Here is a 72,089-nt window from a genome sequence, read left to right as displayed (position 1 = left end):
AGCTCCCCATGAGATCAACTGAGCCCTCAGTTGCAAGTGCATTGCACACCAGCTTTTCTGCTCAAACTGTCTTGCCTATAGGTATACCTCCTGAGTCCTCACCCCAATAGACTTCTGCATACAGTTATTTTTTTTCAGAATCTGTTTCCAATACCCCCATAATAAGATATTTGCTACCAAGAAGGTTTTATGAAAAGCGGTTTCTAAAAGGATGTTAATTGTGGAGGAGCAATTCGGAAAAGGAAGATGAGAATGGTTGCATGACTTGAAGAATGTAATCAATGTCACTGAATTATACATGTAGAAATTGTTGGAATTATGTAAATTCTGCTGTGTATATTCTCAACAACAAAAACAAAATAAATTATTTAAAAAAATACATATAAAGGGGATATTGAGGATGGATCACTTCTGGCTGTCTCGTAATGCACCATTACCTGTGGTAGATAAACTTGGCAGGCTTGGAAGTACAATTGTTAAAACTACTGCTGGTGGTAAACTGGGATGGGCTATCAGTGCAATGGGCACACAATGTTTGGCTCGTGCAATATTTCTGGTGCTAGAGAGGGATGACGGAAATGGTAACTACGTGGATGATGGAATTTGGTAGTTGTTACTGAAAACCATTTGATAAAGAGAGATAATAGCAGCCAGGGTGATTAACAACAAATTCAAAGAAAAATATGAAATTCATCAGGCATCATTAACAATGTTTAAAGAAACCCTACTCTTCCGCAGGTAGAAAGCAAAGTGAAATGTAAGAGTGGGGAGCTTCAGAAAAAGTTGAGTTTTAGCTTCACCAGGTCTCTTACACTGAGGTAGAAGAATGAATGGAACTCTGATACCTAGGAACAGACTGCCTGGATTAAAAAAAAAGTGATCATCTTGAACTCCCAGAACCCCTGAAGGAGCTGAGTTTACAACAATGGTCTACTTCCATTTTGTTGGAATGTAGTCCTTGTCTTTGACTGAACACCATGGAAGGGCTTCAGATGGAGCAAGGACCTTACAAAACAATGCTTATTTCCCTCAGGTTTTAGTCTTATCTCCTATCAAGGCACTGGATAAATAACAAGGGTCAAATCCCAACACAAACTGGGGATGGCTGATACAGTTAGAGAAAGAGAGGGATTGTACCAATGGAGCCACAGAATCTGCCTGATATGTAAGGGCAGGAGCTGGGGAGTGTGCCTGAGAATATGGAACCTGAGGATCAAGGGCAGTAGAACATGAAGTTGGATAAGGGAGAGGTCACAAATATGAAAGTATTCTCCCATGATAAAGAAATTAACACCCTGGGAAGACCTCTTGGGTGGCTCTTGGAAGCTAGGGGAGCATAAAACTCTCATCAAAGTAGAAAAGCCAAAACATGCCAGATGGTGGAGAAAAGGATAAAAAGGGTTCAGGGAAGTGGGCACGAAGAATTGTAAATATTATAAAAGACAGAAAAACTCACTAGCCAATAGTGCTCTATTAGCGAGTCCAGAGGATTATTTATTTACAATGGCAATAATGAACATGTTGGTGAGAGGGACATTGGCATTGTTCAGAAGTTCAATGGTGGCAGTCCTCTGTCAGGCAGGAAAGAGAGTACAAAAACTGGCTTAGAACAAGGCTTTCTGACAGCAATGAAGATCACTGGATACTCAAATAATAGAGGTAAGAAGGAAGAGCTAAGCCTCTAGGATTAGGTGAGCACAATTACTTCATCAAGCAAAAAATCTGAATGACAGCCATTGGGGCCAAAATTGCAAAGAGTTATGTTGTTGATGTTGTTGTTAGGTGCCGTGGAGTTGGTTCCAACTCATAGCGACCCTACGCACAACGGAACGAAACACTGCCGGGTCCTGAGCCATCCTTACAATCGTTGTTATGCTTGAGCTCATTGTTGCAGCTACTGTGTCAATCCACCTTGTTGAGGATCTTCCTCTTTTCCACTGACCCTGTACTCTGCCAAGTATGATGTCATTCTGCAGGGACTGATCCCTCCCGACACCATGTCCAAAGTATGTAAGACGCAACCTCGCCATCCTTGCCTCTAAGCAGCATTCTGGCTATACTTCTTCTAAGACAGATTTGTTCATTCTTTTGGCAGTCCATGGTATATTCAATATTCTTTGCCAACACCACAATTCAAAGGCATCAATTCTTCTTTGGTCTTCCTTATTTATTGCCCAGCTTTCACACACATAGGATACGATTGAAAATACCATGGCTTGGGTCAGGAGCATCTTAGTCTTCAAGGTGTCATCTTTGCTCTTCAACACTTTAAAGAGGTCCTTTGCAGCAGATTTACCCAATGCAATGTGTCTTTTGATTTCTCGACTGCTGCTTCCATGGCTGTTGATTGTGGATCCAAGTAAAATGAAATCCTTGACAACTTCAATCTTTTCTCCGTTTATCATGATGTTGCTCATTGGTCCAGTTGTGAGGATTTTTGTTTTCTTTATGTTGAGGTGTCTGTCAGTTTGTTGTACTGTGGGGGCTTGCGTGTTGCTGTGATGCTGGAAGCTATGCCTCCAGTATTCAGATACCAGCAGGGTCACCCATGGAGGACAGGTTTCAGCTGAGCTTCCAGACTAACACAGACTAGGAAGAAGGACCTAGCAGTCTACTTCTGAAAAAGCAATAGCCAGTGAAAACCTTATGAATAACAAAGAGCTATAGAGATGATTAAAAGAACATAGTGTTCACAGAGCCAAGATATAAGGACTGGCAAACTAATAATTTATATAATCAAAATAAATCAAGAATGGATCATCAGGAGGCTAAGGGCAACTGCTCCACTAAAATATCATGTTCCTTTGTGCAGTTCCCAGAACTTATCCAAGTCTCAGACATGGTATTCAATGATAGTAGGAAATAGAGTGTGCCTGAGGGTTGCATTCTTTCACTATGCTTATTCAATCTGTTCTTTAGTTCTTTCAGTTTGAGAAATGCCAAGCATGTTCTTCCCTTTTGGTTTTCTATTTCAAGCTCTGTGCACATGTCATTATAGCACTTTACTTTGTCTTCTCAAGACACCCTTTGAAATCTTCTGTTCAGCTCTTTTACTTATCATTTCTTCCTTTTGCTTTAGCTACTCGACATTCAATAGCAAGTTTCAGAGTCCTACTGACATCAATTTTGGTCTTTTTTTTCTTTTCTGCCTTTTTATTGACCTCTTGCTTCCTTCATGTATGATGTCCTTGATGTTATTCTACAGCTTGTCTGGTCTTTGGTCATTAGTGTTTGAAGAGTCAAATCTATTCTTGAAATGGTCTCTAAATTCAGATGAGATATACTAAATGTCTTACTTTGGCTCTCATGGACTAGTTTTAATTTTCCTCAGCTTCAGCTTGAACTTGCAAATGAGCAATTGATGGTTTGTGCTGCAATTGGCCCCTGGCATTTCTTAAGCTGAAAGAACTGAAGAAAAAATTCAGGCCTTGAGTTGCAACAGTAAAGGTTTCTATGGACATAATACTGAACGACACAGAAGGCATCGAAAGATGGTGGAAGGAATACACAGAGTCCCTATACCAAAAAGAATTGTTTGACATTTAACCATTTCAGAAGGTAGCATATGATCAAGATCTAATGGTACTGAAGGAAGAAGTCCAAGCTGCACTGAAGGCATTGGCAAAAAACAAGGTTCCAGGAATTGACAAAATACAAATTGAGATGTTTCAACAAACAGATGCAGCACTGACAGTGCTCACTCAACTATGCCAAGAAATTTGGAAGACCAACTACCTGGCCAACCAAATGGAGGAGATTCATATTTATGCCTATTTCCAGGAAAGGTGACCCAACAGAACGTGAAAATTATCTAACAGTATCATTAATATCACACACAAGCAAAATTCTGCTGAAGATCATTCAAAGGTGGTTGTAGTAGTATATCGACAGGGTAAACCCAGACCCAGTGCAGTTGAGTCGATTCTGACTCATAGCAACCCTATAGCGACCCTATAGGAGAGAGTAGGACTGCCCCATAGAGTTTCCAAGGAGCGCCTGGTGATTTGAACTGCCAACCCTTTGGTTGGCAGCTGTAACACTAACCACTACGCCACCAGGGTTTCCTTTTCGACAGGGTACTGCCAGAAATTCAAGCCAGAATCAGAAGAGGACTTGGAATCAGGGATATCATTGCTGATGTCAGATGGATCCTGGCTGGAAGCAGAGAATGCCATAAAGATGTTTGCCTGTATTTTATTGACTATGCAAAGGCATTCAACTGTATGGGTCATAACAAATTTTAAATACCATTGCAAAGAATGGGAACTCCAGAACAGTTAATCGTGCTCATGAGGAACCCGTTCACAGATCAAGAGGCAGCCATTGGAACAGAACAAAGGGATACTGTGTGGTTTAAAGTCAGGAAAGGTGTGCACCAGGGTTGTATTCTTTCATTATACCTATTCGATCTGTATGTTGAGCAAATAATCTGAGAAGCTGGACCATTTGAAGAAGAACAGAGCATCAAGATTGGCGGAAGATGCATTAACAACCTGCTTGATGCAGATGGCACAATCTTGCTTGCTGAAAGCCAAGAGGACTTGAAGCACTTACTGATGAAGATCAAAGACCACAGCCTTCAGTATGGATTACACTTCAACAAAAAGAAAATAAAAATCCTCACAACTACACCAATAAACAACATCGTGATAAAGGGAGAAAAGATTGAAGTTGTCAAGGATTTTACTTTACTTGGATTTGCAATCAAAACCCATGGAAGCAGCAGTCAAGAAATCAAAAGATCCTTTGCATTGGGCAAATCTGCTACAAAAGATCTCTTTAAATCATTGAAAGGCAAAGAAGTCACCTTGAGGATTAAGGTGCACCTGACCCAAGCCATGGTGTTTTTACTCACCTCATAAGCATGCGAAAACTGGACAATGAATAAAGAAGACCAAAGAAGAATTGACGCCTTTGAACTGTGGTGTTGGCAAAGGATATTGAATATAGCATGGATTGCCAAAAGAATGAACAATTCTGCCTTGGAAAAAGTACAACAAAAATGCTCCTTAAAAGAAAGTGTGGTGAGACTACGTCTCACATGCTTTGGACATATTATCAGGAGGAATCAGTTCCTGAAGGACATCATGCTTGTTAGAGGGTCAGCGAAAAAAGAGGAAGGCCCTCAAGGAGATGAACTGACACAGTGACTGCAAGAATGGGCTCAAGGATTGCAACGATTGTGAAGATGGTGCAGGACAGGACAGTGTTTGTTGTACATAAGGTTGCTATGAGTTGGAACCAACTTGTTTTGTCCTGTCCCCAAAATACAAACTTAGCATTCTGTATTTATTGATAATACAGAGTTTTTTTTGTAATATGGAGAGTTTAGAAACATTTTTTGAAAATGATATGAGACATCAATATAAACACATTTTATCTCAGAAAGGTGGTCTTATTTTTTTTTCATGTTAAAGTCATATTTTTATATCTGGTTGGACATGGTCATTCTTTTTAAAAATTGTAATCGACTCGACGGCACTGGGTTTTTTTGTTTGAGTTATTAGCTATTTTTGAGTATTTACTTTTGCATATGAATTTTATAATTTCATAATAATTTTATGGATTCCAGAAAAATTTGGGGGGGAAGATGATTGAGGTTGCATTTAATTTCTGTATTAAATAGAAAAGAAAAAAAAAAAGCTGTATCCAGCTTATAATAAAAAAGCTTATAATAGTCTATATTAAAATATTTGATGTATTTTTGTATGTTTTATAAAATATTTTCTCACTTAGACTAATTTCCAAGAACTAAGAAAACTAGTTATCTTAAAATATTGCTTGCTTTACTAAAAATAAAAACAGCATTGATTTTTATTCTGATTTTGTGTATTTCATTGATTCTAATCCGTAGTGAATTTCAGTGGCCAAACTGATTTTACATATAACTAAAACAAATTTTGAAAGTCCTATAAGTAAATCATGATACAATCTCTTTTATCTCACATAATTGCATTTTTATTTTCTGAAAGAAGTATTTTCAACTTAATTAGGTACATATGTAGCATACATTATTTTGCACATACATTAAAAAGGCAGTATAAGCAAAATAAATTGGTTAAGAGTTCCCTAAAACTCTCACTTTCTAAGCCCAAATTTCTACATAGCTTTTTAACTCATGGCCTTCATGTCTGTATTTTTCTACACAAAGCCATCCTGAATGCCATCAAGGTCATTGTGAATCAGCATTTCTTGAAAATAAGCCATAAAATGACTGAAAACTATTGACTTTGAGCTCTTAAGATAGCTTTGCGTATTTGTAGATGTAATCTTTTCGAGACCTGGTAGCACAGTGGTGAAGAGCTTGGCTGCTAAAAAAGGTCAGTAGTTCAAATGCACCAGCTGCTCCTTGGAAACCCTATAGAGCAGTTCTACTCTGTCCTATAGGTTGCTGAGTCAGAATCAACTCGACAGCAATGGGTTGGTTTATTGGGTTTAGTCTTCTTTTGATTCCTACTTTAACATATCTGATTCATGTCTTCCGCACAATGATTGCTTCCTATGTGTTAAAAGACAGCTCATTATTAACTATATAATTTTTTTCTAAACCATTGAAACAAAGTTTGAATGTTTTGATTTAGATTGTTTTGATATTCACATATGCACAGATACAACTGTATCTTGACTGCCACTGGGTCAAAGCAATTGTACGATGCCATGAATTGTGAGATGTATCCCAATTTTGAATACATTTAGTGTGAAAAATGTGCCTCTCAGAACCGATAATATTTGGGATTTTATTTATTGATAAATATAAAATTAATTTATTGTATTTTGTTGGAATACATCCTGAACTCTAAGATACCAAACTCTCAGTGGGCATTATTCTTAAACATTTAAGAAAAAGCATTCTAACAATTGAAATTATTATCAACAAACAATGTGAATTAAAAGAGAGTCAATGGTGGAAACAATGAGTTGGAAACAGAAGGAACATATATTAGGAAAATTAAATCATTAGTGGTGGCCAAAAAATTTCCAGTTTTTGATACAGAAATTTGAACTAGCAATGTATAGAACCATTTTAAGAATTTCCCATACAAGCCCATAAATTGAGACGAGACTTGACCATCACAGATTCTCTCTACCTCTGATTCTTGATCCTTCCTTTCATTCTACAGGCTGACTTCTTCAACACAGAGAGAGGATTTGGCTGCTGGCTGTTCTAGGTTCATTTAATACATTTGCAGATTATTGCTGCATTAGCTTTACCTCTTACAATAAACTTTAGAAGTTTCTCTGGAGAATGATGCTTAGGGATTTGAACCACATCATTTTCCTAACTTTGGGCCATAGAACCCTGGTTCTACAACATATTAGTCTTACTTCAAAAACAAATGTTTTAGTGAAATTAAGTTCAGAAACTTCTAATGCTAAATCTCGCTCTTGGGGATGTAAAGAGTATGCTAAATACACAGAGAAAACTCAGTGAAAAACAGACCTGTTTAAGATTGTTCAATTCTTAAACAAAAAGGCATTTCTGCAAGGGAAGGCTTAATTCTCTGTAAAACGATTTCCAGTTTCCCTTAATTCTGGTCTGGTTGTTGCTTCTCTAGCAAAAAGAAAGTTCCTTTTTTAGCTCAGGTTACATTCAGGAAAAAAAAAAAAAAAAACAACTAAGACTTCTTTAAATGAAGCGACAGGGTCAACTGTCTAGATTTTTTTTTTTTCCCCTACAAGTATGGCTATTTTGTCTATAGCAAGTAGGAAACAAGTAATATTCATCTGAGAGGATGCTATTTAAATCAGAATTTTCTAAAAACAAATAAATAAACGACTTTACTTAGAATGACTCAACTTACACAATTAAACGAAACAAAATACGATCTACAACTCAAGTTCCAAGTCTCTCTCAGGCATGACTATGACATAACTTCACTTTTACTTTAAAAACAATTTATAATGGCATGGCAGCTCTCTGTAGTTTAATTTTGGTTAGTTCATTGTCCTTTAAGTGCCCCCTTCTTATTCCCGGAAGTACCCAAACAGTACTTTAACATATGCCTATAGACTGGTCTCTCAGCTTGAGGTCCACAATACATACATCCTATTGTTCCTCTCCTGGTCTGGCCTCTACTTGTGATTGTCCACAACCAGTGAAGCTTCAAGCAAAAGCCTTACTCTCCCAGCTATGATCACAACATACTCCATACCAACGGTAGTGTCTCTGGATCCTCCAAAACGTTCACATTATCCTTGTGCCAAGGCTTCCATGCAAGGATGACAGCCTTCTAACTACTCCCTTACTCACTTAATCAAGGGGGCCCTGATGCAGCTTTGCTTGGGCCACAGCCTGTACAAGGCAACACCAAACCTCTACAAGGCAACTCCATCACACTCTGGACATTATCCCATGCCAAAGGTCTTACCAAATCCCTCTTAAAACGTGACTTTCTACTTTTTAGCATTCACTTATTTAAGTGTAAAGGCTGAAATATAGTATTAAGGACCTGGTTAGGGAATAGAAACCATGTGGTCTGCACTATTCTTTTTCACTTTTCTTTGAGGTCTTCCATCTCCATCTGAAAATACAGCTGTAGGTAAGACAAGAAGGCACATTGCCAGGATAAGTAGTGTATATGGACCCCAACTTAGCAAAATACCCTATATCACTTATTTATGTATGATGAAGTAGACAACCTGTGTTCGTTGCTGTTTGTAAATACTTATCAGAGCTCCTGTGCCTGCACTTTCTGCTTTAGAAGAGGTGATGTCCTGTAATTTAAGGTCAAATAGCTAAAAACTTTCATTTTTACTAAAAATGTGTGTTTATTGTTCTGAAATTTGCATTTGACTTCCTGTGGGCCTGTCTTAAGCCAACTTCTTACAACTGAGTAATTTTAAGCAAATTCCAATTCAATTCCAGAACATAATGAATGATTCTTACAAATATCTTATTGTTGTTGTGAGGTGTCATCCAGTAGTTCCCACTCACAGCGACCCTATGTACAACAGAATGAAACACTGCCCAGTCCCGAGCCATCCTCACAATCGTTGCTATGCTTGAGCCCATAGTTGCAGCCATTGTATCAATCCATCTATTATAAATATAGCTTCTTTTAACAGCAATAATTGTAAACCTCTGTTCTATACATTTTAATGTATAATGCTTGTTCAAAACATGATTTTGATTTTTATAAACAAAACTTACTGTATTGATGGCACTTACAACTTAGAGCGTCTTAAAAGAATTTGCCCTATTACCACAACTCCAAATAGAAATCAGTTTGTGTTCTAACGTTAGTGTCGTTAGATGCCCTTGAGTTGATTTTCAACTCATGGTGATTCCATGTGACAGACTAGAGCTGCCTCATAGGGTTTTCTTGGCTGTAATCTTTACGAAAGCAGATAGCCTGGTCTTTCTCCCATGAAGCTACTGGGTGAGTTCAGGCTGCCAAACTTTCGGTTAGCAGCCAAGTGCTTAACAGATTTGTCAACAGGGCTAACAGTCAGTGATAAAGACATAATTGTTGTTGTTGTTGTCGTTGAGTGCCTCAAGTCAGGTCTGATTCATAGCAATCCTATATACGACAGAATAAAACGCTGCTCGGTCCTGTGCCGTATTCACAATCATTGTTATGCGAAATAGCATGTAAAATCAAAAGACCAATTATCTTGGAAATAAAAGTCAAGGGAGTATTATAATCTGTTGTCACATACGCAGAGTAAGGAAGCCACTTTATAAAATGCAAAAATATAGTTGAGTTTGTTCTTGATTCCAGATCTCCTAATCCTTAGCTTCCAAAACCTGTTGTTGATGGGTTGATTCTGACTCATAGCAACCATATAGGACACAGTAGAACTGCCCCATAAGGCTTCCAAGGCTGTAAGTTTTTTATGGAAACAGACTGTCACATCTTTCTTCCATGGAGCGACTGGTATGTTCTAACTGCTGACCTTTCGGTTAGCAGCCCAGGGCTTAACCACTGCACCATCAGGGCTCCTGTGATCCTTAGTTTAAATCCCTCCCCTTTTTTTTCCTTCTATTTCATGAGTACTTATTCAAAAAGCTAAATTTGCTTCTGCACCACACTGCATACACTTGCAAATAAATATATTTAGTGGTACATTAAAACTTAGCACTTTAATCAGAATACTTTAAGTAATTTAATATATGCAATAGATTAAATGGGAGCCATGGTGGCACAATAGTTAAGAGCTTGGCTGCTAAACAGAAAGGTTGACATCTCAAATCCATCAGCCACTCCTTAGTATGACTGGGGCATGTCTTAGTCATCTAGTACTGCTATAACAGAAATACCACAAGTGGATGGTTTTAATAAAGAGAAATTTATTCTCTCACAGTCTAACAGGTTACAAGTCCAAATTCAGGGTGTCAGCTCCAAGGAAAACTGTCTCTCTTTGTCAGCTCTGGAGGAAGGTCCTTGTCCTCAATCTTCCCCTGGCTGAGGAGTTTCTCAGGCTCAGGGACCCTGGGTCCAAAGGATGCACTCTGCTCCTGGTGCTGCCTTCTTGGTGGTATGAGGTCCCCAACTCCCTGCTTCCTTCACTTTTCTTTCTTAAGAGATGAAAGGTGGTGCAGGCCCCACCCCAGGGAAATTCCCTTTAAGTTGGATCAGGGAGGTTACCTGAGTAAGGGTGGTGTTACAATCCCTCTCTAATCCTTTTTAGCATAAAATTACAATCACAAAATGAAGGATAGCCACACGATACTGGAGACTGCGGCCTAACCAAGTTGATACATACATTTTTGGGAGGACATAATTCAATCCATGACAGGGCAGTTCTTCTCTGTCCTATAAGGCCACTATGAGTTGGAATCAACTCCACAGCAAGGGTTCAGGTTTTTCTTATAGATTAAAATTAAATGTGGCACATATATGTATAGATAACATATGCCAAACCAAAAGATTCATTGCCATTCGGTCTACTCCAACTCAGAGCGACCCCATAGTCAGAGTAGAGCTGTCCGATAGGGTTCCCAAGGCTGTAATCTTTAAGGATGCCAACTGACGCCTCTTTCCTCTGTGGAGCAACTGGTGGGTTTGAACCTCTGACCTTTCTATTAGCAGCCAAGTGCTTAACCACTGTGCCACCAGGGTTTCTTCTGATAACACATATCTTGCATCTATTTTATATAACATACATACAACTTTCATGACCAACTTTTGTATGCATTTTTCTCTGTATAATAGTGGCATATACTGTTTCTAACATGTGAAAACATTTGTGTTAAAATAATGGTTAGTTCTTCACAAAAGAGGACATTCAGGTGATTAACCCATGAAAAGATGTTCACAATCATTAGCCATTACAGAGATGAAAGCAGCAGTAATGACAACTTAAAAGATAAGTGTAGTTAATAGTATATATGTATGCATATATCATATGTGTATAGGGAGACATGTGCAGGTATAAGGGTATCTGTAGACATATATATATATATATATATATATATACGTATATATAAAACGTTTGAGTGTATTGCATATGTATTTGTTGTCAGTGCCTCTGGCTTTAATTGAAGAAGGTTCTTGCCTCTCACTGGTCAAGAATGAACAGGTAAGGCACGGAGAATTTTTCCACACGAGCAAAGCTTTATTAAAGAGGCTTGCAAGCAGAGACAAGGAAGGCCTAGGCAACACTTACCCCCGTCTCTCAGACCTAAGAAGTTGCATGAGTTTTTAAAAGTTTTTGAGTGGGAAAAGATTTATGTTTATTCATAGGTATAGGCGAGGTTTTCCACGGCGTGGCCTGTCTAGGCAGGGATATGTTAACTATGGTGCACTTACAGCAGCTTTCTAAGATGGCTTTAAGATGGCTCCTGTCCCAGGGGCTTCTGGGATTCATAGCAGGACTTATTATGAGGTGCTGCACCTGCGCAGTCTCTCGCTCCCCAGGTTCAGTTGCCTGGATGTGACAGCAGCTCTCTGTAGCCCCCGGTGGAAGGTCACATAGCAGTCAGAGGTGGATGTTCTGTGCCTGTCCCTGGGGCTGGTTCCATCTGGTTGCTGTGGAAAACAAACAGACAAAAAAAAGCTTTGAGAAAATCTGAATGCTTTTTGTTAGGTTGCCTTGACTCACTGTTCCAGGATGTATTTGGTCTGTTGGCAATTGTCCCGTATCAGCTATTTGCAGCTTCGGTTACATACAAGGTTAAAGCTGACCTAAGTGGCCTGGGGATTCTCTGTCTTATATTCATATATGTAATAAAGTACATAGGGGACACATTTACAGAGACTTCTTAGACATATCTAAACACCTTGTGGAATTGGTTAATGGGTTAAAAGACGTAGGACCATAGTCCCCTGGGATAACTCAATCAATTGGTTTTACATAAAGGTGACGTTCTACAGCCTCATTTGATGATTAGTGTCTGGGTTCTTAAAAGCTTGCAAGCAGCCACCTAATATACAACTATTGGTCTCTGCTCATTTGGAGAAAAAAAAAAATGAAGAGAATCAGAGACACAAAGAAGAACTTGTCTTATAGCCCTTATGAACCATGGCCTCTTCAAGCCACAAGAACCAGATGGCGCCCAGCTGCCACTACTGACCATTGTGACCAGGGACACAATAGAAGGTCCTGGATAGAATGGGAGAAAAATGTAGAGCAAAATTCAAATTCCTAAAAAAGGCCAGACTTGCTGGACAATTAGAGACTAGAGGGATCCCCATGACTATCACCCTAAGGTACCCTTTGAACTTGGAACTGAAACCATTCCTGCCAGTCAATTTTCAGGCAAACAACAGGTCAGTGTATGAAATAAACAACACTACTCATGAATAATGGGATTTCTAAAACAATCAACTATATGAGACCAATCAGTCAACATTTACCCAAAAGCAAAGATGAGAAGGCAAGGAGGAATGAGGAAGCTAGATCAATGGAAACAGAACAAACAGAATGGAAATAATGAGAATGCTGACACATTGTAAAAACTGTAACCGATGTCATGGAACAATTTTTTATAAAAATTGTTAAATGGGAACCTAATTTGCTGCATAAGCTTTAACCTAAAACACAATAAAATATTTTTAAAAATAATGGTCAGTTCTTTAGTCTGCATCATTTTTTTTAATTCTATGTCAGTTCTGCATCTCTGAATTATAATAATTATTATTATTTACCCACAAATGAGTCTCATTCACAGTGCATTTAACTACTCTAAAACTTAATACTATGCCACATTCTGTTGTTTTGCTGAATATTGCAGCGATGGACACTAAGTAGGTTACCAAAGAAGCAATATTACAATTCGAGCTTAAAGTAAAAAATGCAATTTGGTGGAATGTTACACCAAGATAACTAGGCATCTAGATACAGGATATTTACCCAGCCTGAATTGTTTTTCTTTAAATCCAATACACCCTTTTGGAATTGCTGAAATCATCCTTTATTACCATAGATACCAGAAACTCTCTTATCATTTTGCAAAAAAGTAGAAAAGAGAAAAAACAAAAAGGAGTTACAGTCAATGTTTGGACCTTGTTAACTTCTTTACTTCTTTATTTATTTATTTTTACTTTTGTCCTGGCCATGTATTTGTAAATCATTGTGTTCTAAGCCTCAAATGCTTATAGGCAAAAAAGCAGTTTTTGCTATGACCTATTCTAGTCCATAGTTTCAGTAAACCCAATGAAGTTTTTAGGCAATAATCTCCAGAGTTGGTATAGTTTAGATAAAAGGAGAGAAAGAATAAATGGTTTGTGCTTTTCTAACTGGAAAGACTTTGACGTAAACAGTGAGATAAAAAACATCTTGAATCTATTCATGGTTATGCATTTGTACCATTTAGTATTTAAAAAAAAAAAAAAAATTGAATGAAAAGTCAATGAGAATGTCATGGATTGAATTGTGTCTCCCAAAAATATCTGTCAACTTGGCTAGGTCACGATTCCCAGTATTGTATGATTGTCTACAATTTTGCCATCTGATGTGATTTCCCTATGTGTTGTAAATCCTATCACTATGATGCAATGAGATGGATTAGTGGCAGTTATATTGATGAGATCTACAAGATTAGATAATGTCTTAAGAGATCCCTTTTGAGATATAAAAGAGTGAATCATGCGGGCCTCAAGCAGTACCTGGAGCAGAGAGTGTCCTTTGGCCTGATATTCCTGGGCTGAGATGCTCCCAGACAAAGGGAAGACTGATGCATCACAAGGACCTTCCTCCAGAGCTGAAAGAGCCGAAAGAGCCGAAAGAGAGAGAAAGCCTCCCCCTGGAGCTGGCACCCTGAATTTGGACTTCTAGCCTACTGGACTGTGAGAGAATAAACTTCTCTTTGTTAAAGCCACCCACTTGTGGTATTTCTGTTATAGCAGCACTAGATGACTAAGAGCATAATTATTTTTGCTTCCTGGATTGCCACTACATAATTACATGACCTTCTGAAAGTCACTAAATCCTAGTAAATTCAGACCCAGATCCTTTTTTATGCACATTACAGGCTATATCACATTTATCCTTACAACTTTCCATACTGCTTTTGCCAGTTTATCTCTAAAGAAACTAAAGCTTAGAGAGGAAAACCCAGGATTTCTGTTTCCAAAAGTAAGATTTTAAGCCTTTTACTAGAAAAGCTCTCTATATATCAATATATTTATTGAGGGAATACTATATGCTAGGGAATGAACACAGAAACACTAGAAGACACGGACAAGTAGCTCTGAGACATGAGAGTTAATTTTCCTCATATAGTCAAATGAGAGTAACAGTACTTAACTTTCTAATCTCATGGCTTTGAAGAAGTCAATGCTCTTATTTTCATATACTTATGTTATATATTAAATGCCACATGTAGAGCCATGTTGTTATTGTTATTTTTCATTGAGTTGCTCTGATTCATGGTGGCCTTCTGTAAAGCAGAATGAAACTGGCTGATCCTGTGCCATGTTCATGATCATTGGCCATTGTCATGGCTGTTGCATTAATCCATCTCATGGAGGGTTTTCCTCTGTTTTTTGATGTTCTTTTCTAACAATTGGTCTTCCTTATGGTGTATCCAAGGTAAACAAGACACAGTCTCCCCATCCTTGCTTCTAAAGAGCTTTCAGGTTGTACTTCCTCCGAGACTAATTTGCTCATTCTACTAGCAGACCACAGTGTATTCAACATTCTTCACCAACATTATTATTCTAATGCATCAACTATTTTTCAGTCTGTTTTTTTGGTTTCCCACCTTTTTCATGCATATGAAGTGAATGGAAAGACTATGGCCTGGTCAGATGAACCTTAGTTACCAAAGTGACATCTTTGCTTTAAAACTTTAAAGAGGCCTATTTCAGTAGACTTGCCCAATGCAATATGTCTTTCGATTTCTGGACTGCTACTTTCGTGGGCACTGGTTGCTGATCCAAGCAGAATGAAATTGGTGACAACTTCGGTTTTTTCCCCCCAATTATCATGGTGTTTACATGTCCAGTTGTGAGGATTTTTGTTTTGTTCATGTTCAATATTATGATAGTATGTTTTAACATGATCATGATAATAGTGAAAAACCTGTCAATCCTGGAAACATTAACTGGTTAATGGACTACAGAAATACACTTAATGGAATAAATATAAACCTGTAAACGCTGATTTCTTCTGTGGATAGAATTATAGATGATAAAAAATGATATAATTATTAGCCTTTTATTTTGAAAATAAACTTCTACAAACCTCAGAACTATGACCTAGAGTTACAAACACTCAGGAAAGAAAACTTCTAAATGGAAGCATTTTCTGTCAGAGCCTGTGCATTTTAGATACTAGGTGGGCTCCTAGGAACTTTCTCAGAGGTCATTTATCCACCTTGTCATAGAAGTATAACAAATTTCATTAGGCTATTTCCAAGTTAAAAGTAAATTCCACATGGAAATAAAATGAGGTTAAGAAAAATTTTAGATGAGCATTAGCAATGGTAGCAATAAATGAGAGCTAACAACTTGGAGCAGACCAACTGTTAAGTGAATATGCCGGCACTGAAATAATCTGACAGCTTTTAACCTAAGTCACACAAACTTATGTACATACCCCAGGACCTTAATGTAAGTATGTGTCCTTTAACGTTTAAAATAAATGTTGACTGTAATGCTGAACTCATATCAATGAATTATTTTTAATATGTGTCCTTTAAGATTAAGATAGCTTTGAAAATTAAATATATTTTCATCAATGTCCTGATTTTTAAAGAATCCCTCGAATTTACTCCGTAAGAAAGCTGAGATTTAAAAACAATAATAATAAAAGAAAGGATATTATGAAGAAGAAACAAATGCACTGATTTAGGTCAACTAGGTCATATTTAAATAGGGAAAATATTATCCCTTAATATTCAAATTGAAAAATAGCCCTGGGATAAAATAGCTGTTTCCGCATTCGATAGTGTAAAATTCAATGAAGTAATTTAGGGAAGTAGACAGAAATCTCTAAATTAATTACATTTCATCTAAACTAAAAGGGCCAGAAAATAGCGAGACTAAAGAAGAATATTTTATAGTATATTTTGTTCAGAAGCACTTGCATACCGCATTAATTGTATCAATTCTTCTGTGAAATTTCATGATATTCTTTCTTTCAATCCATAAATGTATTGATCAGCTGTTATGCACCGGGAACTCTTCTCAAGTTTGAGAAGACAAGAGTGAAAAAGGCACACAGCCTCTACTCTCCAAAACTTGATTCTTTCTTTTCTCACTTCTTTTCATTGCCGTATTGTACTGTCAAGGACTTCTTGGACAATGCTGAATAAAAGCAGTGAGAAAAGACATTCTCATCTTATTCTTGATCTTAGGGAAAAAGCTTTCAATATTTTACCATTGTGTATGAAGTTAGCTGTAAGTTTTTTTCCGATGCAGTTGATCAGCCCTTGTTGAGATTATCGTTCTTGTTGTCATCTTTTTTTTTTTTCTTTTAGCTTTTATAATATGGTGAATTGTACTGATTAATTTTTTATTATTAACCCATCCTTGCATTTCTGGGATAAACTCAACTTGGTAAAGATATACTATCTGTTTATCTATTGTTGGATTTCATTTTCTTAAGTTTTGTTAAGGACATTTGCATCTTTGCTCTTGAAGCATATTGGTGTTTTTCTTTTTCTTTTTTTTTTTTGTAACATCTTTGTCTGGTTTCAGTGTCAGGATAGTGCAGGACTCCGAAGATAATTTGGGAACTTTTTTGTGTGTGCGTGTGTGTGTGTGCGTGCGTGTGTGTGTGCTCTTGGTGAAAGTTTACAGCTCAAGTTAGTTTCTCACACAGAAACTTATACACATATTGTTATGTAACCCTAGTTGCTATCCGTATAATGTGACAGCACACTCCCCCTTTCCATCCCACATTTCCCATGTCCATTCAACCAGCTATTATGCCTTTCTGCTTTCTCATCTCACCTCCGGACAGGAGCTGCCCATTTAGTCTCATGTATCTACTTGAACTAAGAGGCACATTCTTTGTGAGTACTATTTTATGTTTTGTAGTCCAGCTTAATCTTTGTCTGAAGAGTTGGTTTCAGGAATGGTTTTAGTTCTAGGTTAACAGAAGCTGGGGGTCAAGTCTTCTGGAGTTGCTCTAGCTTCAGTCAGATCATTAAGTCTGGTGTTTTTACCAGAATATGAGTTCTGCATCTCACTTTTCTCCTGCTCCTTCAGGGACTGTCTGTTGTGATCCCCATCAACGTGGTCACTGGTGATAGCCGGTCACCATCTAGGTCTTCTGGTCTCAGGCTGATAGAGGTTCTGGTTTCTGGGGCTCATTCTGTCTCTTGAGCTAATATTTTTGTGTCTTTTGTGCTCTTCATTCTCCTTTGCTCCAAGTGGGTTGAGAACAATTGATGCATCTTAGATGGCCACTCACTAGCTTTTAAGACCCTAGACGCCATTCATCAAAGAGGGATGCAGAACATTTTCTTAATAAATTTTGTTATGCCAATTGACCTAGGTGTTCTCTAAAACCATGGTCCCCAGACTTCAGCCCTTGCTACCCTGTCCGTTGAAGTGTTTGGTTGTATTCAGGGAACTTCTCAGCTTTTGGTTTAGTCCAGTTGTGCTGACTTCCCCTTTCCTTCACCTAAGATAATTCGTGCCTATTATCTAGTTAGTGAATTTCCCTCTCCCTCCCTCCCCACCCTCGTAACCATCAATGAATATTTTCTTCTATGTTTAAACCTTTTCTTGAGTTCTTATAATAGCGGTCTTTTGCAACTGACTAATTTCACTCACCATAATGCTTTCCAGATTCATGCATGTTGTGAAATGTTCTGAGGATTCATCATTGTTCTTTATCATTGCATAGTATTCTATTATATGAATACACTATAATTTGTTTATCCATTTGTCTGTTGATGGGCACCTAGGATGTTTCCATCTTTTTGCTCTTGTGTACAGTGCTGCAATGAACATGGGTGTGCATATAGCTATACGTGTGAAGGCTCTTATTTCTCTAGGATATATTTCAAGGAGTAGGAGTGCTGGATTGTATGGTAGTTCAATTTCTAGCTTTTTAAGAAGGTGCCAAATCGATTTCCAAAGTGGTTGTACCATTTTATATTCCCACCAGCAGTGTAGAAATGTTTCAGTCTCTCCATAACCTCTAATGAGGTATTTTTTCATCTTTAGTTTTTTGCAAGAGTTTGTATGTAATTAATATTATACCTTCCTTAACTATTTTGTAGAATTCACCAGTGACACCATCTGGGCCTGAATCTTTCTATTTTTTTCCTGATCAAGCTATATAGAGGTTTATCAATTTAACTGATCTTCTCAAAGAACCTACTTTGATTTTATGATTTCTGTTTTCTATTTCATTGTTTCTGCTGAGTGAGAACTTCATATTAGAAACCAATATCTATTAAAAGATGCAACGTGAGAAAAAGAATTTGACTGCTTCCTCAAGCCATTTGTAATGTTGAAATAACACAGTCATTGTCTCAAACTATAGTCTATAAGATATGATTATAGAATATGAAACAAGGTAGATTCTTTTAAGTGGAGTAAAATTATTACCTGGTTGTAATTACATCAGATTATATTTCAGCAGTTAACTAGAGCACTATATGCTGTGTTACAAGAATCACAGGTAAAATTAGTAGTAGAGAAACTGATAAAACTTAAGATAGTGTTAATATTGATGACCAAATACATGGGGAGATTGAATTAAAACCCCTTGAATACATTATTCCCATGGAGAGTTGGCCAGAAATAGATTTAATGAATAGATATAATTAATGATAGATTGGTTATAGTTGTTAATTATGCAAGAAATATATACTAAAATGTGCTGATAGTTTTAGATTTGAGAGGCAAAATATGTATAAAGTTACTACAAAAAGACATTAAAAATTTTTTGTGGTAGTATTATTCATGCATAAACTTCTAGTTCCTACCACCAGTTTGTCATACTGTAGTGGCTTGCCTGTTGCCATGATGCTGGAAGTTATACCAACAGTATTTCAAATATCAGCAGGTTCACCCATGGTAGACAACCTTCAGTGGAGTTTTCAGATTAAGATAGACTAGGAAGAAAGGCATGGCAATCTACTTCTGAAAGATAGCCAATAAAAACCTTGTAGATCACAACAGAATATTGTTCAGTATAGAACTGGAAGATGAGCCCCCTAGATTGGAAGGCACTACACAATAGTTGCAACAGCAGAACTCCAATGTACCAATGATCATAAAGATGGCACAGGACCAGGCAATATTTCCTTCTGTTATACACAATGTCTCGATGAGTTACAGCAAACTCAACTGCAAGTAACATCAATAGCAACAACAATAAATGTCTTTAAACAGAGCTTGTTGTTATTTATGTTCAGCTGGTTCCTGCTCATCTGACCTCCAGTTCTTGGAACTTGATCTAGCAGCTTGCCTGCTGATCTTGGGATTCATCAGCCTCTGGGGTCTGGATCCTGGGTTTGCCAGCCCCTGCAGAAGAAGCCTCCTGCTTGACCCATGGACTTGAGATTTCCCAGCCAATACAACTGTGTGAGCCATTTCCTTGATATAAATCTTTCTCTTTCTCTCTCTGTGCGTATATATGTATATATGGATGCATTACTAGTTTTGCTTCTCTAGAGCATCTAGCTTAAGACACTGGCATACACAAAAAGGTAATGGGGAAAAAGCTCATCCTTAGATCTAGGGAGAATAAATGTCTTCTATGAAAGACCACAGCCAAAATAATCTTCCACACTAAACTTCTGTGGTATCTAAAACCTTAGAGGTGACAGGCCCATTCTATTTAGTTAACCCAGAGTATATCCTGGATCCTACAGTCAAAAACAAACCTCTGCACTTTGCTTCTAGCCATGATGGAGTAACAGGGACCAGATTTAATCTTCTATCTTAACTGAAAAAAAAAAAAGACAACATGTTTATACTTTGGAAAATAGCAGAAGAGAGTGATCCCTGAGAGAACAAAGTAAATGAGATAGTTAGTCCAAATAATTGCTTGGACAGAGTTTCCAGGCTGCAGTGCAATAAGAAGGAACCCAAGGAGAGATCAGTGGTCTCCTGCAGTTGAGGAGAGAGAGTTTAGAATTTGAGGAGTCCAAGAAAGTTATAATTTGAAGGAGAGGGTAATAGGGTAGAAATAACAGTGAGGAGAGAGAAAGAAGGTGATAGAAAGCATCAGTTTTTCTGTTACCAACAAACTACATTGACAAGTTAGCTTAAAAAGCACCCAATCTTGCCTATGCAACAAAACAATACTGCCAATCAATACTTTTGTGCATGACCAGTGGTCAGTACCATGCAGATATGTCTCTCATTTTAGCAAAACAGCAGAACAATTCCAGGCCTGCTGAAAGAAACCCTACAACACAGTCCATCCTGGGAGACATGGACAAGGTCTTTTTATGACAGAATAACCATTCTTATTTTGAGAGTAATTGTCCAATTTGCAATATCATGTAATCAATTAGACAATCAAAATGCAAATACAGATACCTGACATTTGCAATAACTGTTAAAAGGGTGGTATGTCTTTCAACTGATTGCCTACTCACAACAGATCCTATCATGGAGGTGATCCCATTATTACAGGTCTCAGCATGGAAGTGATTACCTCATTATACGACTGTCAAACTACCTCATAACTGCCAACCTACTGAGAATCATGACCAAGCCAAGGTGACACACAATCTTAATGATCAGACCAAGTTATATTAAGTTCAGTTTTAACATCTAGTAAATAGAAAAGGAGATAATAGTGGTAGCTATCAGAAATTGAAATGAATATAAACTCTTATGACTTGATTTGTTTCTATAGTCTTAATATATGACTTTTTAAAAAATATATGGAGTTGAAAATATATAAATGGATTATCTCTTCAAATAAATTAAATCAAAAAGTATTTTCTTTTTTTTTTTTTTACACATACTAGGTACTCCCCACTATTAGAACAGAGAAAAACACAAAATAAGTGTATTTACAGAAAACAAATTTTCCTCCATTGGTAGAACCATTTTCAGATAAGCCATGAAAAAACCATGGGTTGGAGCTCATGTAATTTTAAGCTATAGCTCTTAACAGCATAGTGGTTAAGAGCTATAGCTGCTAACCAAAAGGGCAGTAGTTCAAATTCACTAGCCACTCATTGGAAATTCTGTGGGGCAGCTCTATACTGTCCTATAGGGTCACTATGGTTCAGAATTAACTAGATGGCAATGTTTTTGTTTTGTTTTGTTTTTTTAATGGGTTTTCCTTTACACTTTAATTCTGTTATTTCCATCATACATGTATAGTTGACTACTGCTACACTTATTTTAGTTATAAGACAGAGGTTTAGCCTATTAGTATACATTGAAGTTATAAACAAACATCATTTAACCCCATCGTGCAAATACATTTTACAGTATTTTTACACAAATAACGAATACCTTCTAAGCTTGTTTGCCAAATGATCCCTCCCCTGTGAGGTATTTTCCTAAGTGTGCTATGATAATTTTTTTTTTTTTACAGCAACATGTAAAAAAGGTTGACATAGCAGTGTTTATGAAAATACCTCAAGGAGGGGGGACACGGTTTGCAAACTAATGTAGTAGGAGTATGTTATTGCGCAAAAACATGGTATATATGAATATAACAACTCATTTTGATATTTTAATAAAACTTTCCACTGAAATAATGATGTATTATAAAATTGTAATCTATGATTATTGCCATACCATAGTTGAAAACATATTTATTTCAGAATCTCGACATTTTGAACAGTAGCATAATAAAACACATCTCAGGCTTCTAAAATTTGAAGATATATTTTTTCTTATAATAAAATACTAGATGTAGCCTCTAATTATATAAATAAATGAAGATACTCTCATTTCAGGGGATTCATAAAGCAGTATGCAGCCAACTTATATTCGATTTCTCAAAAAAAGTTAGATTTAAAATGCATTTACCCCCTAAGTAAATGAGTTTGGCTTTCACCCAGTCTAATCACTGCATAGACTCTTTCTCTTAAATGTTTGGCAGTTTTCAGCATGGCTGCTTCAAAAGTTTATAAAAATATCTTAATAGTTTAACACAATATGAGTAACGGGAAAATGGATCATTAAACATTAAAAAGGCTACTTCTTTTAAAGATATAAAAAACAATATACTAATTAGTGAAATAAAATACTAAATTAGTAGATGTTGTTATTAGGTGTCATAGAGTTGGTTTTGATTCATAGAGACCCTGTGTTCAACAGAATGAAACACTGCCCAGCCCTGTGCCATCATCACTATTATGTTTGAGCTGATTGCAGCAGTCATCGTGTCAATCCACCTCATTGAGTGTCTTCCTGTTTTGTGTTGACACTCTACTTTACCAAGGATGACATTCTTCTCCAAGGTCTGTTCCTTCCTGATGACATTTCCAAAGTACTTGAGACGGAATCTCACTGTTCTTGCTTCTAAGGAGGTTTCTGGCTGTCCTTCTTCCACGACAAATTTGTTTGTTCTTCTGGCGTCCATGGTATATTCAGTATTCTTCACCAATGCCATAAATTAAATGGACTTTGCCAATGTTACAGTTATCATGCTTAAATGAGACACGACAATTCAGTGACCAATGTCATATGAGAAAAAAGTATTTTTAAAATTAAAAACGCATACATACACATATTCTTCCTATATCAGCTGAATTATCTTAGAACATCCTCCTTGGTTTGGTAGCAATATTTTAAATCAAGCTATATCTTTCCTCAGTCTGCACCCCCCCCAAAAAAGAAAATGATGTTTATTTCCACTTGACATTTGCTAGACACATGAATAAGTACACTGGACAACAAATAAGGAAGACCAAAGAAGAATTATTGCTTTTGAATTATGGTGTTGTCGAGGAATATTGAATATACCGTGGACTGCCAGAGGAAAGAACAAGTCTGTCTTAGAAGAAATACAGCCAGAGTACTCCATGGAAGTCAGAATAACAAGACTTCATCTCATGCACTTTGGACAAGTTATAAGGAGGGACAAGTCCTTGGAGAAGGACTTCATGCTTGGTAAAGTAGAAGGTCAGCAAAAAAGAGGAAGACCTTTAATGAGATGGATTGACACAGTGACTACAACAATGGGTTCAAACATAAAAATGATTGTGAGGATGGTACAGGACTGGACAGTGTTCCTTTCTGTTGTACATAGGGTCACTATGAGTCAGAGCTGACCTGATGGCACCTAACATTGAAAACAAGTGCCAAATTGGCATGTCTGTAACTGTCATTTAGAAACCTGTGAGCAATTTCAAAATGAAGTCCAATATATATCATCCCATTCTTTGTTCTGTGTTTCAAATATGTCTAGAACATTTCAGAGGGACTCTGTCTTGTACTTTGAATGTAATACCACAGGACACCTAAAAAAAAAAATTTATGCACATATTCAGAAAAAAAAATTCATTTTCATTAATATCTTACTATAGAAATGAGGAATAGGCAGTACAAAAGAAGAAGAGGAGTAAACAACTTAAAGTTAATGCTATATTGGAGATCAGTCTGAAATGAAGCTATTAGAAGAAATAATGGAAGTCATTAAGGAAATATAGCCCTATATATAGGTATTTGATATACACATATTTTCAGCAACACTTCCTAGGTGAATGGAGCTGCTTTAAATTTTCGTTTTGTTACTAGGTAAATTAGCCTGATAAAATACTGAAGCCAAAAATAAATTTAAAGATTTTAACCTGCTGTGGATCATGCTAATGTAACTTGAAAATACACTGAGTTATCTACAATTTAAGGTAATGAATTATTTTTCCCGTTTAAATGAGTAATGAAGATGTGAGAACACTAAAAAATATTTTGAACCCTTCAACAGCCCATTTCACCATACAGAATTGGAATATTCTACTTTGTATTTTCATAACCGCGGATTATTTCTATGATTTGCATGATTGCAGGGCTAAGATTCCAAGACATTGGGTTAAAACCCACTGCCATGGATTGAATTATGTCCCCCCAAAAATGTGTGCAACAACTGGGCTGGGCCATGTGATTCCTGGAATGGTGTTATTTTCCTATGTGTTGTAAATCATGCCTCTATGATGTTAATGAGGGGAGATGGGTGGCAGTTGTGTTAGTGAGGCAAGACTCAACTGACAGGATTGGGTTATGTCTTGAGGCAATCTCTTGAGATATAAAAGAGAGAAGTAAGTAGAGAGACAAAACCCAAAAAACCAAACCCGTTGCTGTCCAGTCAATTCTGACTCATACCAACCTTATAGGACAGAGTAGAACTGCCCCATAGAGTTTCCAAGCAGTACCTGGTGGATTCAAATTGCTGACCTTTTGGTAGCAGCCATAGCATTTAACCACTACGCCCACACGGTTTCCACAGAGAGACAAGAGGACCTCATACCACCAAGGAAGCAGCACAGGGAGAAGCATGCATTCTTTGGATCTACTGTTCCTGTGCCTGAGAAACTCCTCTACCAGGGGAAGATTGAGGACAAAGACCTTCCTCCAGAGACAACAGAGAGAGAAAGACTTCCCCGGAACCAATGCCCTGAATTTGGACTTTTAGCCTACTTTACTATGAGGAAACAAATTTCTCTCTTACAAAGTCATCCACTTGTGATATTTCTGTTACAACAGCACTAGATGACTAAAACACCCACTAAACCACTTTAAATCATGACTACAATAGTTCAAAAAAATCTGAAGTAATGACAGAGGTTGCCTGTAACCAAACAAGTATCTGCTCTCAAGCTCCAATTTTCATTTATCTCTTACTAATTTATACTATACATATTTTACATAATAGACTAACTTTGCACAGTTATTTTTTTTTTAGTTTTCCCAGCATTGCCTTTTGAAGTTGGTGTGAAGTACTGACAGAAATTATTTATTTTGATAAGTCCCACTTTATGTGACAAAATATAATAAGTATTTTTTATAACTAAAGTTTTAGTTTTCAAATTTCATGTCCTGTACTTGAGCAATTATACTCCTTTAGGACTGCTTTCTATTTATAATATATATTTTGTTTGCTGCCAGTATTTTTTAAAGTCCAAATGGTCTATCATCTCTCCTGTCACTTACCCAATACTTCATCTCTTTAGGCTGGGCATCATTTATTTATAAATCTAGAAAATCATACCCTGAGGCACTGTGCCACAAGGACCGTTAGCATTTAAATGACAGAAATTATAAGAACAAGAGGGATATAAAAATAAAACCCAGTGAGTGAAAGTTTCCATTATATGAATATATTAAACTGGCGTGTTTTCAAATCTCTTTGATGTTCAGTACCATTTATCAACCACATTATTAATATGAAATTTTTATTCAGAATGACTGGCTCTACTGAATTACTATTTTCTAACATGTGTCTTACATGAAATTTTAAAGAAAAATTATTGCTATGCTTTTTATTATCAAACATAAATCCTCTAATAAGACAAAAACACAGAAACTTCTCTAGTGTGTCTGTGTGTGTGGGTGTGGGTGTGTGTGTATACACATGAGTGTGTTCAGAACACTGGCTGGCTCAATATAGAAAATATTACCTACCTACATCTATGGAAAACTCCCTTGAGTGAAACATAAAATGTTTAGTACTTCCTGGCCCTGGTGGCACAGTGCTTAAGAGCTTGGCTGCTAAGCAAAAGTTGGCAGTTTGAATCCACCAGCCATCTCTTGGAAACCTTGTGGGGCAGTTCTACTTTGTCCTATAGAGTTGCTATGATTTGGAATCAACTTGAGGACAATGGGTTTAGTACTTCCTGATACAGGGATTTGAGCTTGCAAGGTGGAGCTAACACATTTTCTGTTCATTCTTTTTAGCACTTTTTTCAGTTCCTCTTCTAAAACACACACACACCAATTTTAATATTTGTCTATTTACCTGTTGATAAACTGAAGCTCTCAGTAACAGAATAGGGGTTTGAGTATTCCTGAGGATTCTTTTTTCCTCTGCTTCAGGCATTGCTAATTAACTTTAGTCTCTGCTACCTAATGTATCTATCATTTTGCATTGTATTCTTTTTGTTCATGACCATGGTTTTTAAATGTTCCTTCTAGGATTCCGGAGTCCCTGAGTGGCAAAAATGGTAAGGCTGTGGACTACTAGCCAAAAAGCTGGCTATTTGAACCCTCCCAGATGTCTCTCAGAACACAGGCCTGGCAATCTGCCTCTGAAAGGTTGCAGTCTTAAAAATCCTATGGAACAATCCTACTATGCACACATGGGATCACGTGACTGGAAGTCAACTCAATGGCAAATAGCAGCAATACCACCAAACAAAATCATAGTGATTCTGGACTTATGGTTATATCAGTAACTTTAGCTAAAGAGTGACTTTTTATATTATCCTCTTAAGACATTTGTCATGGATTGAATTGTGTCCCCCCAAAATATGTGTCAACTTAGTTAGGCCATAATTCCAAGTACTGTGTGGTTGCCTTTCATTTTGTGATTGTAATTTTATTTTAAAGAGGATTTGGGTGGGATTGTAACATCCTTACTAAGGTCACATCCCTGATCCAATGTAAAAGGAGTTTCCCTGGGGCGTGGCCTGCACCACCTTTTATCTTACAAAAGATAAAAGGGAAGGGAAGTGACCAGAGATGTGGAGACCTCATACCACCAAGAAAGTGGTGCTGGGAGCAGAAGGTTGGGCCCAGAGATCCTGCAAGGAGAAACTCCTAGTCCAGGGGAAGATTAATGAGAAGGACCTTCCTCCAGAGCCAACAGAGAGAGAAAGCTTTCCCCTGGAGCTGACAACATGAATTGGACTCCTAACCTTCTAAACTGTGAGAGGAAATCCTGGTGGCCTAGTGGTTAACAGCCACTAACCAAAAGGTCAGCAGTTCAAATCCACCAGGAACTCCTTGGAAACCCTACGGGGCACTTCTACTCTGTCCTTTAGAGTCACTATGTGTTGGAATTGACATGATGGTGATTTTTTTTTTTTTTTTGGTTTATACTGTGAGAAAATAAATTTCTTTGTTCAAGCCACCCACTTGTGGTATTTGTGCTATAGCAGCACTAGATGATTAAGACAACATTCAGTGTTGTTATCCTGATTGACAATCAGGGTATGAAAAGAGTAAGAGAGCAGTAAACCCATCAGAAATGAAACAAGAACTGAATCTCATTTGTCTGGGCACATTCCAGAGAGCTTTGAGACAAAAATTCCTCAAAGGACAAAAAGACTTCCAGATGAGTGAGGTCCAACAAAATCAGGAATGGGAAAGTGTTATCTGACTTCCAATTAAAGAAATGAGCTATTTCAAATACGCAGATCCCAAGGTCAGAAACCCTGGTTGTGTAGTGGTTAAGAGCTATAGCTGCTAACCAAAAGGTTGACAGTTCAGATCCACCAGGCACTCTTTGGAATCCCTATAGAGCAGTTCTACTCTGTCCTATAGGGTCACTATGAGTCAGAATCAACTTGATGGCAACGGCTTTTTTTTTTTTTTTAAGGTCAGATCAAGAACAAAACATTAGAGCTCACTTGGCAGATCCACCATTGAAAACAAGAGTCAAGTGTATCGCTGGCAGGAAGAAGGGAGTGCAGCACAAACAATGTCAAGTGGCAAGGACAACTGAGAAACTAGAAGGTGAATATATTACCCATCAGAGAAAAGAGGCTGAAAGAAAGCCAGTTTGGAATTCCCATGAGAAGTCCAATGAAGTTTTGAGCATTGCCATGTTTTGTAATACTCGGCTGGTTTTTGTTTTTGTTGTTGCTTGTGTGTGTGTGTGTGTGTGTTTTCTTAAGTTGACAGTCTCAGATCATTTGTGTATCCATTTGGTTTATTTATGCTATCCAGCACAGAAAACCAAACTGGGTTTTAATCTAATGATTTACAAAACACGTTTATCTCCGAATATGGAACTTTGGCTTGCAAAAGCAGTCAGCTGGTCATTTTAAATCTATTTGCATTGTGGCATGGGGGGGGGGGGGGGCGGTTATCTGACATCTGCTCATTTGGATAGCTTTAGTCTATTTTTAGAAATACACTTACTAGAAAGGTTACACTGAGAGATGATATCAGGGCTTAGTTTTCCCCCTCTTTCAAAATATTTTCTTGCATTATTATGTAGAGAAATGCTTAGTAGCTATTTACTCAAATACAATTGAACTTCCTACTGGCAAAGTGTCCATATCAAGCCAGAACCTTAAAAGGAAAAATATTATTTTCAAATTCCTTAAAAAATACATAATCTTTGTTACCTTTCTCAGTGACCACTGGTCTCAGTAACATACCAAAACCTCTGTAAAAACTCCATATATCAATAAATGTTTCATCTTCTCTCTCCAGTTATACTTCCAAAATAAGGTAAAAATATAACTCTAATGTGTTGTTGTTATATATTACAGAAGAAAATAATGAAAATAACATTCATTGAGACTGTACCATGTACCAAGCATACTGATGCTGACTTTATATGAGCCCATTGTTGCAGCCACTATGTCAATTCATCTCATTGAGGGTGTCCCTCTTTTGTGCTGACCCTCTACTTTACCAAGCATGATGTCCTTCCCCAAGGATTGGTCCCTCCTGATAATATACCCAAAGTACTATATTTTTACACAAATAACACACATGTTATTCATTTTTTTTTTTTTTTTTTTTGCTGACCGTGTAACCCCCTACCACATTATTTTCCTAGGCTTGTTGTGCTGGTTATCTGTGTGGGCATGCTATTTGCAAAAATGCGGTGAGACAAAATCTTGCCATCCTGGCTTCTAAGGAGCATACTGGCTGTACTGCTTCCAAGACAGGTTTGTTTGTTCTTCTGTCAGTGCAGTAACACATTCCATATTCTTTGCCAACACCATAATTCAAATGTATCAATTCTTCCATCTTCCTTTTTATAGAGTCATATTATGGGAAATGTTCTAGAATTCTCTTGCCCCTTAAAATTTTTATTTGTAGGTTCATTATGTTCAGGAGTATGATTACTATGTATTTATTTTTACTGCTTTATATTAATCCGTTGTTGAAATATGGAATAATATATCCATTCTGTCTGTGGTTTATTTCTACACTTTCATTATTCAGAAAGTGATTATTTTTGTTCTCGTTCATTTCCCCTGGAGCATATATGCAAGAGTTTCCCTACGGTGTATATTGAAAAGTGAAATCACTAACTGTAGATAGTGCACATATCCAATTTTAATAGATAATCCTGAATTTATTTTCCCATATGGATATGCCAATTTACATTGCAACCAGCAGTAAGAATTAATGCTATATCACCTACCTATCAAAACTTGATACAGTAAGATTTCCTCATGTGCAGATTTGATTATAACATTTCACTGTATTATTAATTTGCATTTCCATTATGTCTAATGAGGTTGATCTTACTTAAGCTTACTTGTTGACCAGCCTTCTTCTATGAAATTGCTGCTTGTGTCTTTTGTCCTTTTTTCTATTGAGTTTTCTAAATTTCTTAATAACTTACAAATGTACTTTATATATTATAGATACTAGTATTCTGTCCATAATACGGTTTTCAAATGCCTTCCTTGATATCTTGATAATTAAAGTAAAAAAACCAAACCCACTGCTGTCGAGTGGATTCCGACTCATAGCAACCCTATAGGACAGAGTAGAACTACCCCATAGATTTTCCAAGGAGCGCCTGGTGGATTCAAACTGCCGACCCTTTGGTTAGCAGCTTTAGCACTTAACCACTACGCCAGCAGGGTTTCCATCTTGATGATTACCCAGTAAATCATCGAGTCGATTAGATGCTCTTAATTATAAAAGCCAGTGCCCTCTAGTCGATTCCGACTCATAGCAACAGTATAGGACGGAGTAGAACTCCCCCATAGAGTTTCCAAGGAGTGCCTGGCGGATTCGAACTGCCGACCCTTTGGTTAGCAGCTGTAGCACTTAACCACTACGCCACCAGGATTTCCATCTTATTTATCTTAATTATAGTTAAAGCTAATTTATAATTTCTTTTTGGTGTGCAAGTTTTGTGTCTTATTTCAGAACTCCTTAACTATCTAAAGGGAACAAAAATATTAACTTGCAGTTTTCTTAGAACATTCAGTGTTTTGCCTTTACAATTAATAGCTTAGTCCATCTAGAATTAATTTTTGTTTATGGTTTAAGGTAGGGATCTAATTTCATTTTTGTTTTCATAAACGTTGCAAATTATCGCAGCAGCATTTATCTACCCTTTCCAACTGAAACACAATGGTATCTGTGCTAACATGTAAAATGTTAAAAATGTACTGATGATTAGTAGATGGACACATAGTTATGGATGTTAGAAAACAAAATTAATTTAAAGAGGTAAATAAGCATTATTTATGATGTCAAAATTGACACTTCTTCAATGCTGCCATTATTTTTTTTTCCTGGAATTCTACATGAATTTGATTCTTCTATATTACTGCAGCTATTTTAACTTTATACTTGCACTAACTGAATATCACAAGCTTAGTCCTGGGAAAAATCAAGGAAGAAAACTAGTACAATTAATAATCAAAATTAGATTAAGTAAGAATAAAACTAGAATATAAAGTTTAAAATAATTTAATAAAATAAGAAATATATAAAATATGTCAAGAAGACCAGGTATTAAATTATTAAATAAATTCAAGTTGGTTTAATTCTATTATTTAGAAAAGGAGACTTTCAGATTGGACAAATAGCCTAAAAGCAGATTTTGGAATATTATGTAATAAGTCATTAAGAAGAAGAATGTAGAATAATAAGTACTGGCACAAAAATGTCTCAACCAATAAAAAATTCAGGATATCATAAAATAACAAGTATAACGTGAATCCAATCATAAGCTAAATATGTAGATATGCATATTTTTAAGCATAATGTATAAAATGTATTGAAAGACTTCTGGAAGAATTTATGCCCTAGTATGGTAATTTTGGGGAAAATAGTAGGTTTGAGAACAGATTTAATTAACTTAAGTTTTTATACTGCATATGTCTTTCTACTAGGACATTTTTAAAATATATTTTATATGATATATGTGAAAATAACATTTCAAAAAGTAATCCTGTTCTCATTTTATCAGTAGTTCATATGATTAAAATTTTAAGGAGATAAATAAGCATTATTTATGGTGTCAAAATTAACACTTCTTCCATACTGCCATTATTTTTTTCCTGGAATTCTACATTAATTTAATTCTTCTATATTATTGCAGCTATTTTAACTCTATACTTGCATTTAACTGAATATCACAAGCTCAATCCTTGGACAAATTCTATCAGAATACTTAGGAGTGCTAATTAAAAATGCCGAATATTGATTCCACCTCATATTTACTGAATCAGAATCTCTTTGCTTCTGGGACCTGGAATATTACTTTTTAACATTATCGTAAGTGTTCCTGGTGTGTTTTAAATGTTGAGGACAATTTCTCTCTACCTAGAGTACATATTATATTCCACTCCCCACTCCCACTAAGTATTGCTAACCAAGAATACCTTCTGAGATTTTAACTTAGTAGTCCTGTGTTGGGAACCAAGTGTGTATATTTTCAAAGAGTTGACCAGCTGATTCTGTTACTTAAACAATAGTGTAGAGATCAAGTAGTGGACATCTGTCATCTGGGGTTGCCCAATATCTCAACATATCTTTGTTATGTTTTGTTAGTTTTGCACATTATGAGTCCTATCCTTACAAGCCAGGATTTAAAGCGACATCAACAACAAACAAACAAGCTGATATTTTCCAGATTAGTTACCTTTGCAATAAAGCTCGAATATGTAGACTAAGTCCTTCCAATCAGACTCACCCATATAAGATTGAATAAGGAACTGAACAGCGTGTGGAGATGTTTCAGCAGGGGGTGGGAAGGGGATGGTTAGGAATAGAACAATCTTCTAGCAAGATTGATGATCAGTAAGACAGGCTTTTTTTAATTTGTGTTGACAGTGGCAGAACCCCAGGATTTCACTACCAAGAGTGACAATTGTCAAGCTCTCAGAGACTCCAGCAGTAGTGTCTGCAGATTGTCCTATGATATGATGGCACGTTCTTCTTGTCTGTGTTCCTGGTTTTGTAGCTTAAAAGCCATGTTCCATGGAACTTCCAGCAGAGTCAAAAAAACAGCTTATTTACTTTCAATTAATTATCATCTATTGAAACTAGTAAGAGTAGATCGAACAACTTGCATTGAAAACCAAGTGAAGGCAGAAATCACATCATGTGAAATTCTATCATGGAAGCATGATACTTCATAGATCAGGTTTAAGTGAGCTTTACTGATTCAAAAGAATTAGTATGAAGAGTCTTGTGTATAAATCTCCCGTTATGCTTGTTCATGACAGAGAAGTAAGAAGAAAATGTGTAAGAGCAGCAGTTACATAAGTTCTTTAAAGTACCACTACTAGTTGCTATTGAGTGGACTCTGTCTCATGGTGGAGCCTGGTGGTGCAGTGGTTAAAAGCTTGGCTGTTAACCAAAAGCTCTGCACTTCGAATTCACCAACCACTCCTTGGACACTCTATGGGGCAGTTCTACTCTGTCCTATAGGGTCATTATGGGCTGGAATCAGGTGGACAGCAATGGGTTTGGTTTGATTTTATTTTTTGTCTCATGGCAACCCCATGTGTGTCAAAGTAGAACTGGGCTCCACAGAATTTTGAATGACTAGTTTTTTGGAAGTAGATTATCAGAATTTTTTTTTTTTTTTTTTTATGAGGCCCCTGTAAGTGGACTCAAACTTTCAACCTTTCATTTAGCAGCTGAACACTTTGACCATTTGTACCACCAGAGAACTCCATTCACTAAAGTCGTTAGGTATCATGGAATCAGTTCCTACTCATAGCAACCCTATGTACAACAGAAGGAAACTGCCTGGTCAATGTTCAACCATTTCAGGAGGTAGCATATGATCAAGAACCAATGGTACTGAAGGAAGAAGTCCAAGCTGCACTGAAAACATTGGTGAAAAACAAGGCTCCATGTATTGACGGAATACCTATTGAGATGTTTCAAAAAATGGGTACGGCACTGGAAATACTCACTCAACTATGCTAAGAAATTTGGAAGACAGCTACCTGATCAACTGCCTGGAAGATGTCCATATTTATGCCTATTCCAAAAGAAAGGTGACCCAACCAAATGTAGAAATTATCAAAGAATATCATTAATATCACGTGCAAGTAAGATTTTGAAGATCATTCAAAAGTTGTTGCAGCAGTGCATTGACAGAGAACTGCCAGAAATTCATTAACGTTAACAACAAATATTTGGCTCAGAAATCATCTGAGAGTTAGGATTATATAATGACCACTATTATCAACTTGTCTTAGAAAAAGTACTACCAGCATGTTCCTTGGAAGCAAGGATGGTAAGACTGTCTCACATACTTTGGACATGTTGCCAGGAGGAGTCAGTCCTTGGAGAAGAACATCATGCTTGGTAAAGTACAGGGTCAGCAAAAAAGAAGAAGACCCTCAATGAGATGGATTGACACAGTGGCTGCAACAATGCGCCCAAGCTTAGCAACAATTGTGAGGATGGCACAGGACTGGACAGAGTTTCATTCAGTTGTGTATAGGGCCACTATGAATCAAACCAACTCAACGGTACCTAATAACAACAACAACAATTATAAACTACCATTTTTATAAACTATTACTGCTAAATAAATTCATTGAGAACAGAAGGGAAAACATGTTCAAAATGTGAGAACTTAGGTAAGGTAGAAAAAGTTAGTAACTGAATCTGAGTTACTTCTATTTCTATTCCATACCACAACATTTACAACCCTAAGAAAATGAAGTATATCGGCCCAATTTGCTCATATTCTCCCACATTTATTGTTCATTCATGCTTGAGGCTGAAAACTTTGGAGATATCTATTTTTCTTGGGAAAATAATAAAGTTTCCTCTTGAATATTGAGATTTAGCAGAACTGTACATCGCTCCGTGAATCTCAATACTGATGTCCATTTTTTACAGCAAATACATTTGGAATGGCCTGCTCTAAACAATAAAAACAGAACTTTCTCCAGTCTATGATTCCTTGGTATTGGTTGTGAGACTAAGCTGAATACAATCCTTGCAAACATCTTTGTATTAAAGGTAATTTTCTTTTTTTTTTATCAGAGTTGGTACATGCGTGTGCGATCGGTGAATTCAGAAGCAACATGAACATTTTTTCTTCTCTATTTTACAAGAGTAAACAGAAAATTGGCGGGTGATATTGTTCTTTCCAATTATTTGAGCTTGTAGGTTCTTTCCATTAATTTAAGCTCGTAAGTTATAAATATTTTTAACTACTGTAAAGAAAACAGTGAAATACTTAGAAATGTTATTCTTTATTTAATCAACGTCAGAGGTATCTTCTTTCAAAGTTATTTCAAAAGAAAGTGTTGAAGGAAATTAAGAACATAAGAATTATGTCAAAGCATATCAAAGAAAATTGGATATATAAGGTACAATTTTTATATGTGTTTAAAAGTGTATTTTGATTCTTAACAATAAATTATATATTACATAAACTAATATAAAAAATTGTGTGATTGTGGGGGCTGCAATATCATATGAACCATTAGTATATATATATCTATATATTGAAAAACACACTGTACCATAATGCTCTGCATTGGCTTAACCACAGCCTGGAAATTGTCCCTCCCAACTGGAAAACAAATTTTAAAAGTGTATAGGGAGGGTGATGGTTTTTCAGAACAATCTCTCTCTTGTCTATCAGACATTCCTGGCTAAAAATGAGAAATTAATCTTTTTCTTTAATTTATCTGATTTACCCTTTCATATTATCTTGTTTCATGCATTCTGTTTTTCTATCTTTTCAGTTCCTGGCAAACTGTAAACTGTCTTAATCTATGAGACTATTTGTCTTTGGATTTAAAATAGGTTATGGCACGTATCTTTCTTCCACATGGACCTGGCTAATCCTTCCATGACCTAAATTTCAAAGAATTATAGAGTCCCTGAAAAATAGTTGGTAAGGTATTGAAAAGATAGCATGGAGCTTGGAAATTTTGAATGGGACAAAGTTATTGCCACCATTCTTTTATAAGTACCTGCAGATATTACCATAAACGTGATCTTTCCTTCTGAATTATGACTCAGCCACGGTTTATATACAATGCCACATCCCACGCATTGTTACTATGCCTGAGATCTTTGGCCTGTATGTGTTGCAAACATAACTGTATCATCTTAGGGTTGTGGAAGTCTGTTCTCCATTTTTTCTGAAGATAATAAACTGTGTAGGAAAACGGGTTAAGAGACAATAATAAATTTTAGAAGATGGAGTCAAAGTAGGCGTTAAAATAGACTCTTTGTGAAGATTAATGAATGGAGAACCAGGGTGTTATTTATTTATTTATTTATTTTGCAAAAAATAAATGAGAGGTCCAGCTGAGGGTTTTTTGCATGATTGTCTAAGAAAACGTGTTGCGAATTCACCTTTAATTTGTAGAAACACAGAAAAAGGGAATACAAATAAAAATTAAAAATATTCTTGTTTGGGAAATATAGGATTTGTTCCATGTGAGCAATTTTATCAGGCATATGCACATAAAACCAAAAAACCAAACCTGTTGCGGCTGCATTCATTCCAACTCATAGCGACCCTCTAGGACAGAGTAGAGCCATAGCGTTTCTGAGAAACCACTAGCGGATTCCAGTTGCTGACCTTTTGGTTTGCGGGCTAGCTTTTAACCACTGTACTACTTGGGTTCCATATGCACGTAAGTTACTTCACTTAATGCTCTGAACAATCTGTGAAGTGTTTAATATTATTTTATATCATATTAAATATAGTAACGCCATGATTTTCAGTGGTTTGACCAGAAACTGCACTGGTTGCTGTTCTGGAATGTAATATAATGTAATCCTCATACATTATGTGATCTGATGTAATTAGCCAATCAGTTGAAAGGAGGGTTGGTTTCCTTTGGGGTGTGGCCTCCCTCCATTTTATTATTGCAGAGCTCTCTCTCTCTTGACTCTATGCTCTTTTTGCCATCTGACCTCCAAATCTTGGGACATAAGCTTGCAGAAACCTCTGGCCTGTCACCTGATTTTCAGATTTTGGATTTGTCAGCCCTCCAAATCTCATGAGCCAGCAGAGGTCTCCAGCCTCCTGTCTGACCTATGGATTTGGAACTTGCCAGCCCCTATAGTTGCATGGGCATTTTCCTTGATGAAAATCTCTCTAAGTATTTATGTAAATATATCTCATCAGTTTTGCTCCTCTATAGGACCCAACTAAAACATGGTGAAAATAAAATGGACTTTAGATTTACATATATTCTTTCAATAAATATTTATAATGTTTATTACTTTGTAGACGTTATTTAAAATCTTGGATTAAAAACATAAACCAAACCAACAAAACCCAAATCAGAAGAAATAGAAAAGAGACAAAATTAATAAGTATAATATATAATGTGGGATATTTTAATAAGTGCTTTGGATAAAAGATAGAGAAAAAGGGGGATTTGTAATCATGTTAACTTCCTAAGGCTGCCATAACTAATTACCAGAAACTGAATGTCTTAAAACAACATAAATTTATTCTCTTAGAGTTTTGGAAACTAGAAGTCCAAAATCAATGTGTTCACAGGGCCGTGCACTCTCTAAAGATTCAAGGGAAGAATCCTGTCTTACCTCTTCCTACCTCCCAGTGGTTGCTGGCAATCCCAGGTGGTTTTTGGCTTGTTGCTGCATCACTCCAATCTCTGCTTTCGTCTTTACGTGGCCTTCTTCTCTCTTGTGGGTGTGTCTCTCCAAATCTCCCCTTCTCATAAAGACACCAGTCATTGGATTTAGGGCCCAGCCTAGTCCAACATGACCTCAATTTAACTTTATTACACCTGCAGAGACTCTGTTTCCAAAATAGGTCACAATCACTGATACTGGGAGTTAAGGACTTCAACATATCTTTCTGAGAGGCACTTCTCAATCCACACACACTTTTTCAAAAATTTGGTAACTGGACAATCTATTGGGATGCAGTACCTGTTTTTATTTCTTTTGTTCCTCTCTGTACAACAACATCTGAAAAGCTAAAAATTACATTTCCCAAATAGTCTTGAAACTAGGATTCTGGGTGTGAAAAATTTGGTTCACTAGAGTGTTTTTGGAAGGCAGAAATGAATTTGAGGTCATTTCCCGGCTGGTTTTGTTTTTTTCTGCTGATGAGGACATTTAGGAAGTTCTAGAGTCAGTCACTAGTTTTGATCTGTGTCTAGATGCAGTTGTATTTATGACCACACCCTAGGAACAATTCCTGGATGCACAGATAAGAGGCTACTTTCCTAGCCTTTCCAAAAGATTTGCCACCTTCCCCCTAAATTTAGTTCCATGTATTAAATTACTTCCTGTCTGTTGTTGTTAGGTGCCTACTCATAGCAGCCCTATGTACAACAGAATGAAACACTGCCTGGTCCAGCACCATCCTCACAATCATTGTTATGCTCAAGCCCATTGTTGCAGCTGATGTGTCAATCCACCTTGTTGAGGGTCTTCCTCTTTTTTGCTGACCTTCTGTTTTACCAAGCATGATGTCCTTCACCAAGGACTGATCCCTCCTGAGAACGTGTGTAAAGTATGTGAGACATAGTCTCACCATCCTTGCTTCTAAGGAGCATTCTGGCTAATCAGCTTCTGTTTTTTTGCATTGAGTGTGCAGATAATTGATCTAAAGAAATGCTTCACTGAGAAGGCGACTTGTGAGAAAAAACTTGAAGGAGTTGAGGGAGTTAACCATGTGGATAAGAAGCGAAGAGCATTCCAAGAAGAGGGGACAGCAAGGACTAAGATCCTGAGGTATCAGTATGCCTGACATATTCAACAGTCAAGAGAGTTGGTGTGACCTAAGCAGAGCAAGCAAAGAGGAAAGCATAAAAGGAGATGGATGAATGAGATTAATGATAACAGGGAGCTAGGTCACTTATGACCCCTCAATGCTGCATTAATAATGTGTGCTTTTACTTAAGTGAAAAGGTAAGTCATTAAAGAGTTTGAAGGATAGAACTGTCATAATCATTTCATACTAATAGGGGGGTCCCAATATCATTGCTGTGTTGAGGAAAGTATAATCGAAGTCAAAGTTGGAAGCAGGAGACCAGTTTAAGGCTATTGTGGGCATCCAAATGAGAAACAAGGTAACTTAGGCCAAAGTGATTGCAGTGGAGTGTGGAGAATTGAACTGGTTCTGAAAATAGAATTGATATGATTAAGAGATAAGAAAGGAAACTTAAGAGATGTGAAACTAAGTCAAGAAAGGCTCCAAAATTTTGGCTTGAGTAGTTTGTAGGATTAAGTTTATATCTACTGATATAGAGAAGACTGTAGATGAAAGAGGTTTGTGTGAAACCCTCAGAGAGGCACTCAAGAGCTAAAATTCTTGGGTTGAAACTGATTGTTTCCTACCTGCATGACTTTGGAGAATTCACTTAAATTCTCTGTGCTTCCTTCTCCTCACTGATAATAGCAACTCTTCATAAGATTATTATAAGGCATAAATGAAGTAATATATAAAACTCTTAACAGCATTTTCTACTACATGATAAGCTCTATATACATGATACATGTTACCACTATTAGGTGTTTGGTTTGGGGCACTTAAAACTGAGTTTCCTATTAGACATGAAAGTGGAGATATTTAATAAGCAATTGGACATTCAAGCCTAGAGTTCATGGAAAAGTTCAATGATAGAGATATAAACCTGGCAATCAATAACTATAATCAATATTAGAGATTATAAAGTTGATAATCTACTCCAAATTCTTTTAATCCATCTAATCATATTTGCATTTGGCTACCAATGAAAAGGTTGGCAGTTCAAATCCACCAGCTATGCTTGGGAATACTGTGGGGTAGTTCTACTCTGTCCTATAGAGTCATTATGAGTCAGAATCAAATCAACTCAATGGCAACAGGCTTTAATCTTATTCTTGCTCCATTGGTGCTTAAGGATGTCTCTTAAATGCAAAGTGATCAGAAATTGCCTAGGGAATAATGACACATAGAAAGAGAAATGCTTCCAAGTACTGACTCTTATAGCACTACAATGTTAACAATTCAACAAGATGAGAAGTAATTAGTAAAGGAGACCGTGTGGAGATTATTTGCCAATGAAGTAGGAGAAAAATCAGGAGAGTAAGATGTACTGGAAGCCAAGGGAAGAACACATTCCAAGGATCAAAGAGTCATCAACCATGCCAAGGTCTGCTGAAAAATCAAATAAAATGGAGCTCCTTGATGACATTAACTAAAGCAGTTTTGATGGAACGTTGTTAGTTGCCCCCTAGTCAATTCCAACTCATGGTGACCCATGTATGCAGAGTAGAAATGCTCCATAAGTTTTCTTTTTTTTTTTTAATTTTTCCTGTAAATTATTTAATATAATAAGTGGAATTTTGAAAGAATAAATATTTGAGAGTGTTACAAATCTTGAATGAGAATGTCATCTTTTCCACTCTGAAAGGTCATCTTTTTTTTTTTTCACTTTTGTGCTCAACTTTTAGCCCAATGCGTTGTATATAGCACTGTTGTTGTTGTCATTAGGTGCTGTTCAGTTAACTTTTGACTCATAGTGACCACACCTGGCAGACTAAAACTGCTGCATAGGGTTATCTAGGCTATAATCTGTACAGAAGCAGATAGCCAGGTCTGTCTTCTGAGGAGCAGCTGGGTGGGTTCAAACCACCAACCCTTTGGTTGGCGTCTGAGAGCTTAACCATTACACCATGAAGGCACCTTGTACATAGCACTACAGCTCAATAAATGCTTGTTGAATGAGTCAATAAACTTTAAAGTCATTAATACTGGATAACTTCACATAGTCAAGTAGGTTTGGCATTAAAGCCTCAAAGGAAGAATTAGGAATCCCATAGGGGGAAAAAAAGAAATGGGTAATATATTCTGTTAATTACTTATGGAGGGAAACCCTTGAACAATATTTAATAATTTCAAAAGTATTTCATACCTGAAAGATATTTGTATGGATCAGATGATCTTCTATAGCACAAATAGCCACTCTGGGTTTCTGTGGGTAGAAATTTCTCTGTGGTTAGTGGTAAATATAACAAGCTAACTTCATATCCAAAACATATGTTGTTGTGTTGTTGAGAGCTATGCCACCAGTATTTCCAATGCCAGCAGGGTCACCTATGGTGGACAGGTTTCAGCAGAGCTTCCAGATTAAGACAGAGAGGGAGAAAGGCCTGGAAGTCATCTTCCAAAAATTAGCCAATGAAAACCTTGTGGATCACAACAGAACATCATCCAACTGACTTGCTGTGGCTATGTTCTTAGAAAGGATTAATCACGAGAGGAGGACATCATGTTTGATGAAGTAGATGGTCAACAAGGGCAAGAGAGACCCTTAGTGAGAGAGACTGGCACAATAGCCACAACAGAACATCTGTTCTGGTGTATACACAGTCTCCATGAGCCAGGGTCATAAAATTTACTGACAGACTCACATGTTTTGTTAAAGATTCCTGTTGTAATAGTTATCATAAACGTAGTTAATGGTTGTCTGTATTAAAGACTATTTTCTGCAATATAAAGAAAACACCATGGGGGGCGGAGCCAAGATGGCGGACTAGGCAGATGCTACCTCGGATCCCTCTTACAACAAAGACACGGAAAAACAAGTGAATCGATCACATACATAACAATCTACGAACCCTGAACAACAAACACAGATTTAGAGACGGACTACGAACTAATACGGGGAAGCAGCGATTGTTTCCAGAGCCTGGAGCCAGTGTACCAGTCAGGTACAGCACAAGCACAGAGAGCTGCTTCACCCCCTTGAACTAACCCCGGGAGGGGGACCAGCCGGTTCCACGGGCGGCGTGGGACGCAGCCGGTAGGAGAAGTCCCCGGGAGGCAGTGACTGGTCTTGGAGCAGAAAGAGCAGCGTCCGAGCCGGGGAACCGTCCCGCAGGGATTTGGACTGGACGCAGGTACGGCATAAACACGGAGAGTTGCTCCACCCCCCTGAACTAACCCCGGGAAGGGGACCAGCCGGGTCGCGTGGGCGGCGTGGGACGCAGCAGGTAGGAGAAGTCCCTGGGAGGCAGCGACTGGTATTGGAGCGGGGAGAACAGCGTCCCAGCCGGAACACTCGGTCACAGCACAAGCACGGGGACCTGCTCCACCCATCTGAACTAACCCCGGAAGGAGGCCCAACTTGCTCTCGGGTGCAGCACGGCCACGCGGCTGGAGGGACGAGAAGTCCCCGGGAGGCAGCGACTGATTTTGGAGTCGAGAGTGCACCGTCCCAGTAGGGGAGCCTTGACGCTGGGCGTGGGGCTGGAAGCGGAGGATCTAACCGTGACTCCAGCGGGCCAGATCCCCTGGGGGCAATCTCCACACAGCCAGCACACATAGGCGACGCGCCCCGCGGGAATCTCAGATATAATAGTCATTCCAAGCAAGACAAGCAACTCTGGCTATATTCTGAGGTGCTACTCTCCTATCTCTCTGTTCCCTCCCCCACCCTTCCCAGGAGGCTTCATTAACGTCTGAATAGCCTGAGCCAGAGGGAGAACTCTGATAGGGATCTGACTGCATTTTTTTTTTAGCGGATTTTCTGGAAAAACTAGTTTCCCAGTGATGGCTCGGAGACAACAATCCATATCAAACCACTTAAAGAAGCAGACCATGACAGCTTCTCCAACCCCCCAAACAAAAGAATCAAAATCTTTCCCAAATGAAGATACAATCTTGGAATTATCAGATACAGAATATAAAAAACTAATTTACAGAATGCTTAATGATATCACAAATGAAATTAGGATAACTGCAGAAAAAGCCAAGGAACACACTGATAAAACTGTTGAAGAACTCAAAAAGATTATTCAAGAACATAGTGGAAAAATTAATAAGTTGCAAGAATCCATAGAGAGACAGCATGTAGAAATCCAAAAGATTAACAATAAAATAACAGAATTAGACAACGCACTAGGAAGTCAGAGGAGCAGACTCGAGCAATTAGAATGTAGACTGGGACATCTGGAGGACCAGGGAATCAACACCAACATAGCTGAAAAAAAATCAGATAAAAGAATTAAAAAAAATGAAGAAACCCTAAGAATTATGTGGGACTCTATCAAGAAGGATAACCTGCGGGTGATTGGAGTCCCAGAACAGGGAGGGGGGACAGAAAACACAGAGAAAATAGTTGAAGAACTCCTGACAGAAAACTTCCCTGACATCATGAAAGACGAAAGGATATCTATCCAAGATGCTCATCGAACCCCATTTAAGATTGATACAAAAAGAAAAACACCAAGACATATTATCATCAAACTCACCAAAACCAAAGATAAAGAGAAAATTTTAAAAGCAGCCAGGGAGAAAAGAAAGGTTTCCTTCAAGGAAGTATCAATAAGAATAAGTTCTGACTACTCAGCAGAAACCATGCAGGCAAGAAGGGAATGGGACGACATATACAGAACACTGAAGGAGAAAAACTGCCAGCCAAGGATCATATATCCAGCAAAACTCTCTCTGAAATATGAAGGCGAAATTAAGATATTTACAGATAAACACAAGTTTAGAGAATTTGCATAAACCAAACCAAAGCTACAAGAAATACTAAAGGATATTGTTTGGTCAGAGGACCAATAATATCAGATATCAGTACAACACAAGGTCACAAAACAGAACGTCCTGATATCAACTCAAATAGAGAAATCACAAAAACAAACAAATTAAGATTAATTAAAAAAAAAATACACATAACAGGGAATCATGGAAGTCAATAGGTAAAAGATCACAATAATCAAAAAGAGGGACTAAATACAGGAGGCATTGAACTGCCATATGGAGAGTGATACAAGGCGATATAGAACAATACAAGTTAGGTTTTTACTTAGAAAAATAGGGGTAAATAATAAGGTAACCACAAAAAGGTATAACAACTCTATAACTCAAGATAAAAACCAAGAAAAACGTAACGACTCAACTAACATAAAGTCAAACACTATGAAAATGAGGATCTCACAATTTACTAAGAAAAACGCCTCAGCACAAAAAAGTATGTGGAAAAATGAAATTGTCAACAACACACATGAAAAGGCATCAAAATGACAGCACTAAAAACTTATTTATCTATAATTACCCTGAATGTAAATGGACTAAATGCACCAATAAAAAGACAGAGAGTCACAGACTGGATAAAGAAACATGATCCATCTATATGCTGCCTACAAGAGACACATCTTAGACTTAGAGACACAAACAAAGTACAACTCAAAGGATGGAAAAAAGTATATCAAGCAAACAATAAGCAAAAAAGAAGAGGAGTAGCAATATTAATTTCTGACAAAATAGACTTTAGACTTAAATCCACCACAAAGGATAAAGAAGGACACTATATAATGATAAAAGGGACAATTGATCAGGAAGACATAACCATATTAAATATTTATGCACCCAATGACAGGGCTGCAAGATACATAAATCAAATTTTAACAGAATTGAAAAGCGAGTTAGATACCTCCACAATTATAGTAGGAGGCTTCAACACACCACTTTCGGAGAAGGACAGGACATCCAGTAAGAAGCTCAACAGAGACACGGAAGATCTAATTACAGCAATCAACCAACTTGACCTCATTGACTTATACAGAACTCTCCACCCAACTGCTGCAAAATATACTTTTTTTTCTAGCGCACATGGAACATTCTCTAGAATAGACCACATATTAGGTCATAAAGAAAACATCACAAGGGCAGGAATCTTATCCATCTTATTCCTCGTTGCATACTGAGAACTTAACGTGGTGGTGGTTGTTGTTAGGTACTGTCGAGTCAGTTCTGACTCAAAGCAACCCATATACAACAGGACAAAAGACTCATTGCCCGGTCCTGTGCTATTCTCACAACTGTTGCTATGTTTAAGCCCACTGGTGTAGACACTGTGCCAATCCATCCCTTTGAGTGAGGGTCTTTCTCCTTTTTGCTGATCCTCTATTTCACCAAGAACAATGCTCTCCTCCACCCCCACCCCCCAGGGACCATTCCCTCTTGATAACAGGAAGTCTGGCCATCCTAGCTTTCAAGGAGCATTCTGGCCGTACTTCCTCCAAGACAGATTTGTTTGTTCTTCTGGCAGTCCATAGTATATTCAATATTCTTCACCAACGCCATAATTCAAATGTGTCGATTCTTTGGTCTTCCTTATTCATTGTCCAGTTCTCACATACATATGGGGCAACTGAAAATATCATGGCTTGGGTCAAGTACACATTAGTCCTCAAAGTATCACTGATTTTTAACATTTAAAGAGGTCTTTTGCAGCAGATTTTCCCAACGCAATACATTGTTTGATTTCTTGACTGTAGCTTTCATGGTTGTTGAATATGGATTCAAGCAAAATGAAATCCTCGACACCTGCAAAATTTTCCCTGTGACTTAACATAGTCTCTATAGTCACTGCATACAAAATTCAATTAATAAATACTTCTGCATAAATAAAATGTTCAGCTCTCAGATGTAACTGTGTTTTTCATAAGTAAAATTTATATTCTTTTCTTCTTTATGCATATAGCTGTTGTTGTTAGATGCTGTGAAGTCAATTCTGACTCACAGGAACCCCATGCAACAAAGTAGAGCTGCCTCCACAGGGTTTTCTAGGCTGTAATCCTTATGGAAGCAGATCACTAGGTCTTTTTTTCTATGGAGGTGCTGAGTGGGTTCCATAAGGTTTTCAAGACTGTGAACTTTCAAATGCAGATTTCCAGGCCTGTCTTCTGAGGCACCCCTGGGTGGGTTCAAACTAACCTTTAGGCTAGTAGTTGAGCACTTAATAAATTTGAGCCACCAAGGAACTCCTTTTGATGGAATAGATGAAGACAAAACCTGGTTGACATAGATGTAAGAGAAAATGGGAGAAGAAAAATTAGAGACAGATTTTTAAAATAATTTTGTGATGAGCAAACAGAAAGACATAGGTTGGTAGCTCATGGGAGAAGTAGTTTTCAAGATGGGAAAAATAACAGCAGATGTTCTTTCTCCTGAAAAATATGCAGCAAAAAGGAGGAGATAAGAGGATTTCTAGATCATTGTCCTAAAATAAGTGATAGAAGGGGTGCTTTTGTTTGCTAAAGGCAGGGCTAACATTAGTTAAGAACACTGATGGACCAACGCTGTCCAGAAGAGGCAGAAATGCAGATACATCAGGAAAGATGTGTTAGGACCTGTGAGAAGTTTTCTTCTGAATGGTTCAGTGAATTATGAGTTCAGCTCATTATATGAGAGTGAGGAAGAGGAAGTAGAGGTTTGAATAGAGACTGAAACACATAAAATGCTGAGAAAGTGGGGAAAGGAAAATGGCAGGGAAATCCAGTATGATTGCTGGACATCCTATTTTGTTTGTGATTCAGAATTTAACGTGAGCCCAATCAGCATGGTTGCATTTTTTTTTTTTTCAGACAAGTTCAGTTTCATCGGTAGAGAAGCAGAGTAGGAAAAGCTTTATCTGACCATGTTGATTTTGCTATGAAGTCCCTGGGTAGCACAAATGGTTAACACTCTTAGCTGCTAAACAAAAGGTTGGAGGTTCAAGTCCACCAAGATGTGCTTTGAAAGAAAGGCCTGACAATCTACTTCTGAAAAATCAGCCGTTGAAAACCCTGTGGATCACAGTTCTACCTTTACACACATGTGGTCCCCATGAGTCAGAACTCAACTGAAGGCAACTGGAACTGGTCCTGGTATGACTTTGCTAAGTGAAAATATCAAAAAAAGATGGGGATGAAGAATTGAGTGAGAATGCAAGGTTCAAGGTAAGAGGAAAGGATGAAGGGAGAGAGGAAACGGGTTAATAGTGGTGCTGTCAATGAATGTAATGGTTTTATGCAGTCACAGTATTGTGAACCTTGGGGTTCTGAGGGATTGAGGTGGAAATACAGGAAATCATGTCAGAATGTTGAATGATTAATTTTAATTGAGATGTTGCTTGTATTGGTGATAACCAGGCTTATGGTTTGCCCATGGGACTATGTGGTTGAAGGAAGGTAGAGGAAAAATCCTTGGAAAAGATGAGACTATGGAGCAGAGTGTGCAGATATTGATTCACAGGTATCAATTATCGCAGTGGCATTAGACAGAAGGAGTGAGTGAGCTAGGAGGTAAAATCTTAAAGGAGCGGAAGGGGATACCTTAGTAGTTAAAAGTTGGAAGATGGCAGAGCCAGGGGGAGCAAAGTGGACAATTTAGTCTGTGACATCGTATTTTAAGTTGGAGAGATATAAGGAACAATGAAGGATGGTTTAAACCTGACAAACAGGATTGAGGCACACACCTACTCTGCCTGTCTTGACAGAAACAGACTCTAGGTGACACAGCTGAAGCAATAACAATGTCTCAGGGAAAAACTGGGTTCCATTAAATAACAGAAAATGAATAAAGCACACAGAGAAGGATTAAAGGTATAGTGGATTTTGTTGATGACTGACATTAAGACCCGAAGAGCATGGGCAGTTGGTAGAAGAAATGGCACTTGTATCAAAATATCCTCACTCTTACTCCAGTGCTGTAAGTTTCAGGTTGTTCCTTTATTGTTATAAATTGATCTGAGTTCTGTAATTGGCTTGTTTTGTAATTCTTAAAATAAACAAATATTGTTCAGTGAAAACTGTCATTGTATTCACAAAATTGTAGTGCTATACCCTTGGCTTAATCTGTGCCTATTGATGGCACTGGGGTTTTTATAGTCATAAAGTCAATAAAATGACATGGGTCAAGCAAATCTACTTAAGGCATTAAGACTCTGGAAACACATGTGAAAAGGGAAAAAGGGGAATGAAATATGAAACTTTCATGTCAAGAGATGTGAGAACTTCCTCCTCTCTGGTTACCTCAAGTTCTGGCAGTGTGAAAAAATGCCTGCTTCCTTTAAGCAGGTAGCCTGGCACCTGTGCCAATGTTTTTTCTATAACTGACACTTCTTGCCTCACAGTAATTGAAATATCAGGATGAATTTTCCCTATACGCACAGTAGAGCTGCCTGGGAGCAGTACATCATGGAAACCTTGAAGACAGTCAATTGGTGTTTCTATCTCAGGAAGCATCACAGACACCCTATTTCCCAAGATAGAAATTTCAGAGCCAGCCTTGACTCCTGATGTCTCTCTCATCTCGCACATTCATTCCTTCACTTATTAATCCTTCCATATACATATCTCTTGAATTGGGTTTTTCCTCTGCATTTCCACTGATAATGCCTAGTCCAGGCCTTCATAATCTCTCCCCTGGAACTTTTCAACAGTATACTTCAGTTCATAACCTACACTGAATTACCTTTTCAGAAAACTACTTTGGTGCATTCTAATGTCTGTTTCCTTGGAATTCATGTTGGACTTGGGATTGTACAAGTGAGCTTAATTGTTGAATATATATCTTTCTTGCTTCTTGACTTCATCTAAATACAGAATTCACTTCACATTTTTTTTTTTTAATTTCTCCAGTGTTGCTCACACCACCTAGTGCTACGGTGAGTAATGAGTATTTGCTTAATACAGAGTTATTTGATTAATTGCATTATCACGGACAGAAAATATTTCGGTCATCTGTTTTGGGAAGATTTCTCCGAAATCTTTTCTGGCAAAGGTCTTAGGTTTCCATCATTGTGGAATATTCCAAGAACATTCTCCACTTTTTGCCAATAATTTCATTTATATAATTTGTGAGATAGAAATTTGGAACCCTAACTACACTGAAAATGTCATAGGGGAAAACTAGATGAACAAACTATAAATAGATAAATAATCCAGCTCAGTGCTGCACTCAGTTTTGGGATATAGCTATATGAATTAAGAGGATGGCTTCCAAGGGCATATTTTATTTTCTGAAACCTGGATAAGTATAGGTAGCTTGCCAGACATTTAGCACATAATTCAATAAAAAGTGGTCGTTGATAAGGTTGTTGAACAGATATACTGATTCAGGATCACAAATAGGAAGAGGTGATCACCATACCACATTTTTGCATTCATGTGAAATAACATCATTTTTTACTATTTTTCAGAAAATAGTCAGAATATGGTATCTTATGGTATTTTGGACAAAGTTAGAGGTGTAGCATATTGGACATTGATTAATGACCTAGCCCTCCATGCTGACAGGACTAGGGATTCATGGATTGAATTTATGTTAAAATAGCAGATACGCCACTTGGGTAACACGGTAGAGAAAATAAACAAGTTCTTTTCAAAACCATGTATTATCCTTCTAAGCTATTCAACTTTTGAAGTTTGAGTAATAATTAATTTACATAATGTGGTTTAAAGTAAACATTACAAGCCTCAATTTAATTTACAATCTATTTATTAAAAGAGAATGAAAATTTCAAACTTTCTAAGATTGAATCTTACATCTCACACTGCCATCCTTCATGACATTAAACAGAACAGGGACTGGTTTTATATTAACATGCTGTACCTGAACCCTGTGAGACATACCCATCACCCCATGCTGACAGAAGAGCCTCAGGGACCTGCAGCCTACAGCCATTGACCCTCATAAGGATTCCAAATGAGGGAAAAACAAACTGCATCACATTTGTAAAGGGGGATAAAATTGAAGCACGGGGCTGTGCAAAGCCTGAAAACCTTCAGCTCAGACTTTTGTCCGCAAGGCAACTAACAAACTCATAGCTTCACTTCAGGGCAGGCAAGACTGGCCAGCAGTGTGGTGATGCCTGGGAGGTCAATGGACTTGTAGCTATTGGTGAGGATTTGGTGGAGACTGAGCTAGCCTGTCAGCAGCTTGGAAAGTTGCTGTATATACTTCTCCATCTCCCTAGGACTCACCCAGGCATACGAGCTGTTTACCATCTAAGAGGGCACATCCATGGTGAACACTTACTTGGCACACTAAGACTGATCAGCAAGAAGATACTGTAGCTTCTGCACCTGCTCTAGGGCCATATGGAGCACTGGAGAAGAGCCTGGGCCAAACACTACAGAGCACTGAGAGGGGCAGTGGTTATGGTGGCCTGGCTTGCTGGGTTGGGTGCTAGGGTCCTGGGGCTACTGGTCTCAACAATGAGCAAGGCAAGGTCACTCAAAATCTTCTCCATCTCCAGTGACATTGGGCAGCGGGCATGAGCCAGCACCTCCTGGGCGGCGATGAGCTTTTTTGTGGTGGATGGCCAGTAGCTGTGGAACACCTATCTTACAATGAGCAGCGGTTGCCAGCAGTTTCGCTTGTCCTGAAGCACTGCTATTGGGGGTGGGGGAGTGCCTCTGGGAGACTAGGAAAGCCTTAAGATGCTCCTTGAGCCAGTCTGCCAGATTCTGGCTGAAGACATGAAGCTCTTGAGGAGGTGGAAAAGGATCACTCTGCCAGCCTCAGAAGCACCCCAGAAGAAATAGCTAGTGATCTACTTCTGAAAAATTAGCCATTGAAAACTCTATGGAAAAGAGTTGTACTCTGGCACACATGGAATCTCCATGACTTGGAATCCACTCTATATTGGCAACTGTTGTTTCTTTGTTTGTTTTAATATACCTATACCTATATCTATATCTCTATAAAATCTATATTCTACCTTGCTATCCTTCACAGTGTATTTTTGTATATATAATAGGTATACATACATATATATATATACATATATATATTTCTTTCCACTTGGCTTCCAGGATTTTTATTTATTTATTTATTTTTTGCCTCCAGGAGGTTGCTTAATTAATGCAATGTAGAAAAAGAAAAAAATATTTGATGAGAAATCTTAAACAAATACTTCTGGGATTAATTATAGGGGTTCTTGTTCAGAAAGGTAACTTGTTGAAATAAAAGAAGCCAAACAAATCAACTACAAAAACACTGGTTTGGATTCAGATGGATCTGAATCCTTTCTCTAAAATATACTGTTTATGTAATATCACCCAAGATAACTTCTCTGAGTTTATATCTCACTAAAATTAGTAGTAGTTACTGGAGTTATTATAAATGCAAGCTTCCTGTTTTGAAATATTGAATTCTGTTTAAAGAAAAGAAAATGAATGGAGTAGATGAAATTCACAGGGAAAATTAAGCATAGATGGTATGCAAACTAGTAGCTTATAATAGACTAAACTCCTGGGGTATGTTAAAAGTACAGATAATGAGTAACCAACCAGCTTGTGAAAAAGGAGAGAACATAAGTTGTGGCACATGTAAGTACTAAGTAACTTAGTAATTATCAAGACTTGATAAAGAGAAATAAATTTAAGCTAGGATGGGGCAAACAAGTGTGTAGCTTTTAGATAGAAAGAGGTGGAAATGATCAAGTTACAAGTTTCAGTCATGACTGTTCTGAACTGCTAGCTGTGTCATTTTGCAATAAACTGCCTATTGATGACACCCAGTATAGTCTCATTCCAGCCCCAAATGCTCAGAAAATCTAGAAAACAAACCACAACTCTTCAACAGGCTAAATGGCAAGCTACACTTGTGGTCATGTGCCTTTCCCATACAATACCTTCTAACCTGTTAGTCCCCTTGCTCAAACCTCAACCACAATCCTATTCACCATAATAACCCCAGCAAAGAAGGTAGCGATACTGTAGATACAGCATCAGTATATAAGATCTTTGTATAACCTTGAATTCAGGTGCACATACTTGTACTATACTAATCTATCAACACACTCAATACATTTCCTCTGTCTTCTTACAGGCTCTTCTACATTAAATTAAATAACCATGTAATTTTAGAATTATAGTTTGAACTGTGACTTTTTTTTTTCTTTTCTGTGGCCTCTGGGATAGCTCATATGGAGCCAATTTTTAAGTAAAGGTAATTTTCTATATGACATACATAAAATGCCTAGTACAGGAAATGCCCTACAATTGAAGCTTGCTATCTCTCATGATAATTCTCTAGATTTGGTGTATTAAAGCCATATTCTTATCTAAACCAGTGTTCTTAACAAGGAGCAATCATAACCTCTGGGGAATATTTGGCAGTGTCTAAAGATTTTTTTTTTTTATTTTTTATAAAAGGAGTCCCTGGGTGGCACAAACGGTTAAGAGTTTGGCTGCTAACCAAAAGGCTGGAGGTTCAAGCACACCGGGAGGTGCCTTGGAAGAAAGGTCCGAGGATCTACTTCCGAAAAATCAGCCATTGAAAATCCTATGGTGCACAGTTCAACTCCGATACATTTGGGGTCCCCATGAGTTGGAATCGACTAGATGGCAACTGTTTTTGTTGTTTTTAAAGATATTTTTTAACTTTCACAAGGGAGGGGATTCTACTGACATCTGTGGGTAGAGATGGCAGATGCTGCTAAACATCTTACAATGCACAGAGGAGTCTCCCAGACAAAAAAATTGTCAAGTCCAAATGTCAGTATCGATGTGGTTAATCTACAGTTATCATTTCCATCTTCATTAAAATTTTTAAATCAATCTAAACAGAAATTCATATTTAGTGAATTATTCCATTTCAAGAAATGCATATATTTCTTGCACAGCTGATTATTATAATTGTTGTCAATAAGTTGTACCCTTGTAAAAATTTGAACTGATAAAAATTGTGTGATAGATATATTTACAACAATAATAACCAAAAAAAAAGATTAGGTGTTGAGCAACTAGGAATATATATATACATATATATATATATATAAATTATAGCAAGGTGTATATAAGTTTTTGTATGAGAGACTGACTTGGTTTGTAAACTTTCACTTAAAGCACAATAAAAATTAAAAAGAAAAAAAAAAACTTAAGCCAAAAATATCCCCTGATGTCTTCTTAAAACCAAACAATAGTTTAACTTAAGAGGTAAAAAATGTCTGCCTTGAATATTATGCTCTTTTAATAACTACATGAGATCAAAAGTGACAACAGCAGCTTGAAAGATCAGATAGTAACTTAGGTGAGTTTATGGGAGGAGCAACAACTCAAGAAAGGAGGGTGAGAATGGTTGCATAGCTCGAAGAATGTAATCAGTCTCACTGAACTGAACGTGTAGGAAGAGTTGAATTGATGTATGTTTTGCTGTGTACATCCTCAATAATAATAACAAAATAAAATTTAAAAAATTAATCAATTTCAAAATAATTTTGCAATAATTTGCCTTATATAATTTCTCAGTCACCGTCTAATCTGCTGAGGTACTAAAGGGCCACTATAGTGGAACTACATCACAAATATTTAAGTTCAATACTAAATGCTTACGATGAAAACCACAAGAAAACTGATTAGTCCTCTGATCTCATCCTTTTCTCAAATATTGTTTCTATGGCTCAGAAAAATTTTCCATATTTATACTTTGAAAATATTATTACAAAAAATGTTTCTTAAGGGTTATTAAGTCAGAGCTTTTGGGCTTGCAGTGAAACCAAGGGCCTTTCATTGCTAAGAACATAAAGGTCAGCAGTTTAAGCTGTGTTATACTAACTGGCTAAAGGAAATCTAAAAACCAAGATTTAGTAAGGACTTAAAAATAATAGGCTTAATTCAGCATCAGATAAGAATTATGTCTTTATAACCAAGTTTATCTTCCCTATGGTTAAGGATAAAGAGTAGCATCATGAAGGAAGGTTAATTGTTCCCTTGATTGCATATTACATGATTTTAAAAGGGAGAGGGTGGTATCTCAGCACTTTTTCAATTTTTGTACTACATATTTTCTAATTCTTTTCATCGTGTGTACATTGTATGTTCATAAAAGCACAACAAGCACAACATGCTTTACAATAGTGTGATGTGTGTGTGTGTGTGTGTTGGAAGGAGGGATCTAAAAAAATAAATAAGATTCTCAGAGACAGGAGAGGAGGAAATAATCAACAACATATAGCACAACGGAAGTTCTGCCTTCCAGTTTCTGTTCTTTAGAAAACTACCCCCAACAACATGCAGAAGTGATTGATCCAATAGCTATTTTAGCCTCTACAGTTGCATTGAAAAAAGAGGGTTCAAATAGAAGTTGAGTGTGTGCGGGAGCACGTGGAAGAAAACATAAATTACCAAACTGTCTTCTTATGGCAAATACTTCACCTAGTGTGCCCAAAAGTCTAGCCCTTCTTCCTGCATCTGACTATACAGAATACAATACATATTTAATAAACATGACATTTCAAAGGTTAAGAAAAAAATGAATGCAGTCCATGATACTAATGCCGTTCAAGGGGTGTTGTCATTGTAAATGGTGGTTGTTGTTAGGTGCCATCAGGTCAGTTCTGACTCATAGCTACCCTATGTACCACAGAACAAAACACTGCCTGGTCCTGCGCCATCCTTACAGTTGTGTTATGCTTGAGCCCACAGCTGCAGCCACTGTGTCAATCTATCTTATTGAGGGTCTTCCTCTTTTCCACTGACCCTGTACTTTACCAAGCATGATGTCCTTCTCCAGGGACTGATCCCTTCTGAAAACATGTCCAAAGTATCTGAGATGTAGTCTCGCCATCCTTGCTTCTAAGGAGCATTCTGGTTGTACTTCTTCCAGGACAGATTTGTTCATTCTTTTGGCAGTCCATGGTATGTTCAATATTCTTGGCCAACACCACAATTCAAAGGTGTCAATTCTTCCCCAATCTTTCTTATTCATTATCCAGCTTTCATATGCATAGGAGGGGATTGAAAACACCACGGCTTGGCCCAGGCACACCTTAGTCTTCAAGGTGACATCTTCACTTTTCAACACTTTAAAGAGGGCCTTTGCAGAAGATTTTCCCAATGCAATGCATCTTTTGATTTCTTGACTGCTGCTTCCATGACAGTTGATTATGGATCCAAGTAAAATGAAATCCTTGACAACTTCAATCTTTCTCCATTTATCATGATGTGGCTTATTGGTCCAGTTGTGAGGATTTTTGTTTTCTTTATTTTGAAGTATAATCCATACTGAAGGCTGTGGTCTTTGATCTTCATTAGTAAGTGCTTCAAGTCCTCTTCACTTTCAGCAAGCAAGGTTGTGTCATCTGCATAACGCAAGTTGTTAATGAGTCTTCCTCCAATCCTGATGCCCCATTCTTCTTCATATAGCCCAGCTTCTCTGATTATTTTCTCAGCGTACACATTGAGTAGGTATGGTGATTGGATACAACCCTGAGGCACACCTTTCCTGAACTAAACCACTCAGTATCCCCTTGTTATGTATGAACAACTGCCTCTTGATCTTTGTACAGGCTCCTCAGGAGGACAATTAAGTGCTGTCAGTTTTTCGTACTGTAGGGCCCTGCATGTTGCTGGGATGCTGGAAGCTAAGTCACCAGTAACCAGATACCAGCAGGGTCACCCACGGAGGACAGGTCTCAGCTGAGCTTCCAGACTAAGACAGACTAGGAATAAGGACTCAGCAATCTACTTCTGAAAAGAATTAGCCAGTGAAAACCTTACGAATAGCAGGAGAACATTATCATTGCAGTTATGTGCCATTTAATCAATTTTAAACTCATAGTGACCCCATATGACAAAGTAGAACTGCCCCACAGGGTTTTCTAGGCTACAATCTTTACAGGAAGACATCACCAGAACTTTTTCCAATGGAGCTGCTGAGTACTTTTGAACCTTCAACCTTTTGGTTAGCAGTCGAGTGCTTAACTATTTCGCTACCATGGTTCCTTTCAAAGAATGTTAGAGAACTAATATCTTGCAAATTGTTGAATTTCAGAGATGAGGTAAGGAGAGGTCACATAGCTACACAAGTTTTCTAGGACTCTTCTCTCATAAATATCAAAATCAGCATTTAAACCCTGCTCTGTCATTTTTTTTTTCTGTCATAATGTTGCTATGAGTAGGAATCAACTCCACAGCAATGGATTCTGTCATCCCACTTTGATGAATGGCATCTGGGGGCTTAAAAGCTTTCAAGAGGCCATCTAAGATGCATCAATTGGTCCAGACCCGCTTGGAGCAAAGGAGAATGAAGAGCACCAAAGACACAAGAAAAATATTAGCCTAAGGGACAAATGTGCCACATAAAACAGAGACTGCATCAGCCTGAAACCAGAAGACCTAGATGGTGCCCAGCTACCAATAATGACGACCCTGACAGAGAACATAACAGAGAGTCCCAGACAGAGTGGGAGAAAAGTATGGATCAGAACTCAAATTCATGATGACAGGCCAGACTTAATGGTTTGACTGAGACTGGAGGAACTCCCCCAGGTGCTCTGTTAACCCAGAACTAAAACCATTCCCAAAGACCACTCTTCAGACAAAGATTAGACTGGACTATAAAACATAAAATAATACTCATGAAGAGCGTGCTTCTTAGTTCAAGCATATACACGAAACCAAAATGGTAGCTCCTGTCCTAAGGCAGGATGAGAAGGCAGGAAGGGACAAGAGCTGATTGGAGGGGAATGGGAAACTGGGGTAGAAAGGTTGAGTGTGCTGTCACATTATAAGGATTGCAACTAGTATCACATAACAATATGTGTAAAAAATTTTGTATGAAAATTACTTGAGCTGTAAATTTCACCTAAAGCACAATAATAAAAAACAAAACCCTGCCTTGTCTCCTATTAAGGTTGAAACCCAATCCCATTTCATTGTGCTATTCCTATTATTTATGGGGCCTTCATTACCAACTGTCTTAGGCTAGTTTCTCTAGAGAAGCAAAATCAGTAAAGTGTATAAATATGTATAGAGAGATATTTACATCAAGGAAATGGCTCACGCAATTGTAGAGCCTGGAATGTCCCAAGTCTGTGGGTCAGGATAGAGGCATCTGCTGATTTACATCACCAAAGAGGTTGGCTAACTCAAGATTGGAAGGTCAGAGAGCGTGGCTCTTGCTCACAGGGTGTGAAGATGGAGGAATCCCAAGATCAGCAGGCAAAATGGCAGGTAAGCTGCTAGCTCGAGTCCCAAGAACCAGAGGTCAGATGAACAGGAGCCAGCTGCAGGATCCAAAGCAAGCAAAATCCCATGTACGCTTATATTTGATGCAGGACACATGCCCATGGAAACACCCTTTCAACTGATTGTCTACTCATAGCAGATCCCATCATGGATGCGATCACATTATAACAAATCTCATCATGCAAGTGATCACAACATCATAAGACTACCAAACCACTGAGAATCGTGGCCCAGGCAAGTTGACACACAACCTTAACCACCACACCAACCCAATTCGTGCCAAATTTCCCTTTATTTTCCAGCCGTTTTCTGTCCTCTATATCAAGTCCTACCATTTCTCCACAATATAACTCAAGATGCAGTACTATTCATCCCAGACTGATTTTAGCCTTGTCTGAACTCTTAAAATATATTGGTCTGGACCATTCACATGAACTCACACATATCATAAATATTCCTAAAAACCTTAAATAAACTATATTTATATTTTTCGTCCTCACTTGATTCCCTATTTCTTAGCAAGAACCAGGCTTTGTTCAACATAACATTCAAATACTATATTTCTAACATTATAGATTCTCCTTTGTATAGTCCTACCACATTCCAGGAAGGTTGTTGTATGGATTAACTGAGACTAATATAGGGTATGTACCCAGCCTGCTGATTGCCAAATAATGGGACCAAGAATGGATTATCAAAAGTGTATGAGAGTATAACAAATGTTTATATGTATGAGTGTGTGAGACAGAGCAGTGAGAGCAAGAGGAAAAGGAGAGGGGAGTCCCTCTGTAGAGTGGAAGAGAGAGGTTGTTCCACCATTCGAAAGGGAAATATTTTTATCCCTTAAGCCTGGAAAGGGAAAAAGAAGGAAAAAGTAACTAATTAGTTCTCCTTGGGCAAACAGAGACTTGTGAAGTTGTTTACCCCCTTCCAAGGGAAGAGGTGAATTGATGGAACCTACTGCAGCTCTTCTTATTCCACATCCTCTTTTGAATCCCTCTTGAATTCCTGGCAGTTACTTATTCATGTACTGCTGCGACCTCTTTTGAATGATCTGCAGCAAAATTTTACTTGTGTATGATATTAAGGGTATTGTTTGATAATTTCCTAATAAGGTTGGATCACTTTTCCTTAGAATAGGCCTAAATATGGATCTCTTCAGGTCAGTTGGCCAGGTAGCTCATGAGGAACCTGTATATAGATCAAGAGACAGTCATTTGAACAGAGCAGAACAAGAAGATACTATATGGTTTAAAGTCAGGAAAGTTATGTGTCATGGTTGCATCTCTTCACCATATTTATTCAATGTGTATGCAGAACAATAATCTGAGAAGCTGGATTATATGAAGAACAGGGTATCAGGATTGGAGGGAGACTCATTAACAACCTGCATTATGCAAGTGACACAATTTTGCTTGCTGTAAGTGAAGAGGACTTGAAGCACTTGCTGATGAAGATTAAAGACCATAGCTTTCAGTATGGATTATACCTCAACAGAAGGGGAAAAAAAATCCTCACAAATGGACCAATAAGCAACATTATGATAAATGGAGAAAAAATTGAAGTTGTCAAAGATTTCATTTTTCTTGGATCCACAATCAACACCTATGGAAAGCAACAATGCACTGAATTGGGCAAATCTGCTGCAAAAGACCTCTTTAAAATGTTGAAAAGCAAACAAGTCACCTTGAAGACTAAGGTGCAGCTGACCCAAGCTGTGGTGTTTGTAATCACCTCAGATGCGTGTGAAAGCTGGACAATGAATAAGAAAGACCAAAGAAGAATTGATGCCTTTAAGTTATGATTTTGGTGAAGGATATTGAATAAACCATGGACTGCCAAAAGAATGAACAAATCCATCTTGGAAGAAGTACAACCAGAATGCTCTTTGGAAGCAAGGATAGCAAGACTTTGCCTCACCTACTTTGGACATATTATCAGGAGGGATCAGTTCCTGGAGAACGACATCACGCTTGGTAAAGTAGAGGGTCAGCACAAAAGGGGAAGACCCTCAATGAGATGGATCGACACACTGGCTTTAACAACAGGCTCAAGCATAACAACAGTAATGAGGAGGACACACGGACCAGGCAGTGTTTCCTTCTGTTGTGCACAGGGTCATTATGATTCAGAACTAACTCAAGGGCAACAACAACACTGCTCCTCTGAATCCAGAAAAACTTCACCGCTTAAATAGAATTCTAAGAATGGTCATGGCAGTTGCAGGAAATTTCCGAGAAGACCAACAGAAAAAGTGGTGGCACATGGAGCAGTGGCGTTGCAGACTCAAGGTGACACAGATGATAATTGCAACCATTAACTGTGCTGACTGATACAGAAAAAATTGTAGACTCTGCTAGGATCTCCTGGGGAAAAATAATGGAACTCAGTAGGTTTCGTTTCAGCAAATATTCTTGTGTGCATTTAGCCAAATCATCCATCAGTTTGGAATGACTCACATCCCATTGACTGTCCTTCCTTAGGCTGATAGCCAAGAAAGCATCTGTACTATACTAACAGTTATACAATAATAATTATATATAATTTCTCATTCCAACATCTGAGTGGCTTAAAACTTTCTCAAGTATTCTTGCTGCATATGCATTTTTCTTACCCATTTCTTTTTTTTTAACGCCATGTTGTTGTTGTTAGCTGTTTTCCAGTCAATTCTGACTCATAGTGACCATATGCACAACAGAAGGAAACACTGCACTATCTTGTGTTAGTCTCACAAGCGTTGTTATCCTTGAGCCCATCATTGCAGCCACTATGTCAATCCATCCTGACAAGGGTCTTCCACTTTTTCTATGACCGTCTACTTTACCAAGCATGATGTCATTCTCCAGGGACTGGTCCCTCCTAATAACATGTCCAAAGTATGTGAGATAAAGTCTTGACCTCCTTGGTTCTAAGGAGCACTCTGGCTGTACTTCTCCCAAGAGAGATATGTTGGTTCTTTTGGCAGTCCATGGCATATTCAATATTCTTCACTAACACCATAATTTAAAGGCATCAATTCTTTGGTTTTCTTTATTCATTGTCCAGCTTTCACATGCCTATGAGGTGATTGAAAATATCATGGCCTATGTCAGGTGCATCTTACTCTTCAAGGTGATATCTTTGCTTTTTAAAGAGGTATTTTGCAGTAGATTTTCCCAATACTTAGTGCATCATTTGATTTCTTGACTGCTCTTTCATGGGTGTTGATTGTGGATCCAAGTAAAATGAAATCCTTGACAACTTCAATCTTTTCTCCATTTATTATGATGTTGCTTATTGGTCCAGTTGTGAGGATTTTTGCTTCTTTTATGTTAAGATTTAATCCACACTGAAGGCTGTAGTCCTTGATCTTAATCAGTAAGTTCTTCAAGTCCTCTTTACTTTCAACAAGCAAGGTTGTGTCAGTTGCATAATGCAGGTTGTTAATGAGTCCTCCTCCAACACTGATGCTCCATTCTTCTTCATATAGCCCAGCTTCTTGGATAATTTGCTCAGCATATGGACTGAAAAGTATGATGAAAGAATACAGCCCTGATGTACTCCTTTCCCAACTTTAAACCACATAATATCCCTTGTTCTATTAGAACAAATGCCTCTTGGTCTGCATACAGGTTCCTCATGAGCACAATTAAGTGTTCTGGATTTCCCATTCTTTGCATGTTATCTATAACTGTTATGATCCACACAGCTGAATTCTTTTGCACAGTCAATAAAACACAGGTAAACATCTTTGGGGTATGCTCTGCTTTCAGCCAAGATCCATCTGGCGTCAGTAATGATATCCCTCATTCCACATCCTCTTCTGAATCTGGCTTGAATTTTTGGCAGTTTCCTGTTGATGTACTGCGTCAGTCACTTTTGAACGCTCTTCAGCAAAATTTTACTTGTGTGTGATATGAAAGCTACCACATCCCCCCAAAAAGTATATTAATATATGCATGTGATATATAATTTATTCATGATTACCCCCATATCAACATTAAAAGTTTTTTTTTTTTTTTTTGTGGCAAAAGAGAGGTAGTTTCACTATAGTATTTATTGTCCATTTCCTTAAACTTTGAATATTGGTCAGTATCAATAATTGTGTTTTTTTTTTTTTTTTTTTTTTGCTGTGATGATACTTGGTAAAATATAACTGTTATGAAGATGTAGTTATACAGAGAGATGGAAAAGCATCACTAAGCATATTGCCCAACTCTCATTCAAGATTAGAAAGATAGTCTGGCTATCTGATGTACTGAAGAAGGTCTGTGGAAGAGCGACATGAAGACGACTCCATGGATCAAACTAAGAAATATTAGGCTGTATTTTGAAGTTACTTGGATGTATACATGTTGCCATTCAAAAGTGCTTTTGAACCTCTTTTAGAATCCTGGTCTGGGATTAGCATATATAAACTCCCAATAAATATTTGCTCAATTGAATAGAAGTTGAGTGCTGGCTCTTATTGTGACTAGAGGATATTATCATAGAATATTTATTTCCAAAAATGATTGCAAATTATTAACTCCAATAATTCATAGTTTCAAGTTAAATGAACCTTTTCTCCTTATTTATGCTTCAACAAAGAAAGCCTCTAGAATAGTCACAACTCTGTTTTTTTGTTGTTGTTGTTATTGTTGTTGCTGTTCAGTGCCATTGAGTCAGCGACCCTATGTACAATAGAATTAAACACTGCCCAGTCCTGTGCTATCCCCAAAATGTTTGCTGTGTTTCAGCCCATTGTTGCAGCCACTGTGTCAATCCTTCCTGACAAGGGCCTTCTTCTTTTTCGCTGACCCTCTACTTTTCCAAGCATAATGTATTTCTCCATGGACTAGTCCCTCCTAATAACATGTCCAAAGGAAGCTAGACAAAGTCTCGCTATCTTCACTTCCAAGGAGCACCCTGGCTGTATTTCTTCCAAGATAAACTCGTTCATTCTTCTGGCAGTCCATGCCATTTTCAACATTTTTCACCAACATCATAATTCAAAGGCATCAATTCTAGTTTGTGTTGATGGCAAAAGCATTATTAAAATTAACAAAACTATGAAGAAAAGAAACCTGACCAGTTAGTCAAATTCCTCACTTATTAGGTGGCATGGTGACATCACGTTAATGTAGATATATTTGTAATTCATTTAACAGAACTGAGAAAAAAAGTGAAGTTTTAGTGATATGACTATCTTTGTTCTTGAGTAATTGAAAAAAAATCAGGATACTAAGATGCAAATATGATTTTTTTTTGACATACAATGATTATCTAATGCTAAAAAACTAACCACCACAAAATTTGTCTCAAAAAAAGATTTTTTTTTTTTTTCTCACATCTCTAAGGATTGACTGGGTTCAGAAAGGTCTTGTTTGGGTCTCTTTTGCAGTTTCAGTTAGAGGAAAATGGATGCTAATGTCATCTGAACCCTGGGACCCTGGACAGCTGGGCATCTCTCCTTTTCTCTGTAACATCAGCCCTCTCCACGTCGTCTCTCCATGGTTGTTGAATGACTTCCACAATAGCTCACAGATTACAAAACATAATAATGGAATCTGGCATCACTTCTCAAGGTTTAGGAACGAAACTGACACAGTGTCCCTATCACCACCTTCTATTTGTTAAAACAAGTCACAGGATCATCTTGCATTCAATATGGGAGGTGAGTATACAATGGGGTGAATGCCATGAAGTGTGGTTCATTGGAGACCATCTTTGGAAAGTAGCTACCATAGGCATCCTTCAAGACTCCTTTAACTGAGTGGTAACAAGAGGGAATGAGCAATAGTTTGAAAGGATGAAAAGAAACAGCATATGGTTGAAGCAGTGAGACAATCAACTACACATATGTGATTGCTTTCCTAGCACAGGGTACATTTCTCTTGCAGTTGAGTGTATTCAAATTTATCATGGAATATCATATGTTCCATGTCAAAGCAATTTTCCATGAATTTCTCCCTGGTAATTGTTTTCATGCAAATATTGCTAACAGATTTCGTTTTTCTAAGTCCTGAAGCAGATGTAATAGAATAACATTGAAACTGATCTCTCTATCTAAAGCAACTACTAACTCTAAATTACCTGCAAGTTATGTTGAAGACATTTATACAGAATCCACCAAAGAGAAGTCATATTGTTGTCCTAAGTTCAAAAGTGAGTATCCGGATAGAAATGCTTTACATAAGTGTGCAAGCAAGAAGATCAGGTTTTTCTTCCAACTAAGAGTACACCATATTTTCAAAAAGGAGCTGAGATATTGAGAAGACCTGAAGACATAAAGACATGAATGGGTCATCCATGGCAAATGTGATAGAGGGGGACTGTGTGGATTTGATATGGGTTTAGAAAAACCACCCAAAAATATGAAGATCAATGCCCTACTATCTGATATATCTATATATACATATATACACATACATATATATATGTATACAATCAGCATTCCTACAGATGTGAGGTGTGTCCTACACCATGAGAGTATGAGGAAGATCAGAAATGCTGGCAGGTTGGTAATTATTGCCATTGATCCAACGATAATGGGACCTTTCATTTTCTTTAAAGAAGACTTTTCTTGTTCCATGCTTAGAGTGGTGAGTGTATGTACGTATGTGTGTGTTGAGGGGAGTAGGTAAATGAGGACTACATTTTGTAAGTACATTGGGGAGGAAGGAGCTTGTGGCTCCTCAATTTAGGATTGAAATCTTCAATGAATCCACCAGTTTCCAGTCCCATGCTTTCCCCTAAGCTCTGCTGGAATTTGCTGCCTGTGCCTCTCTATTTCACTTTCTTCAGAGAGTTGTCCTCTAGTATTCGGAGAACCTGAAAAGGGAGTTGGAAGGGTGGGGAGGAATAATGATAATCGCCTGGCTGCATAGGGTAGAGAAGCAACAGAACAGAATTTCCTACAGCTGACTGCACTTCCCCAATTTTCAACGTAAAATGCTTCAACCGATCTTTTTACTTTTACACTTTTGTCCTACCTCTGCCCCCTGTGGAGCCTGGTGTATAAGTGCTGAGCTTCTTAAGAGGTTTTAGGGATCAAATTTACTTGGTTCAAGCTATTTTCTCCCTCTGCAGTCAATTAAATAATCTTTACTTCACATTCTTAAGTCAATAATCACTCTAATATCTGTATTACATCTCCCAAAAAGTATTAAAATATTTTATCTGCTGTTTTTATATCAGCGAGCTGTTAGATTGAATAAATGATCAATACTCATGTTTAAGCCACAGTTTTTAAGTGTTATGCTCTCAGGGACTTTTCATAAATTTGTACAATTTACTATACTAGATTATTTACTGGTAGGGCAGTCATTCAAATTAACTTGGTAGCTTTCTTCTAAAAACGTTTCTACTCAGTTCATTTTCTTCTCTATCCAATGCCTTTTATAAGGAATAAGTAGGTTTTTAGTAAATGTAATCCAATATTGATCACTACTCAGTATTTTTCATTTTATGAGAAAAAAATACCAAGAGCACTGTAAGATTTTATACATAATCACTCTATCACTTGTCAACTTTTGATTCCATGGAAAGTAAGATGGTGACCTAGAAACCGGATTAGTAATGTTCTAAAGACTTAAAAAAAAAAAAAAAAGACTTAGCCTATGAAAATACTACCATATAGCATGTGTGACGGGAGATTATCTGACAGTTGCTAACGTTTGTTCTCTTCTATTTATTGTACATCTCAGTTTAATTAGATTGCTATCATTTGTCACATTATGTAATATTAAATTAGCTATTTTCACTGATGAAGGAATTTTGTCTCAGAAGTGTCCTATGAACAGCTAAAAAGATTATTTCACTACTATAAGGAAAAAAAAAAGCTTATTATCAATTAAAAAAAATCACAGAATTCATTCATGGATTCTTTCATGGACAAATCAAATGAAAGTGCTATGGTTTCAGGAAGTTTCCAAGTACTTGAGCTATTTCAAAGTTTGCCCCACACATCCAAGGACTGTGGATCAGGCTTACATATGCTCAAATTGCTTATACTTTAAAGTAGAATTGTTTGGTCCTCAGCCAGAATGTCTTAATTTTTATAGCAAAATATCACTTTTGCAACCTCTCCTTTAGCATTTTAATCAAATTTCAGTTAGAAGTTGATTCTTTGGAAACAAAGAATAGAGTGCAAGATAGGAAACCATCTGTATGAGAACCAGAAAAGATGAATTGTGTCAAAAGTTGCAATTTATATTTATAGTATGGACTTTAAGTAGCAAAACACCCAACATGCAAGCGATGCACCCTGGGAAACAAGGAAATAGAGGATGTAATTAATATACCATACAAATCATGATTTAAAATACACATTAAATATTTTCATCATATTCACAATCAAATTTTTAACATTATAATTCCCCTTAAATAAAAATCCTGGGCCCATTAGCAGTCAATTTTTATTCCCTCTTTCATCGCAGCACTCTGAGTCATACTACAAATCTACTTTTTGTCTCTATAAATTTGTTTATTGTGGACAACTCATATATATGGAATTATAATGTATGTGTTTCTTTGTGATTGGGTTATCTCATTTAGCATAATCTTTTTAAGTATCATCCATGTTATAGCATGTATTACTTTATCATTCATTTTTTATTGTTAAATAATATTCCATTTTATACATTTTATTCATTCATTAATCAAGTAATAGACATTTGGGATATTTTCACTTTGTGGGTATTATAATACCTGTATACAAGATCTTTTGTGAAGATATGTTATCACTTCTCTTGGGTATATAACTAGGAGTAGAATTATGTAAAGAAAACAAAATCCTCACAACTGGACCAATAAGCAACATCATGATAAACAGGGAAAATATTGAAGTTGTCAAGGGTTTCAGTTTACTTAGATCCGCAATCAATGTCCATGGAAGGAGCAGTTAAGAAATCAAATGACGTATTGCATTGGGCAAATTTGCTGCAAAAAACTTCTGTAAAGTGTTGAAAACCAAAGATATCACTTTGAGACTAAATGTGTGCCTGACTCAAGCCATGTTATTTTCAATCACCTCATATGAATGCTAAAGCTGGACAGTGTATAAGGAAGACTGAAGAAGAATTGATGCCTTTGAATTATGGTGTTGTCAAACAACACTGAATATACCATGGACTGATGGAAGAATGAACAAATCTCTCTCGGAAGAAGAACAGATTTGTATTTTTTTTAATGTATACATATATCCTAAAAAAAACCTATGCCATATACATAAAACAAACAAACAAAAAAAAACAAAACCCTTTGCCATTGAACCAATTCAGACCCATAGTGGCCCTAGAGGACAAAGTAAAATTGCCCCATAGGGTTTCCAGGGAGCAACTGGTGGATTTGAACTGCCAACCTTTTATGTTAGCAGCCGTATCACTTAACCACTGAGCCATCAGGGCTCCATATATACATAATTACATGTGTAATTTAAAATTATATATAATTAAAATTATGTACATAATTTAAAATTATATATAATAAAAATTACATATATGTAAATAAAAATTATATATAATTAAAAATTGTATACATATAAAAAAAAAACCCACTGCTGTCGAGTCAATTCCGACTCATAGCGACCCCATAGGACAGAGTAGAACTGCCCCATCGAGTTTCCAAGGAGCTCCTGGCGGATTCAAACTGCCAACCTTTTGGTTAGCAGCCGTAGCACTTCACCACTAAGCCACCAGGGTTTCCCGTATATATATATATATATATATATATATATAAAATTACCCCTGGGTAAATTGTTATTTTGTTGTGAAGAGAGTTTGCTTTGCCACCAACTCTGTAATTCAGTAATCCTCATTTCCTCTGGTTGTTCTTACTTATTTTTATTAATTATATTCATTTAAATCATATTCTATTTTAAATAGTTTTAATATACATTTTGAATATGTGCTTTAGAAGATATTAAAGAAATGTACTCTTCTGTGGTGAGTAGAATGATAATAAAAAATAGAAATTACTTTTCTATTTTTTTATTATCATAACATCTCAAAAATATCCAAATTTGAATACCCAGACCCTATGAAACATTCTATCTTACCTGGCAAAGGGAGAGTTAAGTTGCAGATGAGATCAGGTTGCTTATCAGCTGACCTTTATATAGAGAGATTATCCTAGATTACCTGAGTTGACACACTGTAATCACAGAACCAGAAAAAAAGAAAAAAAAAAAAAGCAGTTGCCATCTCTACCATGTCAATTTCAACCCCATGCGTGTCAGAATAGAACTGCGCTTTATAGGGTTTTCAGTGGCTGTGACCTTGAAGAAGCAGATCACAAAGTCTTTCTTCCCAGACACCTCTGGCCAAACTTAAACTGCCAATCTTTCATTTAGTATCCGAGTGCTTAACCATTTGCACCATCCAGGAAAACTACTGCAATCACAAAAGTCCTTAAATATGGAAGAAGTAAGTAGAAGAATAGTCAGTATCTGAGTTATGTGATATGATATGAGGAAAACTCAAAAGGCCATTGCTGGCTTTGAAGTTGAAAGGGGACCTTGAGTGAAGGAATACAGGTAGCCTCTATAAACTGGAAAGCCAAGAAAAGTGATTCCCCCTGTATTACCTTCCTAGGGCTGCCACACAAAAACGCTATAAACTGAGTGGCTTGTATAAATAGAAATTAACTGTCTCAGAGTTCTGGACACCGGGAAGTCCAAGATCAGGGTGTTAACTAGGTTGATTTCTTCTGAGGCTTTGAGGGAAAATCTGTTCCACGACTATGTAACTAGTTTCTGATTTGTTGTTGTTGTTAGGTGCCGTTGAGTCGGTTCCAACTCATAGCCACCCTGTGTATCACAGAACGACACACTGTCCTGGCCTGCACCATGCTCACAATCTTTGTTATGCTTGAGCCCATTGTTGCAGCCACTGTGTCAGTCCATCCCATTGAGGGTCTTCCTCTTTTCCACCGACCCTGTACTTTACCAAGCATGATGTCCTTTTCCAGAGACTGATTCCTCCTGACAACATGTCCAAAGTATGTAAGAAGCAATCTCGCCATCCTTGCTTCCAAGGAGCATTCTGGTTGTACTTCTGGTTTCTGGTAGTACCAGACAGTCCTAGGCTTGCAATTGCGGGGTCACATAACGTCTTTCTCTTTCTCCCTATCTCTGTACATCTTCTCTTTTATAAGGACGTTAGTCATATAGGATTAGAACCCACCCTTCTCCAGTATCATGTCATGTTAACTAATAACAACTTCAAAGACCATATTTCGAAAAGAATCACATTCACAGGTAGAGGGGTTAGGACTTTAACATATCTTCCTGTGGGGAGCACAATTCAATCTACAATATTACCTTAGAAACTCCAGGAAGGAAAACAACCCTGCTGACACCTTGATTTTAGCCCAGTGTAACCCATTTTAGACCTTTGACCTGCAGACTTGAAGATAGCAAATTTTTACTGTCTTATGTTACCAAGTCTTTGGTAATATGCTACAGCTGAAATAGGAATCTAATGCATCCTTCATCTCCTGCAAACATCAGTTACTTTTGAAAAGACAAAAAAATAACAAACAGCAAACAAAACACAAATCCTAGAACAGAATGATCCAAAGTCTCTAAATTAAAGGAAAATTCTGTGTAATAATTTGATATTTGTTAAGATGGATTGAGTCTCAGAGTAAGGCGTGTTTTTCATCCTTTTTATATGCATTTCTAGCATTTAATCAAAAATCTCAGCTATTTTGTGTAATTCAGTGCTGTGGGTACATATACATATATGTAGGATCCCTGGTGGTGAAGTAGTTAAGCACTCAACTGCTAACCTAAAGGTGGGCAATTTGAACTCACCAGCTGCTCTGTGGGAGAAAGATCTGTCAGTCTAATTCCATAAAGGTTTACAGCCTTGGAAAGCTATGGAGTAGTTCTATCCTACCAGCAAGATTGCTATGAGTCAGAATCAACTCGATGGCAACGGGATTGGTTTTTTCGAGTATTAGGGGTGTATATATGTATATGGGGTAAGTACTGATCTTAAAAATCACATCACCTGCTGATTCTTAAAAGAAAAATTTAAGGAGAATGCTAACGGTATACGTACTATAATTAATAGAATGCAAAAAATCTGGCATAAAATGAAAACAACAAAGTTGAAAATGTACGAGAGACAAAAAATAATAAGAAGGGAACTGGATGAACCAAAGGAACAGTATGATTTAACTTTTAATTTTGTCATTTGAAACAAAATGTGTCTGGAACCGGAGAATTTCTGATGAGGATATATTTGTAAAAAAAAAAAAATAAGTTTCAGTGGGTAGAGTTACTTTTGACTTATCACTATTTTTTCTAACAGGAAAATTTGGCACTTTTATAAATAAAATCCAAAATACAAATTGAAATCCCAAAGAAATATCCTGTAGTTAACTACTTTTTATTTATCAAATTATTTACAAATTCATCGGATGAATTGTCATGATGAGATGTCTTAATACCTAGTGCTACTGCAACAAAAGTACCACAAGTAAGTGGCTTTAAAACACAGAAAGTTGTTTCCTCACAGTTCAGGAGGCCAGAAGTTTGAATTCAGATCATGGCTCTAGGTGAACTGCCTTCTTTGTCTATTTTAGCTTCTAGTGGCTTCTAGCAATCCTTGGTGTTCCTGGGCTTACAGACACATCTGTCTCCATGGTCTGTCTTCTTCTTCTCTCTGTGTGTGTCTTCCCATCCATCATGTTCTTTTTATAACTCAGAAATGATTAGGTTTACAATCACTCTACACTGCTGTGACATCCTTAAGGTAACAAAACAAAGACATCTATTTCCAAACAAGGTCATGTTTACAGGTAAAAAGGTTAGGATTTCAACATATATTTTGGAGGAACACAATTTGTTTATAACATGAGGTGACTTCCCTGAAAAATAAAAACACAGTATAATTACAGTTGGAATCCCTAAGCTTAACAAAGTGACCCAATGCCAAACATAGAGAGGCCCTTGGCAGGCTCTGTGCAGGAGTTAGAAAATTTGGTTGAGGGTAAATAAAAAAAAAAAAAACACGGTTCAGGTCATGACTCAGTCATGTACAGAGTGGTCTTGTTAAATTTATTAAACTACTGCCTACACTAATGTTTCCACCATGTGTCTGTCAGTTTGTTACACTGTGGTGGCTTGCCTGTTGCTGTGATACTTACTGGAAGGTTTGCCACCGGTATTTCAAACACCAGCAGGATCACCCTTGGTGGAAAGGTTTCAGCAGAGCTTCCAGACTAGAAACAAGGACCTGGAAAGCTACTTCTGAACAAATTGGCCAGTAAAAACTTTATAAATTGAAGGGGAACATTGTCTGATATAGTGCAGGAGATGAGCCCCCCCAGCTTGGAAGGCACTCAAAAGATGACTGGGGAAGAGCTGCATCCTCAAAGTATAGTCAACCTTGAAAACGTAGATGGAGTTGAGCCTTTGGGACCTTCATTTGCTGGTGTGGCACGACTCAAAATGAGAAGAAACAGCTGCAAGCTTCCACTAACAATAAGAATGTGGAACGTAGAAACTATGACTCTAGGAAAATTGGAAATCGCCAAAAATGAAATGGAACACATAAACATCGATATCCTAGGCATTAGTAAGCTGAAATGGACTGGTATTGGCCATTTTGAATTGGACAATCATATGGTCTACTATGCCAGGAATGAAAAATTGAAGAGGAATGGTGTTGAGTTCATTGTCAAAAAGAACATTTCCCAGATGGCTTCACTGCAGAGTTCTACCAAACCTTCAGAGAAGACTTAACACCATTACTATTGAAGGTATTTCAAAGTATAGAAAAAGACGGAATACTACCCAACTCATTCTATGAAGCTACCATCTCCCTGATACCAAAACCAGGTAAAGACATTACAAAAAAAGAAAATTTTAGACCTATATCCCTCATGAACATTGATGCAAAAATCCTCAACAAAATTCTAGCCAATAGAATCCAACAACACATCAAAAAAATAATACACCCTGATCAAGTGGGATTTATACCAGGTATGCAAGGCTGGTTTAATATCAGAAAAACCATTAATGTAATCCATCACATAAATAAAACAAAAGATAAAAACCACATGATCTTATCAATAGATGCAGAAAAGGCATTTGACAAAGTTCAACACCTATTTATGATAAAAACTCTAACCAAAATAGGAATTGAAGGAAAATTCCTCAACATAATAAAGGGCATCTATGCAAAGCCAACGGCCAATATCACTCTAAATGGAGAGAACCTGAAAGCATTTCCCTTGAGAACGGGAACCAGACAAGGATGCCCTTTATCACCGCTCTTATTCAACATCGTACTTGAAGTCCTAGCCAGGGCAATTAGGCTAGACAAAGAAATAAAGGGTATCCAGATTGGTAAGGAGGAAGTAAAGCTATCACTATTTGCAGATGACATGATCGTATACATGGAAAACCCTAAGAAATCCTCCAGAAAACTACTGAAACTAATAGAAGAGTTTGGAAGTGTCTCAGGATATAAAATAAACATACAAAAATCACTTGGATTCCTCTACATCAACAAAAAGAACACCGAAGAGGAAATAACCAAATCAATACCATTCACAGTAGCCCCCAAGAAGATAAAATACTTAGGAATAAATCTTACCAAGCATGTAAAAGACCTATACAAAGAAAACTATAAAACTCTGCTACAAGAAATTCAAAAGGACACACTTAAGTGGAAAAACATACCCTGCTCATGGATAGGAAGACTTAACATAGCAAAAATGTCTGTTCTATCAAAAGCCATTTATACATATAATGCACTTCCAATCCAAATACCAATGTCATACTTTAAGGGAATAGAGAAACAAATCACTAATTTCATATGGAAAGGAAAGAACCCCCGGATAAGCAAAACATTACTGAAAAAGAAGAAGAAAGTGGGAGGCCTCACCCTACCTGATTTCAGAACCTATTATATAGCTACAGTAGTCAAAACAGCCTGGTACTGGTACAACAACAGGCACATAGACCAATGGAACAGAATTGAGAATCCAGATATAAATCCATCCATGTATGAGCAGCTGATATTTGACAAAGGACCAGTGTCAGTCAATTGGGGAAATGATAGTCTTTTTAACAAATGGTGCTGGCATACCTGGATATCCATTTGCAAAAGAATGAAACAGGACCCATACCTCACACCATGCACAAAAACTAACTCCAGGTGGATCAAAGACCTAAACATAAAGACTAAAACGATAAAAATCATGGAAGAAAAAATAGGATCTACCCTAGGATCCCTAATACAAGGCATAAAGAGAATACAAAACATTACCAAAAATGATGAAGAGAAACCAGATAACTGGGAGCTCCTAAAAATCAAACACCTATGCTCATCTAAAGACTTCACCAAAAGAGTAAAAAGACCACCTACAGACTGGGAAAGAATATTCAGCTATGACATCTCAGACCCGCGCCTGATCTCTAAAATCTACATGATTCTGTCAAAACTCAACCACAAAAAGACAAACAACCCAGTCAAGAAGTGGGCAAAGGATATGAACACACATTTCACTAAGGAAGATATTCAGGCAGCCAACAGATACATGAGAAAATGCTCTCGATCATTAGCCATTAGAGAAATGCAAATTAAAACTACGATGAGATTCCATCTGACACCAACTAGACTGGCATTAATTCAAAAAACACAAAATAATAAATGTTGGAGAGGCTGCGGAGAGATTGGAACTCTCATACACTGCTGGTGGGATTGTAAAATGGTACAACCACTTTGTAAATCCATCTGGCGTTATCTTAAACAGTTAGAAATAGAACTACCATACAACCCAGAAATCCCACTCCTCGGAATATACCCTAAAGATACAAGAGCCTTCACACAAACAGATATATGCACACCCATGTTTATTGCAGCTCTGTTTACAATAGCAAAAAGCTGGAAGCAACCAAGATGGCCATCAACGGACGAATGGGTA

Source organism: Elephas maximus, chromosome 5, assembly GCF_024166365.1.
Source record: "Elephas maximus indicus isolate mEleMax1 chromosome 5, mEleMax1 primary haplotype, whole genome shotgun sequence".
Lineage (NCBI taxonomy): Eukaryota > Metazoa > Chordata > Mammalia > Proboscidea > Elephantidae > Elephas > Elephas maximus.
This window is presented reverse-complemented; position numbering follows the sequence as displayed.